Raw genomic sequence first — 71569 nt, forward strand, 5'->3', positions numbered from 1 at the left:
TGAAACAATAATCTTCTACTTACCAACTTTGAAGAGTTTGGACAATCTCTTTCAGGTATGTTATAATTTTGGAATGTTTATTTTGATCCAGGGATATGCAAACAAAGTAATAGCCATTCCTTCAGTAACTGCATATTTCTTACCTGATATTTATATGTTCTCAGATCTTCTCAGTTGAGGTTTCTTGGTTTTGATTCATTTTCCAACCTATTTTTAGCCATCATGGTAGCACTCTGCACGTATGTCAGAAGCTAACCAAGTCTGTGTAAAATGTTCTATAGATGGCATTTTGCACCAAGACTAGTGAAAATGTATAAAGATAGATCTGCTAAATATTGGAAGTGCAAGCAAACACCTGGTTCATATTATCACGTGGTGGACATGCCCAAAAACTTTAAAAAGAAATGGACGAAAATAGATACTTGGTTGGAAGAAATGATAAAGCAGCATAGAGACTTGAAACCAGAGATATTTTTATTGGGCATTCTGCCAGAAAGAAATATGATAAAAGGACTATATACTTGATTTTACATGTATTAACTGCAGCCAGAATTGTATTTGCACAACAGTGGAAGAACAATGAGATCCTGACAGACGATAGCGTAATTAAGAAAATATTAGAATGTGCAGAAATAGATAGACTAACGCTTACTATTTTTTAAAAAAGTTTAAAAGTTTTTATTTTCCATTTTTTTCATTTTCATACACTCACATATATACTGTGCATAGCCGGCGCCATACAACATTAAACAATAATCGCAGCAATTCCTCTTGTCAACAATACCCCCCAAAATACAAACCCAATATACCTCTTCCACTCTCCATACACCTCTTTCTTCCACCTCACTTCCAACTTTCTATCTTCCCTCCATCATCCCCCTCTACCCTACTTCCCCTCAGCCTCTACCACTCCTCTCTCCCGATCCACTCCCTCCCTTCCTTCTCACCCTCCCTCCCATCCTCTCTCCCGTCCCTCTCTACCCATCTTTCTTCTATCCCACTCCTCCTCCCCTTGGTGTATTTCCACTATATGTCAGTGTACTTAACTTATCCTATTTTTACAGAGAAATTAAAGAAAAACAGTATACATGTGAAGTCGCATTACATTGAAATCTAACACATCGTGTCTGACCTAGTATATATCCCTCCCTCCCCCTCCCTCTCCCCAACCCCCCACCTCCCTCCCCCCTGACTTCCCAGAGCCCGTACACTGTATAGATTTTTAACAAACACAGTCTAAAATATATTGAGAAAAAAAGAAATATAAAAAAAAGGTTAATAACATCTCTACATTGATCTTAGCTTCTTCTTGCTAAGCTAACTTTCAAAAATTTAAATCATTCCTGATCTTAAGCATAGGCTATCTGGAATTTCTTAGCCCCGTATTTGTTTTGTATATAGTCAGTCCATTTTTTCCAGTCTCGTTTATATCTCTCATTTGAATGATCTAACGCTTACTATTAAGGACAAAGAAGAAACTGAATATTTTTTGATATTTGACATTTATTACTAGCTGCTCTTATACTCTGGACACCATGTTCTTATCCCCCCCCCTTAGGTTTGGCAATAAACAGTTCAAGGAGTTGGCTCATTACTGCAGCCACATCACTGAAGTTATTCACAGGGAAGGTAGAATAACAATATAACAGAGTTGGAAGGACATTGGAGGTCATCTAGTCCAACGCCCTGATGAAGCAGGAGATGATGAAGCTATACGATTGCAGATAAATTGTTGTCCACTCTCTTCTTAAAGAGTGAAGGAGCACCCACAGCTTCAGAAGACAAGCTGTTCTACCTGTTTATTGTTCTAACTATTGAGAAATTTCTCCTTATTTCTAGGTTGGTTCTCTCCTTGATCAGTTTTGATCCATTGCTACTTCTCCTGCCTTTGAGTGCTTTGGAGAACAGATTGACCCCATATTCTTTATGGCAGCCTTTTAGGTAGAGGAAGCTATGACAATACTGCTATGACAATTTAGGACAGGGGTCTCCAACCTGTAGTCTGCAACTAATTTTTGGTCTGCAGTCCATTAGGAACCCGGCTGCAGATTTCATGGGCAACCAAGTCCATGCAAGTACAAGGCTGCATTGGTGAAAGCAGCGCATGTATGAGTAAAACCATCTCCTTCTCCCCACTTCGCCCCCTCCCTCTGCTGCCTTCACCAGTCTGCTAAGGCAGAAAGGTTGGGGACCGCCGATTTATTTATTTATTTAGGGAGCTGAGGTGGCGCAGTGGTTAAATGCAGCACTGCAGGCTACTTCAGCTGACTGCAGCTCTGCAGTTTGGCTGTTCAAATCTCACCGGCTCAGGGTTGACTCAGCCTTCCATCCTTCCGAGGTGGGTAAAATGAGGACCCGGATTGTTGTTGGGGGCAATATGCTGACTCTGCAAACCGCTTAGAGAGGGCTGAAAGCCCTATGAAGCGGTATGTAAGTCTAACTGCTATTGCTATTTATTTTATTTATTTACTTTATTTGTAATCCGCCCTTTTCCCTGAGGAGATTCAGGGCGGCTCACAATTCAGGGGGAGGGAAGGACAAACAAGTTACAAACATGAAGACAATACATCATTAAAAAACACAACAGTCATACTATTCGAGTGGGGTTGAAGCCTTTAGCCCCAGGCCTGTCGGGCCAGCCAGGATTTAAGGGCTACGCGGAAGGTCTGGAGGGTGGTGAGGGTACGAATCTCCACGGGGAGTTTGTTCCAGAGGGTCGGAGCAGCCACCGAGAAGGCTCTCCTCCGGGTAGTTGCCAGTCGACATTGGCCGGCTAATGGAATTCGGAGTAGGATGGATTTAGGAGGCAGGAATGACTGAATCCACTCTTCTTTCTTTCCATCCAATAGGAGCCTCCGTTCAAAAAGAGATTTTCAGAGGTTTATAAAAACTGAATGATGAATTCCAGCCTGGGAGGTGTGGATGCAACGCAGAACTACTATAGGTCTAACGATACCAATGACTCACCTAAGAACGCAGGAGAGATCACCGCATTTGACTCACGAGCGATTGCTTTGATAGGCATTATTTTAATTATCTGTTGTATTGGGTTAGTGGGCAATGGCTACATCATCTGGCTACTTGGCTTCCAGATTAAGAGAAACGGCTTCACCACATTCATCCTTAACTTGGCCGTTACAGACTTTGGGTATCTTACATCTATATTTATATATATCATCTACCCATTCACTGGTTTTCAAGGAAGCAGAATTTTCTACATCATCTGGGACTATTTCTCCTATGTGATGTACATGAATACTCATTTCCTTATGATGGCCATCAGCATCGACCGGTGTGTGGCTGTCTTCTTCCCAATCTGGCATCGCTGTTCCAGGCCAAAACATTTGTCCTGCATCATCTGTGCCCTCCTGTGGATCTCCTGTTTCCTCCTGGGTGGAATTTTGAGTGTTATGAAAGTCTTTGGAAAGTACCCTCTTCTCCATTTCCATGTCCTTGTGACTGCTATAGTTTGCCTTCCATTGATCACACTCTCTACTGTGGTCCTTTTCATCAAAGGGTGTCTTAAATCGAATCAGAAGAATCAGGGCCGGCTTTTATTGATGATTTTAATTACTCTTCTCTCTTTCCTCATTCTGGCTTTTCCATTAAGTGTCCTTGTGATGATCGCTAATTTCTCTAGTACTGATACTTACATTCGACTGAGATATTGGCTTTTGTGTGGAATGCTGTTTTCCTGCCTAAACAGCAGTATTAATCTAGTGATCTACTTTCTAGTTGGGAAGAGAAAAGGAGCTCGGACCAAGGAGGGCATGAAGGTCATTTTGCAAAAGGTCTTCAAAGAAGGGGAATCTGATGGGGAGGGGGGAGCAACAGAAGAGAAAATAGATTTAAGACCAAATCTTAAATCACCAGCTCAGTAAGAAAGGATGGAAAGATGGGTAGTTAAGCAGGGAAGCAGTTACAGGTGGAGCCAATCTGTCCTTAGCTATTCTACAAATCTGCAGGGAAAGTCATCTCTTCGTTTCCCTGGTGGCCTCTGGATTTCATTGATGGCAGACATTTCATTACCTGATTAGGTAACGTTATCAGTGCTAGAATGGAATGAGGTTTATTTATCTACAACGGCTTCCCCTGTCAATGTTGGTGTTGGCATTGTTTTCTCCTTGATAGTCCCTTGATTAGACTGCTATTCGTTTGATTGTTGTTTTTGTTGTTGTTGTTCACTTGTTTTTGTTTCCTTTCTGCATAAACTGTAAATAGCAATAAAGTAAAGACCTTAGATTAAAGTATCAAAATTCACGTAGGATTGTTATTCTTTAATAATGTTTTTTATGATTTTGCTGTCATCTGTTAATGTTACATTTATTTGAGATAGCTGGGACTTTGTAGTCAAAACAAAAAAACCCTTTTTCTTGAGAACCAAGGACATTCTCACACCTGGCCAGAGGAAGGAGGAGTGATGTCAACAGACAACCAGGCAGAGCCGTGATTGGACCATGTGACTGACTGTTTTGAGAAAGTGACAAACTTTTACTTTTAATTAGGTGGAAACCGTGGGAACCTTCAGAGTCGGTGCCAATGTGATCTATCCAATAAAGCTATTCTGCCTCTTGAGTTTTGCTTGCTTTGGGTCTATTACTTGGAACCCTGACATCCTAATCACTCCAATATGTAGATATAGATGGCAATGCTTCAAAGGTGGGTTCCTACCAGTTCGCACCAGTTCGGTAGAACCGGTTCGTCAAATCTACCGAACCGGTTAGAAGAGGTTCCACCAGTGGACCCAGAAAGCAGGCCACACCTACAGAAGAGGTTCCAAAAATTTGACACACATAATAAGACACACACACACACACACACACACACACACACACACACACACACAGACTCACACAGAGAGAGAAAGAGAAAGAGAAAGGAAGGAAGGAAGAAATAAAAAAAGAAAAAGGGAAAGAAAAAGTGAGAGAGATGAAAGAAAAAAAGGAAAAAGGGACAGAGAGACAAAAGGAAGGAAAGAGAGAGAGAGAGAGACAGAGAGACAGAGAGAGAGAGAACACATGGCCGGCAAGCCACTCCCACCAGGTCACATGGCTGGCAAGCCACTCCCCACAAAGGAGGCCACACCCACAGAGTGGGTTCAAAAAAAATTTGAAACCCACCGCTGCAATGCTTGTACTGTTGTCACCCATGATGGAAAGTCTGCATAGCTCAGAGTTCTTCCTTCAGTTGCCAGCCATTCTCACATAGTCTGAAAAATGTTTGGAGAAGGAAAGTGAATCCAGCATTCCACCATCTTTGCTTCTTAAGCTCTTGAGTCTCCAAACTCAACCAAAATGGTCAAACATGACCAGCATTAGTCCACAGGGCTCCTGCCTCAACTCCTGAGATTAAAAGTTGATAACTCTTCTCTCCACATGGAGTCCTGACCTCTGTTGTCATTTCCTGCAGTGGGGGGTGGGGATGATGGAAACCAGAAACCAAACCAGTGTCCCCTCCATCCTCAACCGTGAACGCTAATTGGTTATGATGGGAGGATTCACTGAGATCCAAAGTCTTCCAGTCCTCAGATACATTCTTCAGAATTGAAGAACTAATCCAGCTCGGTTAATTAGGTGCTACTCATATGAGGGCAACTTTGCTTACAATGTCCCACCTTTGTCATACTTTGGAGTAGCAGGTAATAGCAAGCAGAGCTTCTGCAGAACATATTGTTTCATCTCTGGGATGGGTAAAACGATCTTGCTAAAAGACAATGAGATATGTTCTTTATCTTGCATGTGAGCACGAAGCGATAACACAATCTGGTTCTTGTTTTTGCAAGATAATCACCAACTGTAGAATAAGGGGACAGCCCAAGAACCTTGGCTGTCAATTCAGTTCTGAAGGAGGACTGAAGAAGCTTCGGGGATGAGAGGGAAAATGTTTTCAAAGAAAAAAACCCAAGAAAGTCCTTTCTTGGTGCCTTTTGGGAAAGCACCATTGGGAGATGGTGAGAAAGGCAAAGATGTTAAGCTTCCTGGTCCCCATCTTTATATTTCTAATGACCAAAGAGGAGAAATAAACATTACAGAGAAAGTAGTATCAAAACAAAAGAACAGGGTCTACAGTTGAAAGATTGTGATCAGCTGGCTCTCTTCCTCAGTGGTCAAAGTCCCATTTATCAGCTGAGAAATCCAACTGTCAGTGAAGATTTGTTCTTTGGTCTTCTCACATAGTCTACTTAACCAGAGCATCTTAAAAGAAATGTAATCTGGAGAACAATTTCCTTTGCTCCCAGAAATCTTTCTTTACAAGGAGAGGCTACATTTCTGAACAGTTCTTCAAAATTCAGCTTTGTCTAACTTGGCTTTTGATTCCTTTGCCCTAGCAGGCTCAAGCCAACTCTCTCTCTCTTCTACACTGACTGTTGGTGATTATCGTAGACCGAGAAAGATCACATCTTGGGGGGTCACATGGTGGTGGTTTCCCATTACAAAACCCACAGAGCATGTGTGCATCTTTTAAACTTTCTTCTTCAAGCCAGAAGCAAAAGCTCGTCAGGTTTTCTGCAAGAGATTGATCCTCGCCTCCTATGCTGCTCCTGAACCCTGTTCCTTTCCTAAAAAACACCTCTGAAGATTACTGCTCAGGCTCTACATCCAGGTATTTCCGAGCCGAGGTGGCGCAGTGGGTAGAGTGCAGTACTGCAGGCCACTTCAGCTGACTGCTATCTGCAATTCGGCGGTTCTAATCTCACTGGCTCAAGGTTGACTCAGCCTTCCATCCTTCCGAGGTGGGTAAAATGAGGACCCAGATTGTGGGGGCGATATGCTGACTCTGTAAACCGCTTAGAGAGGGCTGAAAGCCCTATGAAGCGGTATATAAGTCCAACTGCTATTGCTATTGCTATTGCTATTTCCAAATCTGCAGACAATTCTTTAAACCTTGTAACTCAAGATCGGGTGGATGGACTTCCCTTCTGTCTATGAACTTCATCTAAATTGGACTTAAAGGCATTTTGCTTGCAGGTCCTGCCATCCCCAGTCACTGCAGACCCCAAATATGAAAGAATAATCTTCCACTCACCAACTTTGAAGACTTTGGACCTTCTCTTTCAGGTACGTTGTAATTTTGGAAGGTTTAATTTGTCCTAGGGATATGCAATCAGTAATAGCCATTTCTTCAGTAGTTGTATATTTCTATACCTGATATTTATATGTTGACTGTGATAACAGTGTCAATTGAGGTGCCCTGATTTTCACTCATTTCCCAACCTAATTTTAGCCAACACGACAGAAGAATACAAGTGTGTCAGGAGCAAACAAACTTCCTGGAACCCAAGATCTAGGGAGTAAGATATTTCCTTAGCTTACCCATAAGTGTTTTTCATCAGTGTTGGTTCTTTAGAGCCAAGGTGGCGCAGTGGTTAAATGCAGCACTGCAGGCTACTTCAGCTGACTGCAGTTCTGCAGTTCGGCTGTTCAAATCTCACTGGCTCAGGGTTGACTCAGCCTTCCATCCTTCCGAGGTGGGTAAAATGAGGACCAAGATTGTTGAGGTCAATATGCTGACTCTGTAAACCGCTTAGAGAGGGCTGAAAGCCCTATGAAATTATATATAAGTCTAACTGCTATTGCTATTTACTTCTATATGAAAATTCATCCCATTTGTTTGTGTATTACCTGGGGAAATCCCAGTTCATCACAGAAAGTGTGGACAGGTACTTACAGGAAATCTTCTAGACTTAACTAATGGAGAGAACCAACCCAGAACTAAGAGTGAAAAGAAGCCCTTGGGGGTGACATGATGGCAGGTTTCAATATTTGAGGGGCTGCCCCCAAAGAAGAGGGCGTCAACCTATTTTCAAAATTGCCAGACGGGAAGACGAGAAGCAATGGATTGAAAGTAATCAAGGAGAGAAGCAATTTGGAATTAAGGAGAAACTTCCTAATGGTGAAAACAATTAACTAATGGAACAAGTTGCCTTCAGAAGTCGTGGGTGCCTCACCACTGGAGGTTTTAAGAACAGGCTGGATAGGCACTTGTCTTAAATTGTATAGGGCAGTGTTTCTCAACCTTGGCAACTTGAAGATGTCTGGACCTCAACTCCCAGAATTCCCCAGCCAGAGAATGCTGGCTGGGGAATTCTGGGAGTTGAAGTCCGGACATCTTCAAGTTGCCAAGGTTGAGAAACACTGGTATAGGGTCTCCTGATTGAGTAGAGGGTTGGACTAGAAGATCTCCAAGGTCCTTCCAACCGTGTTATTGTTATTAACTGGATCAAAACTGGGTGTGTAAGTGTCTTGTCCTTTCTTTGGAAGGATATGTAGCTTTGCAAAATGTTTAAGCTACCCGGCTTCCTCTCATATCATCTCTTAATTCCTAATTTCAGGTCATAGATACGAATATTTTCTTATGATGATATCTTATTATCTCTGTGATACTTTGGGCACCATAGTAACATAACAATGACAAGCATTGGGGAACTGCTGCCTTCCCTATTTTTTGTTTTGTAGCTCACATGAAGATTCTGAATATATCAGAGCAATGGTGGGAAAACCAGCAGAGAGAATATTGCTGAATTTCAGTACATTGAAACCATCCAATGCCAGCTACATTTTCAGATATGTATGGAGAAGCATGGATGGAACAACACTCTTCTTAGATGTGTTAGTAAACAGTTCAAGGAGTTGGCTCATTACTGCAGCCGTATCGCTCAAGCTCTTCACAGGGAAAGTAGAATAGCAGAATAACAGATTTGGAAGGACTTTGGACGTCTTCTAGTCCAACTCCCTCATCAAGCAGGAGATCCTATACGATTCTAGATAAATGCGTGGCACGACAAAACCGCGGTCCACTAAAGCGTGCCCAATTAAAGCGCGTACCTGACGTCATCAGCAGCGCGACAAATAAAATTAAAAATAAATTAAATTAAAATTTAAATTAAATTAAAGCAAGCCGATTCACATAAAGGTAAGGGTTAGGGTTAGGGTTAGGGTTAGGGTTAGGGTTAGGGTTAGGGTTAGGGTTAGGGTTAGGGTTAGGGTTAGGGTTAGGGTTAGGGTTAGGGTTAGGGTTAGGGTTAGGGTTAGGGTTAGGGTTAGGGTTAGGTTAAGGGTTAGGGTTAGGTTTAGGGTTACGTTAAGCGTTAGGGTTAGGTTTAGGGTTAGGTTAAGGGTTAGCATTAGGTTTAGCGTTAGGTTAAGGGTTAGGTTTAGGTTTAGGGTTAGGGTTAGGTTAAGGGTTAGGTTTAGGGTTAGTTTTAGGGTTAGGTTTGGGGGGTTAGGGTAAGGTTTTCGCGTTAATTTTAAATTTACCGCTCACAGCGCGATGTTTTCGTCGCGCTGTGATGACGTCACATACGTGCTTTCGTCGAGCACACTTTAGTCTACCGCAGTTTTGTGGTGGAACCAGATAAATGATTGTCCAATCTCTTCTTGAAAACTTGCTATGAGCACCCACAGCTTCTGAAGATAAGCTATTCCACCTGCTTATTGTTTTAACTGTTAGGACATTTTTTTCCTTATTTCTAGGTTGGTTCTCTCTTTGATTATCTTGATCCGCTGCTTCATCTTCTGCTGCCTGGTGCTTTTGAGGACAGTTCTTTGTAGCGGACTTTTAGATAACTGGAAGCTATGACAATATTGGTATTAATTAGGAGACAGGAATGACTGAATCCAATCTTTTTTTTTTCTTTTCTTTAATAGGAGCTCCCATTCAAAAAGATTTTCAGAGGATTGTAAAAGCTGAACGATGAATTCCAGCCTGGGACATCTGGTTGCTACAGAAAACTATTATAAGTATAACAATACCAATGATTCATATGAGAATGCAGGAGAGCTCACTCCTTTTATTTTAGGATGGATTGCTTTGATGGGCATTACTTTCCTTACCTGTTGTATTGGGTTAGTTGGCAATGGCTACATCATCTGGCTACTTGGCTTCCAGATTAAGAGAAACTGTTTCACCACATTCATCCTTAACTTGGCCGTTGCAGACTTTGGATTCCTCACATCTGTAGTTATAAATGATATCCAACTAATGACTAATTTTCTAGGAAGCACATTTCTCTCCCATTTCTGTGCCTTTTTCTCCTACATGATGTTTATGAACTCTCATTTTCTTCTGGCGGCCATCAGCATCGACCGGTGTATCGTTGTCCTCTTCCCAATCTGGCATCACTGTTCCCGGCCAAAACATTTGTCCACCGTGGTGTGTATCTTCCTGTGGGTCTCCTCTTTCCTCCTAAATGGAAGTTTTATGGTATTAATAGTTGTCTTTGGATATTACAATCTGTTTGGTCTCCATTTCCTTGTGACAGCTATAGTTTGCGTTCCATCTATCACACTCACTACTGTGGTTCTTTTCATCAAAGTGTGTTTTAAACCTAAACAGCAACACAAGGGTCGGCTTTTACTGATGATTTTAATTACTCTTCTCTGTTTCCTCATCCTGGCTTTTCCATTAAATGCCTTTGTGTTGATTGTTAATTTTTCAAATGTTCAAATTAGCCCTTTCCTGCTGCATTGGGAAACAGGTATTATAATATGCTCCTGCCTAAACAGCAGTATTAACCCAGTGATCTACTTTCTAGTTGGGAGGAAGAAAGGAGTTCAGTCCAAGGAGAGCATGAAGACCCTTTTGCAAAATACCTTCAATGAAAGTGAAGCCACTGGAGGGAGATAGAAGAGCTCAAACCCACTTCCAAGTCCTCTGTTCTTCTGTCAGGCTTTATTCTACTATGCTGTTTTTATAGTGGGGAATTGGGAGGGGGGAATAGTACGGAGTAGAATGTTATGTAGCCAAAACAAAATTCTTTTCTAGAAAGCCAAGGTCATCCTTTGTCTTGGCACCTCTGCACCTGACCGGAACTGGATGGGTGGAACTGCCAACATGGCAGTGGAAAATTGGACCATGTGATGGACTTGTGGGTGTGGGGGCAAGATCATGAACTTTAACTTGGGTGAGGAAAGCTGAGACTCTTCAAATTCGGGTTTTCCCAGATATGCCAACATGGCTCTCTAAATAAATTGGAACTTTGAGGAATCCTTTGCCTTGGACTCAGATTTAATTTTGGATGCTATTTGGAATGCTGACATGAACCCGAATCTGAAGCTTCTGAGTAGCAATCAATCACATTACTACTTGGGGTTGCAATAGGTGGGTAATAGGCAGTGGTGGGATTCAGCCAGTTCGCACCTATTCGGGAGAACCGGTTGGTAACTTTCTAAGCAGTTCAGAGAACCGGTTGTTGGAGGAAATCTCATTTTGGTTTTTTCCACTTTACAGGGCTAATCCTGTAAGGAAAGCAGGAAGGAAACATTCTAGTGTTGTTTCTAGCCTAATCTTTATTGCCCTGCTTACAGAAACTGCCTCTCCAGTTAACCCTTATTACATTGTAACAGCTAAGGCGAAGTGCCCATCGACCTGAGTGACATTGACTTGGCCACACCCACATGATCACATGACCACCTAGCCCCACCTACCCAGCTGGTCATTAGGACAGAGAACTGGTTGGTAAATTATTTGAATCCCACCACTGGTAATAGGTGGGACCAAATCTCTTTCAACATATTGGCTATTTCATCTGAATACACATAGAAAGGATTATATTTTAAGAAATGCCTACATCAATCCACATCTAATGCTTTCCAATAAAGTAACTACGTGACATTTATAAAATACACAATTTATTTTGCTTTCTAGTCAGAATCAACCGGAATATTGAGTTATGTGCGGTATTCTGTTTTCCTGCCTAAATATCAGTATTAATCTAGCGATCTACTTTCTAGCTGGGAGGAAAAAGGGAGCTCAGTCCAAGGAGACCATGAAGGCCCTTTTGCAAAAGGTCTTCAAAGAAGGTGAACATACTGGAGCTGAGGTGGCGCAGTGGTTAGGGTGCAGTACTGCAGGCCACTTCAGCTGACTGTTATCTGAAGTTCAGCGGTTCTAATCTCACCGGCTCAAGGTTGACTCAGCCTTCCATCCTTCCGAGGTGGGTGAAATGAGCACCCAGACCTTGGGGGCGATATGCTGACTCTGTAAACCGCTTAGAGAGAGCTGAAAGCCCTATGAAGCGGTATATGTCTAACTGCTATTGCTAGGTAGCTCAAATTCATTTGCAAGACCTCGGTGCTTCTTTTGGAGTAGCAATGAATAACTTGCACTTGAGGCTCTACACTTATAAAAGGTAAACGGTAAAGGTTCTCCTCGCACATATGTGCTAGTAGTTCCCAACTCTAGGGGGCAGTACTCATCTCCATTTCAAAGCCGAAGAGCAAGCGCTGTCCGAAGACGTCTCCGTGGTCATGTGGCTGGCATGACTAAATGCTGAACGCGCATGGAATACTGTTGCCTTCCCACCAAAGTGGTCCCTATTTGTATGTGTATTATTGTGATTGAAGCTGACGTAGTCATTGAAAAGGTAGGACACTGTAGCGGACAATTTTGTGGACTGTAGGCGGCGTAGTTCAAAGTTCTCCAAGCCCCAAATTTCAAGCCTGGTAGCATAAAGGATTCTATTGCGCGTAGAGGAGTGGGGTACTCTTCTCATGAAATACCTGCTCAATCGTATTAATGTCCAATATACAGTGTGGATTCCAGGTAGATGAGCTGTATTCGAGGATTGGTCTGGCAAAGGTTTTGTATGCCCTAATTGCAGTACTATGTTGCAGGAGAAGAAGCTTCGCAAAATTGGATTAACAACTCTTAATGCCTTTTTGGCACTGCTGTTACAGTGAGATCCGTGCACCCCGTTTCACCCACGTAACACCTATCCTCCACGAGCTGCACTGGCTGCCTGTTGGTCTCCGGGTGCGCTTCAAGGTGCTAGTTGTCACCTACAAAGCCCTTCATGGTATTGGATCTGGGTACTTGAGAGACCGCCTACTGCCAATTACCTCCACTAGGCCAATAAGATCCCATAGATTAGGCCTCCTCCGAATTCCATCAGCCGGCCAATGTCGGCTGGCAACTACCCGGAGGAGAGCCTTCTCGGTGGCTGCTCCGACCCTCTGGAACGAACTCCCCATGGAGATTCGTACCCTCACCACCCTCCAGACCTTCCGCGTAGCTCTTAAAACCTGGCTGTCCCGACAGGCCTGGGGCTAGAGACCTCAACCCCACTCGAATAGTATGACTGCTGCGCTTTTAATGATGTATTGTCTCTATGTTTGTAACTTGTTTGTCCCCCCTCCCCCTGGATTGTGAGCCGCCCTGAGTTCCCCCGAGGGAAAAGGGCGGCATACAAATAAAGCAATTCAATTCAATTCAATTCAATCTGGTACTTAGATCTTTTGAGATGAGTTCTCCAAGGTTTTTGACAGAGTGGGAATCTTCTACGATTATTCCAGTCATAGAATATTGCAGTCATAGAATAAAAAAAGAACAAAGTGAGAAATCAGAGTCTTTGGGTGGTTTTATTGTTGTTGTTCACTTGGTTTTGTTTCTTTTCCTTTTCTACATTCATAAACTGTAAATAGTAACACAGTTAAAACATTATAATAAAGTATCGAGCTTAAGGTAGAATTGTTGTTTAATAACTTTGTTTAATTTTTCTGTTGTCTAGTAATGCCACGTTTAGCTTTAGATGTAAAATTTAAACAACCTTCTGCTTATCAGCTAAACATGTAGCTCGTAATAAATATTGATGTGAACTTTTTTCTTTGTCTTTAAACGCCTAAGTTATTTAATCAACAGAGTGTTAATAATCTTCAGTTCTACTGTATAAAAACAGCTGTAACCAAGTAATATATAGGCACACCAAGGAGTTATTATGGGTTTAATTCCAGAACATCACAATAAAGCAAGCATCACAATAAAGTTGAGTCACACATTTTTTGTTTTTGTTTCGCAGTGTTCTGACCTTTGGGTTTCCCCAAAAAGCACAAAGCAGAGTCTTGATTCTGACAAAACCCCTTTTAATAAACGAATGTGAATTCCTCTCATTCACATTCGGCAAAGGCCTGGCAAACCAAACAGTCTTCCAAAGGAGTAATTATGACTACAGACCTTATCTGTCTTGGAAAGCTGCCATGTAAATATTTTCCAAATGAGGCGCTGTGCAAGGAAAGATTGGGCACAGAGTCTCTGAGATTCGTGAACAGATCTTCACACTCCTGAAATGAATCTAATGACTGAACAAACAAATTGTTTCTTAAGCCCCCTCCCCTTTCGCTCCTCTTTTTTTTCCTGTGGGGGGGGCAATCACTTTCCACCTGTGACTTTAAGTCTACCTTGATTCTGAGTTGTTCTTTTTGTCTGGCAGCTCTACCCATTTGCACACTGGGAACACGTACTCTGACCACGTACTTTTTCAAGGGAAACAAAATAAGTTGAGATTTTATTTTTGTAGCATGAAACAATTGTTTTAGTCGAGCGATACCCAAGATTAGAGATAAGTTAGAACTACATTTTTACAGAGGGATTGAAACTCTGTTTGTAGATTTCTCTCTGCTTTCAGGAGTTTCATCTTCCTTGAAGACTCTTCCTCCACAATAGATAACAAAAGGAGTTATCTACGTAATAGATGTTTCATTTGCTGCAGGGCATCCCTAACTTTTAGCTGAAGTCTGCAAGTTTTCTAACTACCAATAATTGCTACAGGTTTTACATGTGTATATTTCTTGTTGATAAGCATTCTTTGTTCTTGTACAGTACAGAAGGCAGCTCACCATTCTGAGAAAAAAATCCGTTGTTTTATGCTGACTTTTTGATAGGGCTTGGACTCTAAATATATCTAGATCGCTTAACAGACTGATTTTCAATTTGAAATTTCCTGTTTTTCCTCCCAAGTTACGATTCAGCTTTCCACCCTCTCCTTTTCACAGAATTTTAGAACTGCTTTCTCGTTCCTGGTTTATAGCAAAATGTCAAGTAAGTTCCTCTTTTTCTCAATGAGGAAATCTGGTCCTTTTGCTAAATAAATTCTGCTACTCTCACACAGTGACATCAAATACAGTCCAAAGTGAATTCATCGAAATAGTCCAACATCCTTTCTGGACCTCCTTGGACTCTCAAAGGGATTTGTTGATGCTCACCAAGAATTCTTGCACATCATCACCAGGTAGGTCCTTAGCAAAAACAAGGTTCTTCAAGGTATCTGTTCTATGAAAATGGCTCTTTGCCAGTTCAGGATGAGTCTCAGAAATGGAGTTCTGTTTGGAGGCAGTGTGGGGATTTCTGATGCATCCAGTATAGGGGACCTTAGAGCACTTACGTTTTGTACCACTAAATTATAAGCACAGGGTCAATCATTTCAAATGCTTGTCAAAACAATTGTGACAATGTCCTTTTCTGGTTCTCTTTTAGTGACTTTTCCACTCATCCATGGCCAGACTCTAAGCTCTTCATTTTATTCTGGAGAAACCAGAGAAGATTCTCTGGATATATCATGCCTTGTGCCACCGCACTGCTTGGTTAGATTTTTCAGCTCAGAGAAATATTGCAATCATTGTCTTCTGTCCTATCAAATCATCTTCTCTTTCTCTCTCTCTCTCTCTCTCTCTCTCTCTCTCTCTCTCTCTCTCTCTCTCTCTCTCTCTCTCTCTCTCTCTCTCTCTCTCTCTCTCTCTCTCTCTCTCTCTCTCTCTCTTGTTTTAGTTTGGGTTTCTGTTCTTTATCTTTTCCCTGCTCTTTCTCCGCTACATTCGGCCCAAGTAAATGACTCATATCATTCCAAAAATAATTGCAAAAATATGTCATTACTTTTGAGACCTTCTATAGTGATGATTTTAAGGTTGCTTCTATGGTGTTATAGATGGCTGTTGTTTCACTGTCTTCTTCACTTTATTTTATTATTTTGTTTTATGTCTTATTTTAGTGTAGTGTGGATTAGTCTAATAGGTTTTAATTAAATGTTAGCTACATAGGACCTTGGGAAGACAGGACACACACCGTTCAGGTCACAGATAGCAGAATTATTTCAATAATTATCTTCTCTCCTATCAAATGTTCTTGTCCTTTTTTGTTTGTTGGAGATTCTTTCACTTACCTTTTGCCTTCTTTTTCTCCTCTGCATTCTGCCTGAGTAATTATTCATATTTCTGCCAAATGGTTTCCTTTGAGATCTTCTATGGAGATCAGTTTAGGGTTGCTTCGGTGGTGTTATATATGTTTCATTGTATGCTACATTTTATTTTATTATTTTGTTCTATAGTTTACCTTAGTGTAGTGTAGAGTAATCTAGTTTACCTTAGTGTAGTGTAGAGTAATCTAACAGTTTAATGAAATTTCAGCTCCCTAGAAACTTGGGAGGACAGAATATTCTGTACAGGAAAGACAAAGTAATCTTGCAGAGGCCATTTGATTCTCTTTGATAAAAGAAATGCTCTCTGACTTTCAGGGCTGATTCTTCTTTTTCTTTTTCTTTTTCTTTTTCTTCTTCTTCTTCTTCTTCTTCTTCTTCTTCTTCCCCTTCTTCTCCTCCTTCTCCTTCTCTTTCTCCTTCTTCTTCTTCTGCTCCTCCTCCTCCTTTCTCCCTGGTGCTAATAACAAATGAATATAGAAAAAAGAGGAAGAGAATGCTCATATCAGCAGTTTTGTTCCTAAATGGTGAACCATGTAAACGGAAGTGGTAGCAAAATTGCTACAGAGAAAGAACAAGCCAAGCCAAGAATCAAAGTAGATTAATTTGTCAAACTTACAATATTTTCTTATTATAGCTGATATTGCAACATTTCCAGTATTTGCTGCCTGTATCTGTTTCCTGGCTTGCCCTAGCCCAAAGTCCTGACACCTATTTATGGGTTTATCAATAGCCAATCATCAATGAAACAAAGCCTCGAGGTACATCAAGGATGTAATAATATATTAAATGTTATTACTGAGATAGTTCCGCTTAAGATTCTCTCACAGAAATATTAGAAGTACTTACCACAACTGGTCAATTTCCTCTGAGGGTCATCAGCATTGACGGTTACCTGGCTGTCCTCTTCCCAATTTGACATCGATGTCATCATCCACCATACCTGTCCACCACACTCTGTGCCATTATAGGATCTATGGTTCCAGGTCTTCTCATATTTACCTCAGTTTGTAAATATCATGGTGGCCTCCAGCCTGTCCCTCTTCATCAAAGGCTATCTTAAATCTTGAAGGAAGTGGCAAGGAAAGCTTCTCATAGCCATCTTGCTTCCTCTGTTTTTCTTCCTCATCTTTTCTTTTCCCACCAACTGGCATTTTTATCAACGATGTTATTTCCAATAGGAAATGTTTTGGTTTCATTACATATGACTACTGTCTGGGTTAACTCACTGGTCCATTTTCTACTGAGGAGAAAGATTCTAGATATGACAGCAAAGCAAATGTGGGAAGCCTCCCCCTTCCCCAGAATGAACTATTCTACAAAATATTAGAGGAAGCAGAATAGAATATTTCCCTTAAAGGAGAAGAGGAGTAAAATCTCCTGAACAAAGGCAGAAATCAGCCGCCTGTCTTTCTACCATAGGAAAACAGCCTCAAGCAAAAGCCTGAAGGGGTTACGCTTTGTGAATGGATATTTTGTAAAGCCAGACCACTCTATTCATGAAGCAGCAGGCGAAGCTAGGCAAAATCACACCAGATACCTGTACAATTAGCACAGCAGGCCCCCAAGGCCGTGTGCTCTCTCTCCACTCCTCTTCTCTCTATACACCAATGACTGCATCTCAAAAGATCCCTCTGTTAAAATACTGAAGTTTGCAGATGATACAACAGTGATTGGTCTCATTCAAGACAACAATGAATCTGCATACAGATGGGAGGTTGAACAATTAGCCTTGTGGTGCAAAGAGAACAATCTTGAACTAAATAGACTCAAAAGGGTAGAAAGGTTTTAGTTAGATTTTAGCCGAAACCCTCCTATCCTATCATCTCTTACAATACTAGACAACACAGTATCAACAGCAGAGACCTTCAAGTTTCTAGGTTCTATCATATCTCAAGACTTAAAATGGACACCTGTTGTGGCCCGGCAGGAGCCGTTGGAGCTGCCACCAGACTCTGACAGCGAGGGGTCTTATGAGTCGGCCCTGGAGGATGTGGAGGACCCTGGACAGGGTTCCGACTCTGAGCAGGGCGAGGAGAGACTGGTTGGCCATCAGGTGGCGTTTGGGCCTTGGATCAGTGGGGAGGAGACAAGAGAGAATGATCTAGAAACCACCTGTGAGTTGTTCCGGGATGCACTCTAAAAGGAAAATTGCTCCCCTTCTCTGCCCACTGCAGCTGCTGGTAAAGAAAGCCCTTGTGGATGAAGGAAGCTCCCCAACTCAGCTTGCTCGTAACCCACTTATGGGAAACCATAGCCGGTCACAAGCCCGGATAAATGGGGAGTGTTGGTTCCCGTGGCGACGGAACCGTGAAACAAGCTGAGAACCCAATGGCAGGACAACACACGGATAAACAACTCTGTAATCCGTGACGTTCTGCCTTTGGCCTTCACAATGCAACGGTCACTGCCTTGTGGACGTTGACATTTACGAAGGTTAAGTCCAAGTCAAGTCCACTTTGGGAGAGAGCAAATGTCCAGATACTTCAGAGTCCCATGAAAGCCAATGCTGATTTTTGCATTCAGCACAGGGGGTAGACAAGGGACAGGTTTTCCCAGAGAGTGGACCATCCCTATTTGAGGATAACCAGGGCATTGATACCAGATGTGTATCTGGCAGTGTATTCATAGTGCAAAGATGTTGACTTTCCAGAGGAGAGATGAGATGGAAGTAAAATAAACAAATAAACATTATGAAGATGCAAGACTTATAATTAGGCCCGAGACCCAGGGCCGGATTTAGATGAAAAGAGGCCCTAGGCTATTCCACTTATGAGGCCCTTTCACCTCCCATTTTTAAGTTTGTAAATTATATGAGTGACAATATACTGTGATATATATCAATATATCAATATATATAGCTGGCCTCCCGACGGAGGGCGGCTCTGCTCTGCTGCAAAGGCAGCGAGGCCAGCTGCCTCCCCTGCTGTGCTCAGCTGCCCGGCTCGGCCCCCTCGCCCTCACCTGCCTGGCCGCTGGTGGGTTCTGCGTCGACAGGGCGGCTATTGGGAGCGGCCGCGCCTCTCTCCCGACCGCCAGTGCCGGGAACATGGGAGGGCTCCCCAACTGCCGCGGCGCTGGAACAATCTTAACCAATACATTTGTATGTTTGTTTATTAATCATATGCGTAGAATTTCTCCTTATTTTCGGTTCAGTGTTTTAGTGTTCACTGTTTTTAGAATAGTGTAATTTTAATTTTGCTAACAATTTGAATGTAGGTCCCTCTTGATCTTGAGGCCCTAGGCTGAAACCTAGTTAGCCTATAGGAAAATCCGGCACTGCCTAGACCTGAATAGATATGTTATGTGAGACACTCCACATTGGATTTGCAAGGCTCCCTGGAGAAGCTGAAAGTGCTTACTTTTTGCTGTTATTCGTGTAAAATTAAAATTGTTTGGCTTTTCCACACTCTTACTAAGCAGTTATTTTTCTCTGTGTCATAGCACTTTTCTAATACATTATAACAGTATTTATATTAGAATTAATAAGCTCCAGATACAACTGACAACACCTTAATTAGTTACCCACCGAAGACTAATAGGTAGTCACACTATATGTTGTTCAATGTGCATTTCCCATTATGTGGCTCTATACACACTTGCCATCCCTTCTTCTCGAAGAGCCGAGGTGGCGCAGTGGTTAGGGTGCAGTACTGCAGCCACTTCAGCTGACTGCTAGTTCTGCAGTTCGGCGGTTCAAATCCCACCGGCTCAGCGTTGACTCAGCCTTTCATCCTTCCGAGGTGGGTAAAATGAGGACCCGGATTGTTGTTGGGGGCAATATGCCGACTCTGTAAACCGCTTAGAGAGGGCTGAAAGCCCTATGAAGCGGTATATAAGTCTAACTGCTATTGCTATTCTCCAAAGAATGTAAATGCAGATATTAAACAATTATTGGAACCCCCCCTTCTTCCTCCACTTTTCCTTTTTTTAAAATTGTTTATCTATCCTTTGCCCTAACCCCAACCTTAATCTTTTTTTAAAAAAAGAGGTTTTTTTTTGTTACATAATTAAAAATTCTTTTATGAACAGTGTTGTCCAGATTTCGCCTTTAACATTTTCACATATACATAACACATTTGACATTATATTTCCACTTCCAATTTTTGCTGTATTTTTTTTTCTTCTCGTATTTTCCAACTTTTAATTTTTATTATATACATAAACAATATCATCTTTTTCTTCCCTTTATAGATAAACCAAATTCATCATTCCCTTTCCATTTTCTACAAGTAACATGTGTCTTCAAATTCATTTTTTTTATATAGTAAGCATTTAACACAATCATTTTACACACTTAAAAGTATTAATATAACACACACATCCTAATTAGATTCATATTATTACCATGCTTAAAATATTTCATTTCATTCTACTAATTTCATTTCATTCTACTAATCTCCAATCCTAGATTTTCTTTTATCTTTTTATCTTTTATCTTTTATCTTTTTATATGTATAAAAAGATACAGATATATGTATCTAAGATATATGTATAAAAAGATTATTTGTATCTTTTCTTCCTTAACCTTAACCTAGTAATCCTACTCAGCCTTCAGCCATTGGCTGACCTGTTATCATGTCTATTCCAATTCATGAACCTTTATACACTAACAGTTTGCACCCAATGTTCAAGTCTCTTGTTGTTTGCTTGAATGTACACTGAGCGCTTATGCACCAGAGACAAATTCCTTATGTATCCAATCATACTTAGCCAATAAAAGATATTTTATTTTGTATTCTATTCTACCATCTGGATGGAGAAAGCCTCAAGAAAGAGATGTCCTTGAGAGATATATTCAGAATATGTTACAAAAAAGGGCAGAAGCCTTCGACTGAGGCCACGTGCGGCCCTCATGAGCTCTGTTTTCACCAGCAGAGGCTTTGTGGGCTGGTCCTTTGCTGTTTCCAGGACTGCCCTGCGGGCTAGATCTTAGCACCCTGTGGGCTGGATCTGGCCCCTGGGTCTTGAGTTTGACACCACTGCTGTAGTGGTGAAAGAGATGTCCTTGAGAGATATATTCAGAATTGAAAAACTCTCTGGCTGTGACCACCCTGAATCACTGAGAGACGAGACGTGGGGATGAAAAAGAATACTATAAATTGAGATATGCTATAAGATAAGAATCTTGCAGGCCTGTTTCCTGGTCTGGAGAGCCTTCAAGGGCTAAGAATGGCAGCCCCCTCAATACCTCCTAATTTTGTGTCATCCGAATTGAGTATTTTGAGTTTTTTCATTTCTTGAACTGTATAGAAAACTATTTTCTTTCGGGGGGGGGGGGATATTAGTGCTCTCTGAGCTTGATGGTTTTCTAGCAGATGTTTCATTACCCAAACTAGGTAATATCATCAGTGCTACTAACTAGATGCTACCTCATTTTGGTAATGAAACATCTGCCAGCTAAGAGAGCACCACAGACTCCTCATTTCAACCATGAGCTGCAAATATTCTCCTTTATTGATATTATAGTTTCTTTCGTGTCCTTGATGCTCTGTAGTGTTTGACATCCCCGGGGAAGAAATAAAAAAATAGAGATCCAATTTTCCCCTTTCTTGCTTCTTTTCCTTCTGTAAATGTACCCATTAAAAGTAATTTAAACAGGAAATTTAATTTTCTATTAAGTGTAATTTAAACAGGAAAGCAACCCGACTTTTGGATTCGAAGAATGATTGCGGAGTTCAGCCGAACACTATTGGTCCAGAATTTAATGGCTTTATAAGGACTGTCTTGAAGAATCGAAGTCTCACTCTTCTGGAGCCAAGACCATCTCTGTTTTTGCACTTTGCTGGAAACCTGGGCGAAGAGAGGACTTCTTTTGCTGCCAGATGGACACTCTGAAATAGGACAACTCAGTAGAATTTGGATATCAAAAGGTAGGCGCTCTATGTACACATCCTATACCTGGAATTTATCTCTGTGATTGATTGATTGATAATGTGCCATAAAATCATTGTCCGTTTTTAGCGAGCACATACTGTAGATGTTCATTCAATCAACTAGAATAGAGCTGGAAAGGACCTTGGGGGTTTTCTCTGCTCAACCCCCTGTTCAAACAGGAGACCCGATACAATTTGAGACAAGTCTCTGACCAGTCACTTCTTTAAAAAAACCTCCAGTGTTTAAGCGCCCATTATTTCTGTAGGCAAACTGTTCCACTGATTAATTGTCTTCACTGTTAGGAAGTTTCTCCTTAATTCTTTGTTGCTTCTCTCCTTAATTAGTTTCCATGCATTGTTTGTCTTGCCTTCTGGTGCTTTGGAAAATAAATGGACCCCCTCTTCTTTGCGGCAACCTCTTAAAAAATGGAATACTCTTATCATGTCACCCCAGTCCTTCTTTTCTCTAGACTAGCTATATCCAGATCCTGCAACCGTTCTTCATATGTTTTATTCTCCAGGTCTTTAATCATCTTAGTTGCTCTTCTCTGAGCTTTTTCCAAAGTCTCAACTTCTTTTTTGTAATGTAGTGACTAAAACTGGATACAGTATTCCAGATGTGATCTTACTAATTTTTTCTGGATCCTGAGCTTGCTTTCTGGGGTGTTGGCTATTCCTGCCAGCTTAGTGTCATCTGAAATTTTGATGAGTTCCCCTTCTATTCCCTCATCTAACTCATTTATGAAGATGTTGAAGAGCACTGTGCCTAAGACAGAACCTTGTGGTACGCCACTGCTTATTTCCCTCCATGTAGATATAGTAACCTTGTGGTACGCCACTGCTTATTTCCCTCCATGTAGATATCATTGAGTATGAGTCAGCCAGTTACAAAACCATCTGGTGGTGATGCTGTCTGTCCCACATTTTTCTAGCTCAGTGTTTTTCAACCTTTTTTGTGCAAAGGCACACTTTTTTCATGAAAAAAATCACGAGGCACACCACCATTAGAAAATGTTAAAAAAATTTAACTCTGTGCCTATATTGACTATATATAAAGTGTTTTTCCCACGGCACACCTTACACTATGTCACGGCACACTACTGTGCCGTGGCACAGTGGTTGAAAAACACTGTTCTAGCTTACTGAGAAGTAGGTTGTGGTCTACTTTGTCAAATGCCTTACTGAAATCTAGGTATACTATGTCCTTCACAGCATTTCGCTGGTTTATTAATATAGCCACTTTGTCAAGGAATGAAATAAGATTAGTATGGTATAATTTGTTTTTAACAGACCCATGCTGGCTTTTAGTTATAAGTTTCTTTCTTTCTAGGTATTTGTAGATCTGTTTTTGACTATCATTTCCATTATCTTCCCTGGCATTGATGTTAGACTGATTCATTTCCTGTAATGTCCATAATGGTCTGCCCGCTTTTCTATGAAGGTGATTTCCCTCCTTTCCCACGCCTTTTAGTGCAACACATTTATGATAACTTCAATGTAATTTTTAGATCCATTTGGAGTTCAATACTCTTCAACATTTTCCCTCATCCAAATCATCTTCCACTCAAAGCCAGACCAACAGCATCAAAAGAAGAAACTGCGTGATTAAGAGTTAGAAAATAGAAATAGAAATTAGAAATGGGGAAAATATTACTAGGTATACTGCTATACAATATATTACAATTAACATGTAGATTGTAACATTGTAGGATACTGCAAAATCTCCATTCCCTCCCCACCCCTGGGGAAGGATATTTCAAAATCTCCATTCCCTCCCCACTCCTGGGGAAGGATACAGCACAAAACCTCCATTCCCTCCCCACTCCAGGGGAAGGATATTGCAAAATCCCCATTCCCTCCCCACTCCAGAGGAAGGATACTGTAAAATCTCCATTCCCTCCCCACTCCTGGGGGAAGTATATTGCAAAATCCCTATTCCCTCCTTACTCCTGGGGGAAGGATACTGCAAAATCCCCATTCCCACCGTACTCTGGGGCCAGTCAGATATGGTATTTGCTGGTTCTCCAAATTACTCAAAATTTTCACTCCCGGTTCTCCAGGACCTGTCGGAACCTGCTGAATTTCAACCCTGCCTCTAGGGTACCCCAAGGTTATGGATTTTAACAAAATTCACAATAATGAAAAGAGCTCTGAACGTACAGAAGGAAATGATTATACATTAAGCAAAGCAGCCCTGTATTTTCTTGCCAATTTTCCTGCAGGAAATGAACGTCACATCCAGATCAGGCTGCTTTTCAGTCAAGTATTTTTTGAAGTCTTGTGCCTTCTTCTAAGTTGTGACAACATGTTTACACATTTCTTTCGCAATAGTTTGGTGCTCAAACAAATGCATAGGGACATGGTGGCTCAGTGGCTAAGACTCTGAGCTTGTCGATCAGAAAGGTCGGCAGTTCGGCGGTTTGAAACCCTAGTGCCACGTAACAGAGTGAGCTCCCGTTACTTGTGCCAACCCAGCGGTTTGAAAGCACGCAAAAATGCTAGTAGAAAAAAGGGACCACCTTTGGTGGGAAGGTAACAGCATTCCATGCACATTCGGGGTTTAGTCATGCCGGCCACATGACCACGGAGACATCTTGGGACAGTGCTGGATTTTCAGCTTCTATATGGAGATGAGCACCAGCCCTTAGAGTCAGGAACGACTAGCACATATGTGCGAGGGGAACCTTTACCTTTACCTTAATACCAGTGCAGAGAAGGATATTATGAGTATTGTCTTTCTTCTCCCTAGGTTTTGCAGCTTGGACAGCCTAAGTTCTCTGCTTCAACTGTAGCAGCATCGAGTGTGGGCCAACGATGATGTCTTCCTTAGAGACTGAAAGCGATCTGCTTATCTCCTCTGGAGATTACTCCGGAGATAACGAGGTATTTCAGCAGTAAAGCTAGCATTTGAGTGGTGGTACTTTCAATTTGCAAAGTACATTTCCTTTTTTAGTGCTTGATTAGACTTGAGGAGCATTAGGATGGTATCAGCCAGTACCGTAGAATTCTGTGACCAACTGAAAATCTTACTATCAGCCTTTTTACAAATAACTGAAGGCCCTAAACATACTCCTTCCTCTTCCTATTTTCTTTACAAAAACACAGAGCAGGTGGGCTGAACAGAGAGAAAGTTACTGGCCCAAAGTCACCCAACCAGAGGTGATATTCAGCCAGTTCGGACGGGTTCTGGTGAACCAGTAGTGGAAATTTTGAGTAGTTTGGAGAACCAGCAAATGCCACCTCTGGTTGGCCTCGCCCTCCCACACCGGTCATTTCCTGTCCCATATGCCATTGTTTTTTAGCTCCGCTGATTTGCGTGGCAGAGCAGAATGCTGCGCCCCTCAGTTGAGTGGGGGGGAAAAACAGCTCAGCTCACCAGCACTGACACTGAGGGGGGTCTTTGAGTGTTGCATGCAGATAGATAGATAGATAGATAGATAGATAGATAGATAGATAGATAGATATAGAGATAGATAGATATAGAGATAGATAGATATAGAGATAGATAATAGATAGATAGATAGATAGATAGATAGATAGATAGATAGATAGATAGATATAGATAGATATGGATATAGATACATGATTGATAGATAGATAGATAAATAGATAGAGATAGATAGATAGATAGATAGAGAGAGAGAGAGAGAGAGAGAGATGATAGATAGATAGATAGATAGATAGATAGATAGAGAGAGATGATAGATAGATAGATAGATAGATAGATAGATAGATAGATAGATAGATGACAGACAGACAGATGATAGATTGTTGGTAGATGAAGGGGCGGGGAGAGAGAGAGATTGAGATTTTTTTCCCAAGGCGACAAACACTCCTAGAAATCTACCTCTGTTTTTTCCCACCACAAAAATTATGAGGCAGAAAATCTGTCTCATGTAAACTATTAGATTGCCCCTTATGTACTTAATGGCAATCAAGGTGAAACCTTCCAATTGTTCACAGTTCTACCTGTTGTTGAAAAAGGTGACCGGGAATATCTCCTTTGTGATCACTTCTCAAAAACCTCTAAGAAGGTTGCAGAATTCTCATCAAGAGCTGCAGTTGCTGAAAGCCAATAGGTTCTCCCCTCATATTATTGTTACTTGCTAATTTAAAAAAAAAAATTCTCATGGTTATTACGACAAATACATTTTTATGCTGATTACGTGAGTGGTCTTTTATTTATGTTTGGTCTTGGTCCATAAATACATTTTAATTGATTGGCTGAAAGGTAAGAAAGATTTTAAGCTGCTGGAACAAAAGTAGTAACTCTAAAACAAGATTCTTCCTATGAATCATGTTGATTATCAGAAGTCAAGTCCAGTTTTATTTATTCTGATAATTGTATTTCCCCCTAAATTGCAGAGCTCTGGATCGTCCTTTTCAACCACTCATCTGAATTTCTTCAATAAAACAATCAAGATTTTTACAAGTAAGAGCAGCATTCTCTTACTTATTAAGAGAGATATAATATATAATAGTATATATTATTTTCCTTTCCATCGTGGCTACTATTGATAAAGAAAAACTCAGGTGTTCGAAGTTACCCTATTTTTCGGACTATAAGATGCACTCCCCCTTTCAAAAAAAATTGGGTGGAAATGTCTGCATCTTATAGAGGAAATGTTGCCAAAGCCCTGCCCACCTGCTGCCCCCCCCATCCTTTGGCCTCTGCCTCCTTGCAGCAAACAGCAAATAGCCTCAGCAGCTTCAGCACAGCCTGATTTAGTATGAGCAGCTGATTGGTGATTGGATCTGCCTCCCGGAATACCTCCGATCAGCTGTTCCAGGCATCAGGGATTGCTTGGAGGCCAAAAATGGGGCACATGAAGATGATGGCGGAAATGGGTAATGGTGATTGAAAGCCCATATGCATTTCTGAAAATGAAGGAAAAACAAGGATAGGTAGAATAGTTTCCTTTTCAAAATGGATATGTATGTATGTTTGGGTGTGCAGCTAATGAGTAGACTGGGTCGCTCAACTAGTGAAGCAAGCACAGCTGCCCCTGCATTTTCTCCACCACATGAGAAAACTACATGTTCCTTCCCCTGTCCCTCTACTTTCTGTAGAGGGACAATCATTACTACTTTGGACAGGAAGGTGGTGCAGAAAGTGGTGAGGACAGCAAAAAAGATCATTGGTAGTTCACTTCCTTCTATCCAGGACATGGCATATATGTGATGCTTGAGCAGGGTCGACAGGATTGTCTGGGGTGCTACATATCCTCTTCACGACCTGTTTTCCTTGTTACCTTCTGGGAGGAGGCTTCATGGCATCTGAAGCATTACATCCATGTTCATCCACAGTTTTGCTCCCTACAGTATCAACTTTATGATCATTCAACCTTCCTGTTAAATGTATATTTACTGACAAAGAAATAAAGGGAGACTAGTATAGGTCTATTTCAAGCTATTTAGCTCTACATCAGCTAGCCATACCCTTCTGGGATTTGAACCCAGGGTGCTTGCATATGGGGTAGATGTATTAACATCTAAGCCACAGGCTCTCCTTGCTTTGTCAGCTGTACCAAGAGAGAGATTAAGTGATTTTTCTGGTGAAACCAGTCCCGTATTTGGGTAGAGCAGGTTGCCCTGATAGACCCGTCTCACCAGAAAAAGCATTTTTATGCATCTATACGTTAGGGTATATACATATGTGTATATATATCCCACACATCAAATACTCTAATCTTCGCTACCAGTTTGGAACTGCTGGTTGCATGTGCAGAGCATCTGTGATGACATCTGGGTGGGTGGGCGGAACCTCCCACCGCCGCCACTACCGGTTCACCTGAACTGGTGTGAACCAGCAAAATACCACGTCTGATATAGCCTATCTACCATATTTTTTGATACACCTTTTTCCCTCAAAGAAGAGGTTGAAAATCTGGGTGCATCTTATACACTGAATACAGCATTTTTTGCCTCCCAAAACCCTGTCCCCTTCACCTAGATGGCCATGCACAGCCTTTAGGAGGCTTTCAGAGAGCTCCTGGGGGCTGGGGAGGGCAAAAAGGAGCAAAAACGGGCCATTTGTTGCTCATTTTTGCCCCCCCACCCCCAAGGAGCACTCCACAAGCCTTCTAAAGGCTATTCATACCCATTTTTTTGAAGAAAAACAGGCCCATTTTGGGAAAAACAGGCTGCTTTTGGGAGGTTTGCAGAGTGCAAAAACGTTTTTAAAAAATTTGCCTCTTCAAAACCTTGGTGTGTCTTATACTCTGGTGCATCTTATACTCCAAAAATACGGTATATGTGTTTTATGAATGTATACACTTTTGAGAGCAGGCAACAGGATTTCATTTTTAATATTTGCCTGTGTGTCCACAGGAAAAAATGACAATGAAGGGGTGTGTGTGTGTGTGTGTGTGTGTGTGTGTGTGTGTAAAGGTTTTCCTGTCCAGTCGTGTCCCACTCTAGAGCATGATGCTCATCTCCATTTCTAGGCTAAGGGAAGCCACATTGACCAAAGACAATTTCTGCGGTCATGTGGCGAGCATGGTTATACACTAAAGGTGCACAGAATGCTGTTACCTTCCCAATAAAGTGGTACCTATTAATGTACTTGCATTTGCACGCTTTTGAGCTGCTAGATAGGATCTGAGTAATAAAGGGAACTCACCTTGTTGCATGGAATTTGGGTCTCGAAACAGGGTTTAACAGATTAACAGAGTTGGAAGGAACCTTGTAGGTCATCCAGTCCACCCAAGCAGGAGACCCTATACCATTTCTTACAGGTGGCAGTCCAGTCTCTTCTTGAAAGATACCAGTGATGAAGGTCCCACAATTTCTGAAGGCACCTTCTGTTCCATGGGTTGATTGTTCTCACTGTCAGGAAATTTCTCCTTATTTCCAGGTTGAATCTCTCCTTGGTCAGTTTCCATCCATTCTTCCTTGTCTGGCCTTCAGGTGCCTTGGAAAACAACTTGATCCTCTCCTCTGTGTGGCAGCCCCTTAAACATTGGAAGACTGCTATCATGTTTTTCCTGGTCCTTCTCTTCACTAACTAGCCATGCCAAGTTCCTGTAACTGTTCTTCATATGTTTTAGTCTCCAGTTCCCTAATCCAGTGGTCTCCAACCTTGGCAACTTTAAGACTTGTGGACTTCAACTCCCAGAGTTCCTCAGCCAGCAAAGCAAAGCTGGCTGAGGAACTCTGGGAGTTGAAGTCCACAGGTCTTAAAGTTGCCAAGGTTGGAGACCACTGCCCTAATCAACCTGGTTGCTCTTCTCTGCACTTTTTCTAGAGTCTCAACATTTTTTTATAGTGTGGTGACCAAAACTGAATGCAATATTCTAGGTGTGGTCAAATAACTTTTGGGGAAATCAGGCATACCTTCAACCACCATCTAGTGATTGGTCATAAAGGACTACTTGTAGGGAAGACATTGCTAAAACAAATTAGCATGTTTGCTGCCTGATATTATTGACCATAATCACAACTTATTATAATTGCTTCCTTAGCAAATGAATCAACTTTCCAGAGTACAGCTGTCCTAAGCGATGCTTGGAGTAAATTCCTCGAATTGTAAGTATATTATGGTACAAAATATTTTCTTTTCAGGAACGAAGGCAGCCATCCGATTGTTACATAATATTCCAAAAAGAAAATGGCTGCTCTACTCGGTTCCACCACAAAAGTGCGTAGGACAAAATCGCGCTCGACAAAAGCACGCTGTGACGTCATCACAGCGCGACGAAAAAGTTCAAAAAATGTAAAAATAAAGCGAAAACCTTACCCTAAGCCCCCCAAACCTAACCCTAAACCTAACCCTAAACCTAACCCTTACCTTTATGTGAATCGGCTTGCTTTAATTTAATTTTTATTAATTTTTATTTGAATTTTTCGATCTTTTTCGTCGCGCTGTGATGATGTCAAAGGCGCGATTTTGTCGATCGCGCTTTTGCCGTCCGCGCTTTTGACGGGTCACGGCTCTACTCTACCCATCGTGACTGTTGAAACAAGATCCCCTGTGAAGGATGGAAGTTCACCTATTCACCTTGGGATGGATACCCGAACACATCACATTTCCAAGAGAGCAAATGAGGATTTCAAATTCAGTACGGGGGAAAGATAAGGGGCATTACTTTCTGGGGAGTGGATCATCTCCAATAGATAATTATGAGGCTATTGATTAAAATGTGTTAACTTGGTAGTGTCTTCCATGATTCAAAGCTGCTGCTATTTTTGAGGAAAGATGGGATAGAAGTAAAATAAATAAAATATTGTGAGGCATATATTTTTACTACCAGTTCTGTGGGCATAGCTAGGTGGGGGCCCTGTGACTTAGTGGCCATGCCCAACTTGACGTCACTCACGGCCATGCCCATTCAGTCACATGACATCCTCCCACCAAGCCACGCCCCCAGAACCTGATATCTATCTATTTTCTGCCCAGGCCTGGCCTACTCTGTCAAAGGCCTCTTCCTACATGTCACCCCCACCAACCCCCTTTGCCAGTCTGTTTCTGCTCCTTCAGAGGCCCCAGCCTTGCTCCACTTCCTCCCCCATGACTGCCTCTTTCTTCTGGCTGCTTCCCTTCCTCCCGCAACGGCTGGTCCGGACTCCAGAAGGCAAGCTCTCTTTTTTGGTGCAGCTGCAAGAAGCTGCCTCTTTTGACAGCAGCTACCCGGCAATGGCAGCTGGCTGGAGGCTGCTGAAAACTACTAGAAGTTATTCCTCAGTTATTCTTCTTAGGTATAATTCAGTGACGTGCGGTCAGCTTTATGGCTGGTGAGGCACTTTTTAGACTTGTGGACTTCAACTCCCAGAATTCCACAGCCATGCATGCTCAGTTCCGATTTAAAGCGACAGCATTTTTCTCCCTTGCAAAATAAGTTTTCCCATTTTTTTCTTCTCCCTCCCCCCCTTCCTCCCTCTCTCCCTCCCTCCCCCTCTCTCAAACAGACACACGCACACAGAGAAATTGGATCCCTCTCTCACTCACACACTCATTCTCAAACAAACACAAACACAGAAGTTGGATTGGATATATTTTCCAAAGGCTTGAAAGCAGCTCCTCTGCCATACCCCCTCCTTCCCCTGCTGCCTTCCGATCGGAACCTTTGATTGCAGGTGAATCACGTTGTAATCAGTGAAGCTGGACTTATGTACTTTTATCCAGGTGTGTGTGTATGTGTGTGTTTGAAAAGGCAATGTGGTTCTGCCAGAGCTCTGAGTCAGACTGAGCTAGTTGCTCCCAGAGAACTCTAAAAAGCCTCTAAAAATGCCCTCTACAGAAGGCGAGAGAACACATGCCTCCTTTGCATACAAATATTTTTGCTTGTTAACCCTTGCTTAACTCTTAAAAGGCGAAAAATTGCTTATGCACAGGAGGCCCCTATTTCTCTGGCCTCCTCCTATCGTTAACACTAAGCACTGTTCCAAGTCACTGTGAATCTGGTAGCAACTACCTCGGCTTTAATTATTTTTAAAAAATTCTTTAAAATTCTTTCCTTTTCCTCATGACTGGTGAGGCCACGCCTCCCCTGCCTCTAGTGACTGCACGTCCTTGGTATAATTATAGACTGTACAGTTATAGAGACTAATTTGATTCTGAACTTAACAACGGCAGCAAGGCTGTTGGTGGCGCAGTACTGGTAGAAGGAAGATTTGCCTACTATTCAAGAATGGACATTAAAAGTAACAAACTTAGCAGAGATGGCTAAAATATCAGCATACCTCAAGGACCATTCAGATGAGAAATACAAGTTGGAATGGAGAAGATGGACTGATTATATTCAAAATAAATATGGGACTAAGAAATATCAGTTAGCTTATGAATGAATGAACAAGGAATGTTACAACTTATCTAAAGTTAGCTTTACAAAAGGAGAGTTAAAGTAGAAGTAAAGGGATGATCTAAAGTTAGATAGTTTATTTTAGTGTATGTTTGCTAAATGTTTATACCCTGTATTTACTCTGGGAGGTTTGGGGGGGAGGATGGGAGGGGAAAGGTATATAATTGCAAAACTTATTAAAACTTTTAATGAAAAAAAAACTACTGGAGGTCACAGAAAAAGCCTCTGCCGTCATCATCCTGTTCTTCGCACTGGCCACGCATGATGACAAGACCTTCCGACAAGCAAAATCAATGGGAAATCCAGATTCCCTTAACAACCGGGTGACTCATTTAACAGCTGCAGTGGTTCACTTAAAAACGGCAGCAAGGAAAGTTGCAAAATGGGGCAGAACTCCCTTGACAAATGTCTCGCTTCACCACAGAGATTTTGGACTCCACTGTGGTCGTAAGTCGAGGACTACCTTTAATGGGGATTGGTGGGAATTCTCCAGAAAACCATCTCGAGTATTTTAGGCTGAAAAAAAAACCCTTTGGATTTTGCAGGCATCCATTCTGCAACCGTATGAGAAACGTTGATTTTAGGCATGTAGTAAAAATGATGTTCAAAAAGCAGATATATATATGTTGATATGTGTAAGGAAAAGAAACTGTGCTTTTGCTTTTGTGCATACAGTATGAGTGCACATGTGTATGAGTGTGTGTGTGTGTATTTATTTGTGTATATATATCAGTGACGTGCAGTCAGGGGAGGCAGGGGGGCACAGCCTCACCACTGTAAATCATGAAAAGGAAAAAAAATGTAAATCGAAAAGGCGAGTCTTGAGGTTAGGCTAGCTAGTTGCTGCCACACCGTCTGTTTAAAAAAGCCTCTAAAAAGCGCCCTCTACTGTGAGGCAGGAGAACTGCATGCCTCATCTAGTCCGACTTTTTAGGCGCTTGAGCAGAGTTAAGCGAGGCTTAAAAGCCTAAAAAATCCTGAGGTAGTTGAGGCACGCAGTTCTCCTGCCTCATAGTAGAGGGCGCAATTTTGTCATTCTGTTTAAAGCGGCAGCGTCGCGCTCATTCTTCCTCCTCTCTTTCTCCGTTTCTGATGCCCCCCCATCCCACGCTCCCTCTTTTCCTTCAAATTTCCTTTTTTTCTTTTTTTCTTTAAATAAATGCAATGCTCAGGCATTCTCTCCTCTCCCGCGACACCCCACTGACTAAAGCACTTTCTTTCAGCTGCCTGAGCTCATGGCAGCCCGCCTGAGGAGGAGAGAATGCCTGAGCATTGCATTTATTTAAAGAAAAAAGAAAAAAAGGAAATTTGAAGCAAAAGAGGGAGCGTGGGGTGAAGGTGGGGGCATCAGAAGTTTAGTTTAGTTTAGTTTAGTTTATTTGGATTTATAGGCTGCCCTTTTCCCTGAGGGGACTCAGGGCGGCTTACAATCATTAGGGGGGGGGGTGAAATTCAAAACAAACAATATGTGCACAAAATAAATAAAGTAATAAAAACACAACTTGCATTCAACATTCACACTCGGGTGGGGCAAATCGAAGACTTATCCCCAGGCCTGTTGGGATAGCCAGGTCTTAAGGGCTGCGCGGAAGGCCTGGACGGTGGTGAGGGTGCGTATCTCGACGGGGAGATCGTTCCACAGGGACGGAGAAACGGAGAAAGAGAGGAGGAAGAGTGAGCGTGACGCTGCAGCTTTAAACAGAATGACAGAGTTGAAGCCTCTAAAAAATGCGCCCTCTACTATGAGGCAGGAGAACTGCGTGCCTCAACTACCTCAGGATTTTTTAGGCTACCTCAGGATTTTTTAGGCTTTATATATATATTATATTATTTATATTTATATTATTTATATTTATATTATTTATATTTATATTATTTATATTTATATTATTTATATTTATATTATTTATATTTATATTATTTATATTTATATTATTTATATTTATATTATTTATATTTATATTATTTATATTTATATTATTTATATTTATATTATTTATATTTATATTATTTATATTTATATTATTTATATTTATATTATTTATATTTATATTATTTATATTTATATATTTATAATAATGACTGATTCTCTTTCGTGGTTTTTTTTTTTTTTTTTGTTATCAGGACAGAGGTGCTTAATGTTCATTGGACTATTTCTGAAATGGCCAACCTTTCTTCAAATTCTACTGGAATGGTGGAAATTGCTCCAAATAGGTCTGAAATATCTTTTCCTTATGACCAAGGGTTAAACCAACACCTTTTATATGCATTCTTTGCCATGATTTGCCTTTTTGGCCTGGTGGGAAATGGGAGGACAATTCACCTCCTGGCCTTTTCCATTCAGAGGAATCCTTTCACCACGTTCATCCTGAATCTCTCCGTCGCTGATTTTGGAGTCCTCACATCCCTCGTTATGGCAGAAATATTTGTGACAGTGTCAACTCTGGGTAAAATACGTGATATTGGTGACACCTTTTTCTTCTTATTTTTCGAGCTCTTTTTCTTCACCTATTCTGCTAGCCAGTTTCTCCTGACGGCCATCAGCCTGGACAGGTGTGTGGCTGTCCTCTTCCCTCTCTGGCATCGCTGCCATCGTCCTCCATATTTGCCCAGTCTTGTTTGTGGCCTCATCTGGATCCTCTCCTTCCTGCTCTCTGCAGTGCACTTCATTCTGTATTACACCAAGAGTTCTGGAAGTGCACGTTTTCTTTACCAGCTGATTGTGAATGGTTTATTTTGCACGCCTCTCATGGTTGTGTCTACTATAACTCTCTTGGTTTATACGAGGTCTAAAATACAACGCAATCAAAGGAAACTTCTCACCACTATCTTGCTGGCTCTCCTCTTCTTCCTCCTACTTTCTCTCCCAATGAATGTCTTTTATGTCATTGAATATTTTGGTGCCTATAATTCCTCCCTCATGACCGTCGGATTCGGATGTGCTGCTCTCAACAGCAGCATCAACCCTCTTCTTTATTTCTTAGTGGGGAGGAAGAAGAAGGGGAAGGATCAGCCCAGAGCATCCTTCAAGGTGGCTCTGCAAAGAGTTTTCAAGGATGAGCAGGACAGCTCAGAAGATCAGCAATCTACAGAGGAAAGCATATTGTGAAGTGTCACTCATTGAATAATCATTTTAAAATCCATAATAATTTGTGGGTTCAGTAAGAAAATTGTTGTGATTTATTGAACAAGCTGAACATAAAACCATATAAACAGAAAATATTTATCTCTGTATAATTCTAAAAATGAATATGCTTATATAGTAAATGTTTTACTTCTACAATTCCTTTTTTCCTTTCCTGATAAAAACTGTTAGAAATAATTCTTACTGCATGAAATGTTCAACATGTGTAATATTTATTATTTGATGTGTTATTGGTTGCCTATTTTCCAAGGTTTTTTTTCTTAATAAACTTGGCAGAATATAGGCTTCTCTAAAAACAAGTAAGTTATGTGTATATGTATAATGAAAGAAAAGAGAAAGGGGGGAAAAAGTATGTACAGGATACATTTGCAGAAATAAAATGTGGCAATTATGATCCTCACAAATTTCGGACATATTATTTTCTTATTGTTATGGTCTGCCGGCAACCTGTGGAGTTGGCAGCAGAGTCAGACAGTGAGGAGGTTGGGGAGGAACATGGGCAAGTCCTGGAATCTGGGGCAGACTTGGATGAGGGCTCTGTGTCAGAAGCAGAGAGGGGGCCAGAACCCTCTGGGAGTTATTTGCTGCCTCCGGAGCCTCCAGAGTTGGATATCAGCAAGGCAGAGGAACAGGGGGAGCCTGTTCCCAGTGTGTGCATGTGCACAGCTGCCAGAAGGCAAGAACAATTGGGAAAAAAGGCAGGAATAAGGCTTGGAGATGATTGGCCCCTCCCATAAGACATAAAGGAGGAACAAAGGCATGTGAGCCTTTGCAGGAAGCAACTTTGTTCGTTCTGGATGGACTTGTTAGCAATAGCAATAGCAATAGCAGTTAGACTTATATACCGCTTCATAGGGCTTTCAGCCCTCTCTAAGCAGTTTACAGAGTCAGCATATCGCCCCCAACAATCTGGGTCCTCATTTCACCCACCTCAGAAGGATGGAAGGCTGAGTCAACCCTGAGCCGGTGAGATTAGAACCGCTGAACTGCAGATAACAGTCAGCTGAAGTGGCCTGCAGTACTGCACCCTAATCACTGCGCACCTCGGCTCATCAGTTAGCCTGATGAATAATTGTCTGCCATATCTATTCATCTCCGACTCCTGCCTTTTATCCCCAGAGCTAAGGTGGGGCTTCACTAGTAGCAGTGGCTCTTATTTTGTTCTATAGTTTATCTTAGTGTAGTAGAAAGAGATGTCATTGAGAGAGCGATTCAGAATTGAAAAACTTTCTGGCTGTGACCACCCTGAATCACTGAGAGACGAGATGTGGAGATGAAAAAGAATACTAGAAATGGAGATACGCAATAAGACAAGAATCTTGCAGGTCTGTTTCCTGGTCTGGAGAGCCTTCAAGGGCTAACAATGGCAGCCCCCTCAATACCTCCTAATATTGGGTCATCCGAATTGAGTATTTTGAGTTTTTTCATTGCTTGAACTGTATAGAAAACTATTTTTCTTCGGGTGGGGGGTTATTGGTGCTCTCTGAGCTTGATGGTTTGCTAGCAGATGTTTCATTACCCAAACTAGGTAACATCATCAGTGCTACTAACTAGATGTTACCTCATTTTGGTAATGAAACATCTGCCAGCTCAGAGAGAACCACGGACTCCTTATTTCAACCCTGCAAATATTCTCCTTTATTGATATTATAGTTTCTTTCGTGTCCTTGATGCTCTGTAGTGTTTGACATCCCTGGGGAAGAAATGAAAAACCGAGATCCAATTTTCCCCTTTCTTGCTTCTTTTCCTTCTGTGAATGTACCCATTAAAAGTAATGTAAACAGGAAATTTAATTTTCTATTGTGTAATTTAAACAGGAAAGCAACCTGACTTTTGAATGCGAAGAATGATTGCGAAGTTCCGCCGAACACTATTGGTCCAGAATTTAATGGCTTTATAAGGACTGTCTTGAAGAATCGAAGTCTCACTCTTCTGGAGCCAAGACCATCTCTGTTTTTACACTTTGCTGGAAACCTGGGCGAAGAGAGAACTTCTTTTGCTGCCAGATCAGTGATTAGAATGAAGACACCCTGAAATAGGACAACTCAGTAGAATTTGGATATCAAAAGGTAGGCACTCTATGTACAAATCCTATACCTGGAATTTATCTCTGTGATTGATTGATAATGTGCCATAAAATCATTGTCCGTTTTTAGCGAGCACATACTGTAGATGTTCATTCAATCAACTAGAATAAATCTGGAAGGGACCTTGGGGGTTTTCTCTGCTCAACCCCCTGTTCAAACAGGAGACCCGATACAATTTGAGACAAGTCTCTGACCTTCTTTAAAAAAAAAACCTCCAGTGATGAAGCGCCCATTATTTCTGTAGGCAAGCTGTTCCACTGATTAATTGTCTTCACTGTTAGGAAGTTTCTCCTTAATTCTTTGTTGCTTCTCTCCTTAATTAGTTTCCATGCATTGTTTGTCTTGCCTTCTGGTGCTTTGGAAAATAAATTGACCCCCTCTTCTTTGCGGCAACCTCTCAAAAACTGGAATACTGTTATCATGTCACCCCAGTCCTTCTTTTCTCTAGACTAGCTATATCCAGATCCTGCAACCGTTCTTCATATGTTTTATTCTCCAGGTCTTTAATCATCTTAGTTGCTCTTCTCCAAGCTTTTTCCAAAGTCTTTTTGTAATGTGGTGACCAAAACTGGATACAGTATTCCAGATGTGATCTTACTAAAGTTTTATAAAGTGGTACTAATACTTTTCATGATTGTGATTCTATGCCTCTGTTTATACAACCAAGGATTGTCTTAGCTTTTTTGGCGGTGGCCGCCCATTGCTGACTCATATTGAAGTGATCATCCATTAGCACTCCAAGGTCCCTCTCACAGTTACTGTTTTGCAGCCAGGTCTCACCTAATCTGTAGTTGTACCTTTTGTTTTTAACGCCTAAGTGTAAAACATTGCTTTTCTCCACATTCAATTTCATTTTGTTCAATAGGATCCATTCTTCAAGTCTGTCAAGATCCTTCTCGATCCTGAACTTCCCCTCTGGGGTGTTGGCTATTCCTGCCAGCTTAATGTCATCTGAAATTTTGATGAGTTCCCCTTCTATTCCCTCATCTAACTCATTTACGAAGATGTTGAAGAGTACTGTGCCTAAGACAGAACCTTGTGGTACGCCACTGCTTATTTCCCTCCATGTAGATATAGTAACCTTGTGGTACGCCACTGCTTATTTCCCTCCATGTAGATATCATTGAGTATGAGTCAGCCAGTTATAAAACCATCTGGTGGTGATGCTGTCTGTCCCACATTTTGCTAGCTTACCGAGAAGTAGGTTGTGGTCTACTTTGTCAAATGCCTTACTGAAATCTAGGTATACTATGTCCTCCACAGCATTTTGCTGGTTTATTAATATAGCCACTTTGTCAAGGAATGAAATAAGATTGGTATGGTATAATTTGTTTTTAACAGACCCATGCTGGCTTTTAGTTATAAGTTTCTTTCTTTCTAGAGATTTGTAGATCTTCTACAGAGATCATTTTACGGTTGGTGTTATATATGTTTCATTCTATGCTTCATTTTATTTTATTATTTTGTTGTATAGTTTACTTTAGTGCAGTGTAGAATAATCTAATGTAGTTTAATGAAATTTCGGCTCCCTAGAAACTTGGGAGGACAGAATATTTTGTACAGGGAGGAGGCACCGATGATACGAACGGGCAGTCTCGATGCTCCGTGACCGCAGCCAATACTTTTGCCTCTGGGTGGTCCAATCGGACCTAAACCATTCCGAAGAGACGGTGAACAGGAAGAATCCGTCTTGCTGATCTCATGGACATCGCAAAGTCCCTGATTGATGCAAGAGAAGTTCTCCAAGCTGGCGACAAAAAATCCAGCCAAGGGTGACGAAGTTGGGGTGGCTGAAAAATGGAAGGATATGGAAAGAGAAAGTGTTTGGTGAGGAACTTTTACTGTTTTAAAAAGAGACTGTCTATAAAAAAACTTAAAATCAATTTAAATTGGAGAACAGAAGAATCAAGCGGCGGAATTAAATTTGGAATGGTTTTGTACAGTGGTTATCTTACTTTTTAAATGCTATCTTCATGGATGGAATATATGCAAACCTTTAAAAACGAATGGATTAAGTTTTCTTCTATTTTTTCTTTTATTATTCTCTGTAACCTATGGTCTAAAATTTTCCTCTTTCATTACTGTGGGTGTTCTCCCAACCCATTGAAAAACTGGAGGTTTTTTTTCTAACTTGAAATACAAAAAAGATACAAAAAGAAATAAGGAAATTTGCAACAATAACACTGCTACTCAGAGGCTGGAGGGTTTGTGTATTGGAAATGGAAAACTTTACCCAGTGTTAATCCAGTGATCTATTATCTGATTGAGAGAAAGAAATGAGCTCAGACCAGGGAGAGCTTCAAGGTCGTTTTTCAAAGAGTCTTCAAGGAAGATGAAGCTCCTGAAACTACGGAGAAATCTACAAACAGAGTTTCACCCCTCTGTAAAAATGTAGTTCTAACTTGTCTCTAATCTTGGCTACCGCTCGACTAAAACAATTGCTTCTTGCTACAAAAATAAAATGTGAACTTAGTTTGTTTCCCTCGAAAAAGTATGTTGTCAGAGTTCATCTTGAAGACTGGAGAAAGATGGAGAAAGCAAGAAGGTTCTCTCCACTGCTATAAACTACAGTAATTATCCAGAACCATGTCAAAAATTATGAAAATGATGGTACCATACCTAAAACTGTTTATTTGCTTTATTTGCAAGGGGGACAATCTGGGGCATGAGAGATTTACTGGAGGCCACGGCCTGAGCAAATCTGCAGTTTTTTTAATGGCAGCCGGATCGGCTCAATTGATCTGATTAAGGAGCCGAGAATCGCTGTGGTGACCGGGAAAGGAAAGGGCTTCCTCCTGCACTGGTCACGGCACCGTTTCACTAGGGCTTATTTTGGAGGGAGGGTGTATATTTACACCCACCTCAAAAACCAGGCCTGGGCTTATTAGCAGGACATGTTGTATTTTCGGGGAAACACGGTAGCCTTGTGAACAATCTTGAACTAAATAGACTCAAAATGGTAAAAATTGTGTTAGATTTTGGCAGAAACCCTCCTATCCTATCACCTGTTATAATACTAGACAATAAAGTGTCAACAGTAAACAATAAAGTGTTTCTACGTTCTATCATATCTCAAGACTGAAAATGGTCACCTAACATCACAAAAGTCATCAAAAAAGCTCAACAAAGAATGTTCTTTCTGTGCCAACTCAGAAAGTTCAAACTGCCCAAAGAGCTCCTGATTCTCTTCTACACAGGAATCATTGAGTCTGTGATCTGCACCTCTATAACTGTCTGGTTTGGCTCTGAAACCCAGACAGAGACAGACTTCAGTGGATAATTAGAACTGCAGAAAAAACAATGGCTAACAACCTGCCTTCCATTGAATTGAATTTCCCAAGAACACACGATTTTGACAATCAGAAGTACGCACAAGTTTACTTTCTTTTATTAAATATATTTCCATTTAAATTGCAGTGTCCTGGGTTGTCCAACTGACCAATGAATTGAACCTTTCTTAGCAAACAATCAACACATTTTGCACAATGAAGCAAGAATTTAATAACTCAAAAGGTATGAAAAGCATGAAAACTATATTACATACAATGTCTTTGCCTTTGTGAATACAACTGATAATGAAAACCTCAAGGGATTAATAGTGCTTTGTGAGTTTATTCCAAAAGTATAACCCTGTTACCAAATCATAAGATCCATCAACCCCTGAGGCTAGGAGTTGTGTTGGCATATTGAAGACATTCACAAAGGGTGCATTCCAGTGGTGGGATTCTGGTTCTGTGGCCATGGCTTTGTGGGCATGACAGGGGAAGGATACTGCAAAATCCCCATTCCCTCCGCACCCCACTAACCTGCTTTCCAGCTCTATTCTCCTGTTCAGGGCAACAAAAGAAGATCAGCTGGGAGGCAGCAGGGGCATGGCCAGCCTATTTGCCGGTTCTATGAACTACTCAAAATTTCTACTACCGGTTCTCCAGAACCTGACAGAACAGGCTGAATACCACCTCTGGTGCACTCACAAAGTGTTTCCCGGGGGAATTTTTTCATAACATAGCTTTCATGGGTAATGTAAGAATGTGAACACACTGATACCTGCCATTTCCTCTAGGATCATCCAGAATTGTCCTTCGGAGGACATGAGAGATGAAGTCAATCTCCATGTACTTTAAGAGAACTTTAAGGAAAAAAATGTGATTGGAGGCCCATATGCATTTCTGAAAATGAAGGAAAAACGAGACTGGGGGAAATGGTTTCTTCTTCAAAATGAGCATCTTTGAGTTGATTAGCAGGTTAAATATTCTGGGGAAGCTTAGACAGAGCCACAGGGACTGATTATTGGCTAATGACTATCTTAGCAACCACCGGGGGGAGGGGGGGCGGAATCCATTGGCAATTATTTGATTTATGCATACAGAGATTCCCATTCAGAAAGACACAAATCTGTGTGGAGGAACTTTCTAAAACAAATTAGCATTTTTTCTCTCTTGCGGAATCATAATCTTTATTTACTTTAATTTCTTCCTTAGATGGTGGTAGTGGAATATTAATGTGGCCTGAATACTCTGCTGGGTAAGAATATTACAATACAAAATATTTTCTTTGCAGGAATGGAGGTAATTTTCCAATTGTTTCATAACACTTTAAAAGGGAAATTGCTTCTGTGCCCATTGCAGCTGTTGGTAAGGAAATATCTTGTGGATGAAGGAAGCTACCCAACTCAGCTAGCTCTTAATCCACATTTGGGGGCGGGGGATGTCTAGATACTTCAGAGTCCCAAGAAAGCCAATCGTGATTTTTGGGTTCAGTGCAGGGCAGTGGTGAAATTCAACTTTTTTACTACTGGTTCTGTGGGCATGACTTGGTGGGTGTGGCTTGGCTTGGTGGGCATAGCAGGTGAAGGATACTGCAAAATCTCCATTTCTCCCCACTCCTGGGGATAGGATATTGCAAAACCTCCATTCCCACCCCACTCTGGGGTCAGCCAGAGGTGGCATTTGCTGGTTCTTCGAGCTACTCAAAATTTCCACTACCAGTTCTCCAGAACCTTTCAGAACCTGCTGGATTTCACACCTGGTGCAAGGGGTAGACAAGGAACAGGTTTTCTTAGAGAGTGGGTTTGTCTAGTGGTGAAATTTATTTATTTTTTACTACCGGATTGATGGGCATGTGAAGGGAACGATATTGCAAAATCTCCATTCTCACCCCACTCTGGGGCCAGCCAGAGGTGGTATTTGTTGCGTGACCCGTCAAAACCGCATTCCACAAAAGCGCAGTCGACGAAATCGCGTATGTGACATCATCACAACGCGACGAAAAAGATCGAAAAATTGAAATAAAAATTAAATTACAGCAAGCCGATTCACATAAAGGTAAGGGTTAGGTTAAGGGTTAGGGTTAGGTTAGGTTAAGGGTTAGGTTTAGGTTTAGGGCGTTAGCGTTACGTTTAGCGTTAGGTTAAGGGTTAGCGTTAGGTTTTTCGTTAGGTTAAGGGTTAGGTTTAGGTTTAGGGTTAGGCTTAGGGTTAGGGTTAGGTTTGGGGGGGTTAGGGTAAGGTTTTCGCTTTATTTTTACATTTTTTGATCTTTTTTGTCGCGCTGTGATGACGTCACATACGCGCTTTCGTCGACCGTGATTTTGTCATCCGCGGTTTTGTGGTGGAACCATTTGTTGGTTCTCCAAACTACTCAAAATTTCCACTAACGGTTCTCCAGAACCTGTCAGAATCTGCTGAATTTCACCACTCTTTTGTCTCCAAGTTAATGTCTAGGTAATTAGATTTAGGTTTATTAGATTTATATGCCACCCTTCTCCCAAGGATTAAAATTCACCACTACTCCTGTGGTATGTTCTTTACACATAGTTGTTTACTTTCGGCAAAACTTTTGGCAAAAAGTTCATCTATTTCTTCTGCTTGGTTAGATGGCCTATAGCAGTGATGGCAAACCTTTTGAGCACCGAGTGCCAGAAAGGAAGCATGTGCACTCATCCTGGCCACAATCTGGAATAGGAGCTGCTGAAGGCGCATGCACATGCCCCAAAATGAACTTTCTGGCGCATGCGTGCATGCCGGCCGTCTAGTGTTTCCGTTTCTGGAGTGTATGCGCACGTGACGATCAGCTGTCCAGCATGAATCCTCCTGCAGGAAAATGGAAGTCAATAGCAATAGCAATAGCAATAGCAGTAGACTTATATACCGCTTCATAGGCCTTTCAGGCCTCTCTAAGCGGTTTACAGAGAGTCAGCATATTGCCCCCAACAATCTGGGTCCTCATTTTACCCACCTCGGAAGGATGGAAGGCTGAGTCAACCCTGAGCCGGTGAGATTTGAACCGCTGACCTGCTGATCTAGCAGTAGCCTGCAGTGCTGCATTTAACCACTGCGCCACCTTGGCTCTTTCAGTTTCCGGCACTGCCATACACACAAAGGTCAGCTGATCATTGTGCATGCACGCACCCCAGAAACCCAGAAGAGGAACAGGGAACATGTGCCAGGTGACATGGCTCCATGTGCAACTTTGGGCATGCATACCATAGGTTCGCCATCATGGGCCTATAGTATACAACTATAGGATGTTATTCTTTTTTCCTTTTATATTGATCTATATGGATACTCCCAAGACTGAAAAAAACATTGATGTAACTTAAAAAAAACCTGTGTGTATATCCGTGCATGCATGTATATCAGTGACGTGCAGTGAGGTTTATGCCTGGTGAGGCTCAGCTGGGCATCCTTTTGCGAAGCAGGGCAGCGTTCGGCCTCGGTGGTGGTGGTGGGAATTTGCATCGCGGGAGCCACCAAGCGCCCGGGTCTGCAGCAAAGACGCTTGGCGGCTCCCACGATACAAAGTGCCCCGCCGGCCACCAGTTGATCTGGCCTGTGGCCGCTGCTTCTCCAAGCTCCGCCACTGGAAGTCTCAGATCGCCTCTGGGGGAAAGCTGAGTGAGAAGCGGAGCGGAGCTTCTCCGTGGCCTCCCGGCGTTGCAGCTAAGCAGACACCAAGCCACTGTGACCTGGAATCTGGTAGCAACTATCTTGGCTTTAATTATTTAAAAAAAATATTTAAATTTCTTTTCTTTTCCTGAGGAGAGTGGTGAGGCTCCGCCTCCCTTGCCTCTAGTGACTGCACGTCCCTGATGTATATACATTTCTGTTAGAAGGGCTGATTCTCTTTTGGTATCTTTTCATTATCAGGATAGATGAGCCAGATGAAATGAGTTGGAATATTCCTAAACCTGATGTTCCTTTCAATACAACAGAAATTGTGGAAACTGCTTCGAATATTGCCAGAATAACAGAAATTTATCCTTACCCATATGAGCAACAGCCCAACAACTTAACACGAAACCTTTCTAATGGTGTCATTGTCATTATCTGCATATTAGGCCTGGTGGGAAATGGAAGAACAATTTACCTCCTAGCCCATCGCATTAAGAGGAATCCTTTCACCACTTTCATCCTGAATCTCTCCATTGCTGATTTTGGGGTCCTTGTATCCCTCATTATTTCAGCAATCTTTGTGGCAGTGTTAACTCTGGTTCAACGAACTTACACTGTCAAAACCCTTTTCTTCTTATTTTTTGAGTTCTTTTTCTTCACCTATTCTGCCAGCCAGTTTTTGCTGACGGCCATCAGCCTGGACAGGTGTGTGGCTGTCCTTTTCCCTCTCTGGCATCGCTGCCATCGTCCACCACATCTGTCTCCCCTTGTTTGTGGCCTCATCTGGATCCTCTCCTTCCTGCTCTCTGCAGTGCACTTAATTCTGTATCTGACCAACAGTTTTGGAAGGTCACGTTTTCTTTACCAGATGATTGTGAATGGTTTACTTTGTACACCTCTCATGGTTGTATCTACTGTGACCCTCTCGATTCATGTGAGGTCTAAATCGCAACGCAATCAAAGGAAACTTCTCACTACCATCCTGCTGGCTCTCCTTTTCTTCCTCCTACTTTCTCTACCAATGAATGTCTTTTATGTCATTGAATATTTTAGTTCCTATAATCCCATCCTCATGACTGTTGGGATAGGTTGTACGGCTCTCAGCAGCAGTATCAACCCACTCCTTTATTTCTTAATGGGAAGCAGTAAGATGGGAAAGGATAAGCCCAGAGCATCATTGAAGGTGGCTCTGCAAAGAGTCTTCAAGGAAGAGCAGGACAGCTCAGAAGACTCAAACACTATGGAGGAATACGAGTTTTGAATACTCACTATCACAGTTTATTCATTTTCTAAACCTTAAATAATATCTGGATCCAGGGAGAACAAACAAAATAGATGGAATCTGCAAAACAAATAGCTAATAAAAAACCATCGCAAACAGAAAAATACTGCTGTATATATAGTTTTGAGAGTGGAATATGAAAAATAAAATAATAATGATATGCCTATACCTACATATAATATATGGCACAGAGGAACAACAGAGTCCAGTTCGGATGTGTACATATACATGACAAAAAAAAATCCTGTAAATTTACAAATGGATGCTATAAGGAACAAAGCTGTTACAGAATCTACCACAGTAGTTCTGCTATAAGTATTTTGAAAGCTCCCCTCCCCCATAGAGGAGCAACAGAAACAGACCGTAAAGTGATTGTCGGGGGTCTCTCACAATGTTTCGAGCTCTAAGCACAGAGTGCTCATATGCAGTATCCTGAATAACATGAAGTGAGCTTCCTATAATCTTCTTTGATCTCCTCCCCACTCTTAGTTGATGTCTGGGCTCCAACACTGATCAAAGTGTACTCCGTGGAGGTTCTACCTAGACCCGTTATGAAGATCATCTCCCTGTTTCTCTTGAGATATAGCTAGATAATTTATTAATGGACACCAAATAAACAAAAAATAAAAATAGTAGAAGCCAGAATGGAACAAACGGGTAAAAGATTAGATAAAATAGAAAACAGAATGATGGCAGTAAATAAAGAACTGGAAAACGCCATAATAAATTTAGAGATGGAGAAATCAACATTTTATCTTCAATTCCAAAATATAGTTGAAAGTAAGGAGGAAGAACTTCCAAAATTAATGGCAGAACTCTTGGCTGAACCCCTGGAAAAAAACAAGCAAGAAGTGGAAAATGAATTAGACAAAGTGTATAGGATTCAGACGAATTATGCATGCAGAAAAAACTCCTGATGGAAAGCTGCAGGAGTGTAACTGTGATTTTAAGGTTGGAAAAATGTTGAATAAAAGTTTATTTTAAAAAATTATTAATGGATTGCTCCTATGACCAAATTAAAAGTTTCCATTAGGAGTTCCCAGTGGCTGCATTGTGACACAAAGTCACTCTTTTTAAATGTAGCATCTTTGTCAGTGTGCATATTTAGTAATGTATAAACCACTTTCATTTGAAAGGAGTTTGTAATTCAGTTATTGTTTATTAGGCCATGGGGTGCTTAGATCTGGCCCATGGAGCCACCTTGGAAACAGTGAAGAGATCAAAATATAGAAGTGGACAAAGAGAAAGAGCTCCAAGAAGTGATGTAAGTGTCATTGATGGATGTGCTGGAGATTCAACAGTGAGAGGTAGATGTAGAGGCAGATGAAATATTGAGATTAAATATGAGTGATGTAAGGGGAAACAAGATCACAAAGGAGGGGCATGGGAGATTTCTCAAATAGTCAATAAGAGCTGAAATGCTAAAAATGGCAAGAGATGATGGATAGATTCGGAATACTTCTTAATATAGGATTTGCTTTACTAAGAGTTAGAAAATAGAGGTAGAAATTAGAAGGGGGGGGAAATATGACTATATATACTGCTATATAATATATTACAATTGCTATTTAGATGTGTAATGTTAGAAGTTGAAAGAGCATTACCATGTATACCTGAATAGAATTACTGTTGTTATTAGTATTGTGTAAAAAATAAATTGACCCAGACAACACACTGTTCACTTAAGCACTTATGTATGTCAAAGAAAAAACTATAAATAAACTTATATTTAAAAAGAATACACAGATGTCCACAAATTTCTCCAAAACTGGGGTGGCAAACACAAGGGCCATAGGCCACATACAGGCTATAGGGTGCTTAGATCTGGCCCACAGGACTATCTTGGAAACATCAAAGACCCAGCCCGCAGTGCCTCTGCTATTGAAAATGGAGCTCGGGAGGAACACATCTGCTGCCTTTTCGTCATCCCCTTGTTCCCTCCTCCTGATCTCTCCTGGTAGTCTCCCATCCTATCACTGAAGATGCTTTGGTTACAAAGCCAGGTCTCCTTGTGTTGGGAGAGAATGGGCCTCCCTCTGACCTACATACTTTGCCCTCCTGCTGTTCTGACCTAGGATTCCTTAAAAAGCATGAAGCAAAGTCTTGGTCCTGGCAAAACCTCTTTTATTTACATGACTGTGAATTCCTTTCTTTCACAGTCAGCAAGATTTGGCAGATAGTCTTTCAGGGGGAATATTTATCAACACGAACCTTATCTCGCTCAGTGAGCTGCCGGATAATTAGTTTTGAAATGCAGGGCAAGGCAACACTTGACACAGAGTCTCTAATAGTTACAAACAAAACTTTCCACTCTTGAAAGAACAAAGGAATTAATTGTTTCCTGCAAAATCCCCCCTTCCCGTTTGTTCCACTTTTGTTTCCTATGGGAGGGGCCAATCACCGCCAAGGTGTGGCTTTACTCCCAAGTCGACCCTGCTTTCTTAGTTGTTCTTGCCTTCTGGCAGCTCTGCTCATGCATACACAGGGAACAGGCTCCAGCTGCTCCTCTGCCTCACTGCTGTCTCGCTCCCTCTCTGCCTCTGATATGGAGCCCTCATCTGAGCTTCCCTCAACCCAGGACTGGCCCATGTCCCTCCCCAACCTCCTCACTGTCGGACTCTGCTGCCAGCTCCACTGGCCACCAGCGGGCCACAACACTGGCACACACCATGAGCAACCTGGCCAAAGAGAGCAAGAACATCAGCAGTAGCTCAAAGAGGAGGTAAGTGCCCCTTGGGGAAGCCAGGCTGGGCTGGACTGTGGGGTCCCAGTAGCTGAGGCACCCCTGTTCCAAAGCAACTCTAGGTGAATCAAATAAGTCCAAAGAGACAGCACTACTTTTGGGATAGATAAAGCGATCAATGTTCCCTCTAATTTTTTTTCAGGGTGAGCGGAAAAGTATAGTGTTTGAGCGGCACAGTTTCATGCCTGAGCACCTAAGAGAGCAACAGTTTGAACTTCTGTCTCGTCTGCTGGACATTTGCGCAACATTCCAAGCGCCAAGCACCAATTGTGAGCGAGGTTTCAGCCTGATGAATGCCAGGCATGAAAAGTGCCACTCAAACACTATACTTTTCCGCTCACCCTGAAAAAAAAAAGACTTCTGCTCAGCTTTTAGATCATTAGACTGGCTAGAGAGAGACATGGCACCAACAGGTCCTGGGTCCTGGCATTTTGCAGGCAACCTGTCCTCTCACATTCCTTTGGAATGCAACCCATCACATTTGAATTAGATTTTGCCAATTATCCTATTAAAAGATAATCCTATTATTCTAAAATATGACTAACTCGATATTAAAAATGTAAATATTTAATGCTGATAAATAATAGCAGTAATTGTTATTTAGTATGATTAAAATCAGTATTGATATATCAATATATCTATCAAAATTGACAATAAACACTAAAATAATACAAATATATAATGTGGAATATAAATGTAATAAATATAATATATAAATACAACATAAATGTAATAAAATAATTTATCATGAAACTCTCCCCCTTTAAAGTAGTAAGATCAATTAAATAGTCTAGCAAGTTTGGACAATATGCTATATGTTATGTTACTTAAGAATATATATGCCTCAGAATCAGATACAACATCCACATCATTTCCAACTGAGTCAATAAAATCATATGCCATGCCAAAACTATTTTAAATAAAGATATGAAATTAATCAAGTATTGCATTTATTTTTCAAAATGAATGTAGAATTTTTTTTATTATTTAAGTTTTGTACCCTATCTTTTCTAACTAACGTTAACTTTAAAAAGATGTTACATCAGACTACAATACAAGTAATTAAATGAAGACTAAAATAAGTGTTTTGGCATATTGAGCTTTTTATATTTCTTTCTAATATTGCTTCCTTAGTTGAGAACTTGCTCCTCAGCTTACTTACGCATTAACTGTTTGTTGCTTTTATGGCTTATTCATTCACTGCTCCATCTTCAGTTTTTTTCACAGGGGGCAGGGCTTCCTTCCTTCCTTCCTTCCTTCCTTCCTTCCCTCCACTCCTTTGGCCACCAATTTTGATCCAACTCTCTCTCTCTCTCTCTCTCTCTCTCTCACACACACACACACACACACACACACAGACACGTGTTCTTTGGGGGGGTTGAATTACTCCGCCTCACTGCGCAAAGTCGGCTCAGCATGTGTTCGGCCCCTGCTTACGCTGAATCAAATCTGCAGCCGGCGGGACCATTTCAAAGCCGCCAGTCCTCTTGCTCCTTCTCCTTCACCGGCAAAGCAGCGGCGCTGGTGCCTCCCACTTCGCTCGGAGCACCTCAGCTGGGCTCTGGGTTATCCCTGCCATCGCCTCCACCTCCGCCGCTTTCCTACTAGCTCCCGCGGCCTCAAGCACGGCAGAGGAGGAAGGGGGAGGGATAACGCGGGGGCCAGCTCAGGTGCTCCGCGTGGAGAGAGAGGCACCACTGCGGGAGCTTTGCTGGTGAAGGAGAAGAAGCAAGAGGACATCAAAAGAAGTCTGGGGAGGTCCTTTGCAGGCGACTTCCCCACGTTTGCTTTGGTAGAAAACTCTGCGCGGCAGTTAGAAACCTCTGCGCGGAGCTTTCTAGCGACGTGCGCGGCAGCGCACGCGCGCACCTTAGAGGGAACAGTGAAAGCGATCCTAAATAAACTTTGTGCCCTCACAAAAGGGTCTGACCAGCCCTGCTGGGTTGAAATGGGTGGGTCCCTTGGGGGTCTCTGAGCTGGGTTGCTTTCCTTGCAGACATTTCATTATTAGGATAGCATAGCATAGCATAACATAGGATATAGAAGGAATGCAGAGTAGAGTAGAGTAGAGCAGAACATGGAATGGATTGCAGAATAGAATAGAACAGAATAGAATATGGGATGGAATGTAGAAGAGAAGAGAAGAATAACTTTATTGTCACTTTGAATGTCTACGAATCAGCATACATTAAAATGAAATTTCATTGCATACAGCTCTCAAAGGGTCACCGCCTCCAGTATACACTACATAAACAGGACAAAATAAATAAATACAAAATGATGCATATGCCCGCATACATTACATGACACAGAGAAGATCTAGGTGACGTCATCAGTGCTGGGGCGGGGGAATGGGGTTTGCTCTCAGTTTACATTCTGGGCAAGGAACTAGGGTACAAACTGAGAGCCAACCCCATCCTCACTGGCACTGATGACGTTACTTACTCTGAGTAACGAAACGCCTCGACGGCCTCCATCCCAGCCCACGGCAGCTTCCAGCCTTTAAGACCTTCAACTCTTCCAAACTCGCCCGAAGCAGAGGTCGGTCTCTGCGGAACCCGACCGGGAAATCCAACCCTGGCCGGCATTCTCATGAGACCCTGGGCCAGAACTCCCCCTCCCTCCGCGGCCAAGACTGAGGATTGCAACGGGCGGAGGGGAGGGAGAAGGGGGCTAGTCCATGACTCCCCGTGTCGTGGGAACCCAGGAGCCGGGATTCCGCGGCAGTCAAAGCGCTTCCTCGGCTGCAGGTGGGCCGCCGTCGCGGGGGAAATCCGGACGGCCGCTTTGGAAAAATGCTTTGGAAGCGGCGCTTTCCGGCTTGCAGTGAACGGACCACCTTCCCGGAGGGACTTTGGAAGACGCCCTTGTGCGGGGGAAGGAATAGAACGGCCTCGTCAAAGCCTGGCTGAGTTTTCCCACCGCAGAGGACGGACGCCGGTCGCCCCAACGGAGGTTTTAAAAAGAAGAATTTACGTTCCTGGTTTTTTTTTTCTTTCTTTCCCCTTGGGCGTTTTTTTCTTCTTCTAGAAAGAACTTTTCCCTGTTAAAGGAGTTTCCTCCCCAGAAAGTCTCCCCTTCGCCTCTTTTCGTCTCCAGGTGAAGATTTTTCTATTTTCCTGGGCTTTTTAAAAAAAATTATTTTGTTTGTACAAACTTCACATCTTTGCAACGCATTAAATAAATATATAAAAAGTATATTTTCTGGGCTTTTTGAATCCACTTTGACTTTGATTTAATTTGGAATGGCTCTCTTGGAAGCTGCCTAGTTCACATGGCAGCTTTATGTTGCACTTTCTTGCTTTTATTGTACAGTTTAAAAAAAGTTTTGTCGTGCACCGCGTAGAGAACTTGGATCATCAAGCTGAAACTTGGAATCAATAACGTTTTAATGCTCTTTGGGATAATAATCTAGATCTGGAGCCTGGGAGGGGCAGGTCGTGGGGAACCACAGAGAGGCTTAAGCCACAGTTTAAGAAATGTGGTTTAGTCAGTAAAAAACCGAACTTTTAAGTGCATTTAGCAAATGGGAGAGGGCAAATTTCATGTGGTTAATTTGTTTAGTGTCAACACTGTTAGCCATTATCCTGGTCGTCGTCCCCCCAATCCACCCCCGTGAAAAAATACATCCATGGAGCTCACTTTCCAGACTATCAACAGCCTCATTTAAAGGAAGTGCCTTGTTGAGAGGACTTGGCCAACTTACTGTTATCTGAAGTTGCACAATGGGTTGGGCTATAGAGGGACTGAAAGGATTTTTGCGCAAATGTAAATGGAGGAGCAGGAAGAGGGAGAAAGAGGAAGAGTCATTCCCAAGTATGGACAATCCCGGTGGGCTTGCAAAGGGGCTCATTGGGAAGAACCAGTTAGAGACCAGAGCTGATGGAAGTTGGGGCAGACAGTAACAAGAAACTAAGACCTGGGAGGGGGAGGGGGGCTCCCTGGAGGCATCCCGCAGAGGGAAGGGAAGGGAATAGAAAGGGAAAGGGGGAGGGGACGTGGAAAGGATAGGGAAAGGAGAAAAGGAAAAGGGAAGGAAAGAAGAAAAAAGGGGAAAGGAAAGAAGGAAAGAGAAAGAAATAAGAAAAGAGGAAAGAAGAAAAAGGGAAGGAAGAACAAGGGAAAAAGGAAAGAAGAAAAAAGGAAGAAAGAATGCAGAAAAGAAAAAAGAATAAACAGGAAAGAAAGAAAAAAGAACAGAAAAGGAAGGAAGGAGCGAACCAGGTTCCGTGACCCGTCAAAACCGCGGTCCACAAAAGCGCGCTCGCCGAAAGCGCACATTTGACGTCATCACAGCGCGACGAAAAAAAATTAAAAATTGAAATAAAAACAAAATTAAAGCAAGCCGATTCACATAAAGGTAAGGGTTAGGGTTAGGGTTAGGTTTAGAGCGTTAGGGTTACGTTTAGCGTTAGGTTTAGGGTTAGGTTTGGGGGCTTAGGGTAAGGTTTTCGCTTTATTTTTACATTTATCGATCACAGTGCGATGTTTTCGTCGCGCTGTGATGACGTCAAATGCGCGCTTTCGTCGAGTGCGATTTTGTCGTCCGCGGTTTTGTGGTCGAACCACCAGGTTCAGCGTCTTCCATAAATGCAGTTGTTAAGTTTTAACTGATCTGATAAAAAGGTATAGGAAAACCATAAAAGGTGCTCCTGGCAACTCATGGCTCTTTTGCCTGATTTTCAACTAGGACAGTGATGGCTAACCTTTTTGTCTTTATGTGCTAAAAGCCCGCACCCATAATACAATGCGCGCATGGCACCACCACCCCGTGCTCCCCCCGCACATGCAGGCATGCCCCTGCACCCTGTTTTGGGCCTAGCAGGCCTCCCTCTAGCCTCCTGGGAGCATAAATGGGCTGTGGGGGGGAGGGGGCACACTGCACCCCACACATGCGCAGCAGAGACCTGAAAATCAGCTGCGCAGCAGGAAGTGTGCGTGCATGCATAGTGGGGTTGAGCTGGGGCGACGGCTGGGGTGCCTGCAGAGAGGGCTCTGCCATAGGTTCAGCATCATGGAACTAGGAGATGCCCCAGTGGGACCTGAGAATAAACTAGGAGAAAAGGAGAATCCTAAAGTCAGATTAGACAAGACAAGACCATTCCTCCTCCTCCCCCTCCTCCCCCTCCCCCTCCCCCTCCTCCTCCTCCTCCTCCTCCTCCTCCTCCTCCTCCTCCTCCTCCTCTTCTACTATAGGGCATTGCATGCCAAAACAACTAGACACTGAGTTAGTTCCCTCTCCCATGCCATCACTCTGCTAACACCTAATTCCCATAGCCCTGTCACATGCCTAAAGATATTTACCCATGTTATAGTGCTGTATGACTATTATCCTTCTCATGTTTTCTGTTATCTTCTCCTATTAGTGTCTTATGATTAAATCACTATTTTGTTTGTTTGTATGCACACTGAGAGTTTATGCACCAGAGACAAATTCCTTCTGTGTCCAATCATACTTGGCCAATAAAAAAATATTCAATTTTATATTCTATTCTATCATCTGGCTGGAGGAAGCTTCTAAGAGGATAGAACCAAAGTGAGGGGCATGAAATACTGAGGCCTGTTAAAAAGCTTTTAATTATTAAAATCTATTCTTCTCTCTTCCTTCCCCTCCCTCCCTCTCTCCCCCTCTGATTTTTATTAAAACATTTCTTTAAATTAAACATAACTAAAGGGAAACATATAACAAGGAAACAAAAGTTGCAAGAATATTTTTTTTAAAAAAAGAGGTGATTTTTAACGTTTTACGCAGTTTTTTTTTAATAGCAATAGCAGTTAGACTTATATACCGCTTCATAGGGCTTTCAGCCCTCTCTAAGCGGTTTACAGAGTCAGCATATCGCCCCCACAGTCTGGGTCCTTATTTCACCCACCTCGGAAGGATGGAAGGCTGAGTCAACCTTGAGCCTGGTGAGATTTGAACCGCCGAACTGCAGCTAACAGTCAGCTGAAGTAGCCTGCAGTACTGCACTCTAACCACTGCGCCACCTCGGCTCTCTTACATTCCTTGTGTCTCCAATCACACTTTAACCTCTTTCTCTTATATTTTAACTCTCTCTCTCTAAATTTATCTCATAATGCTTTGGATTTTTGACCTCACTTTCTTAAACTTTACCACTAAATATGTACAATCTGACCTAAAGCAATGTTAAAATCATATTCTGAATGAAATCCCATTGAAAAGGCACCAGGAAAATCAGTATTATTAAAGTCGAGCTGGAGCTGTGAGCCCACCAACTTCCTAGTCACTTTACCGTGGAGTGGAAGATTAGAGATTCGTCTAAATTTGCACTACACTTATGTTGTCTCTCATCTTAAACCCCTTCCCCATGTACTAATCCTAGCCAATCTTTTTTTTTAAAAGAAAAATCAATTTAAAAAGAACTTGGGGGTGGTATTTTTCTCAGTTCCCCCTACTTGGTTTTCACCAAGAGAGAATTGAGTACAGTGGGCAAAGTATTATATGATCTCGTGGCGATCCGTACCCTCACCACCGTCCAGGCCTTCCGCACGGCCCTCAAGATCTGGCTATCCCGTCAGGCCTGGGGATAGGACTTTACTCTCTCCCCGCCCGAATGCTGAGTGAATGTTGTGCTTTTATGGTTAATTTTTTTTTTACTCACGTTTTCTTTTATGTCTTGTCTTGCACTCCCTTCCCTCATTATTGTAAGCCGCCCTGAGTCCCCTCAGGGAAAAGGGCGGCCTATAAGTGTTCAATAAACTGAAACTGAACTGAACTGAACTCTCTGGCCACAATCTTGGAGTAATAGAAAAGTAATTTCAAAGAAGAGGAAGATGATTCTTGGTGGGTAAAAAAGAAAAGTGGGAATAATCCAGCATTACTGGGTTGGCAGTGGCGCAGTGGTTAGAATGCAGTACTGCAGGCTACTTATTACCAGCTGCTTGTAATTTGGCAGTTCGAATCTCACCAGGCTCAAAGCTGACTCTGCCTTCCATCCTTCCTTTGAAATGTGGATCTCAGGGGCCAGAGGCAAACACATGATTGCAAACACATGACTTCGAATGCATCTTGTATTTTTACACTGAAAGCTTATACACCAAAGACAAATTCCTTGGGTCTCCAATCACACTTGGCCAATAAAGAATTCTAGTCTAGTCTACAAATAGTTATTTCTTATTAATTTATTTGCTACATTTACATCCTTTCTTTCTGTTTATTCAACATTCAAAATGACTAACAACAGATACAAATAGAAAATACAAACCAGAAAAATAGATGACTACAGTTTTAATTAAATCCAAATTGGTCTCCTTAAAATTGAAATGAACTGTGAAATATATCTTTAAACATGAATGACATATCAATGAAGCATAGATAGATAGATAGATAGATAGATAGATAGATAGATAGATAGATAGATAGATAGATAGATAGATAGAAGAGATAGAGATAGATACAGGATAGATAGATAGATAGATAGATAGATAGATAGATAGATGATAGATAGATAGATAGATAGATAGATAGATAGATAGATAGATAGATAGATAGATAGAAAGATATAGATGATATAGATATATAGATCTAGATATATAGATACATATATCTATATCTATCTATCTATCTATCTATCTATCTATCTATCTATCTATCTATCTATCTATCTATCTATCTATCTATCTATCTATAGAGAGAGAGAGAGAAAGAGAGAGAGAGAGAAGGATATAGATAGATATATATTGACATCTTACACAGGAACATCTACAAAAACGTGTGCGTGTGTATGTATGTATGTATGTGTGTATATATATATATATATATATATATATATATATATATATATATATATATATATATATATATATATATATATATATATATATATATATATATATATATATATGTCTATGTATGTGTGTGTGTGTGTGTGTGTGTATGTTTTCGTAGATTTTCACGGCTGTAGGTATGCAGCTCCAGCCACACTTTAAGCCAAAAACACCAGCCTGAGGATGGCGAGTGAGACCTCGCCGAAATGTTGCCAAGACAATCTCAATCTTACACGGGAAAAGACCTGAACACAAGACCCAGGTGGATGCCCTATTAGTATGGATGCTAACACAGAATCAGGTTTTCAGAATCACCAATCAATTCTCACTAATAAATGAACTTTGCTGGATGTCTGACAATGAGGATAAAACACCTAGGAACATCAAAGCAGTTGAAACAATGTTTGGAGCATTTTGAATTATGCCTGGAGGTGAGCAAACATCAGGCGCAGAAATGTAAAGATAAGGAAAACCATTCATTTAGCTTCTCATTGTTAATTACCAAAATTGAAGAAAAGTTTAACTCCTTTCATCCACAAGTTGTTTCATCAAGTCACCTCAACAGCAGTGGTAGGATTCAAAAAATTTTACTACTGGTTTTGTGGCTGCAGCTTGATGGGTGTGGCCTGGCTTAGTGGGCGTGGGAGGGAAAGGACACTGCAAAATCTCCATTTCCTCCCAATCACCTGGGACTCGGGAGGCAGAGAATAGATGGGGGCAGGGCCAGTCAGAGGTGGTATTTCCCAGTTCTCCGAAGTACTCAAAATTTCCGCTACCGGTTCTCCAGAACTGGTCAAAGCCTGCTGAATACCACCTTTGCTCAACAGGATCTGGGCAAAATGACTTGGAAACCATTGTTACAGTTGAGAGAATGGCGGACTAATTTCCCAATCTCCTTGGCATTACATTTTTGGCAATACTGGATTTGCCAGAAGACATTTCTCTGAATTAATTAACAGGTCGTGGCAAGGTGGTGTAGAAATATGGACTTTCCCCCCTACTCTTGTGAGTACATCATACCTGGGCATCAACCTGGACCTCTGTCTGCGTTCCATTCTCTTCTTCCTCCTTGAAAACTGTCTGGAGGATGATGTCTAGGTTATATGTAGAATGCTGTTCCTTCTTTCTCCCCAGTAGAAAATAAATCAGTGGGTTAACGCTACTGTTTAGACAGGCACATAAGTAGCCGTATGTGACTAAATTGTCATACTTGTGCTTGAAAAGAGTCTCGCTGAGATAAATGGCAGTTGGTGGAATAGAAAAGGCGAGGAAGAAAAACAGGGCAAGCAAGGTGACTTTGAGAAGTTTTCCTCGCTTCTGCATCTGTGATTTAAGGTACCCTTTGACGAAGAGGGCCAGGCTGGAGACCACCATGAGTGGGATGCAAATGGAGGTACATATGAGAATGTGATAGAAGGAGGGGAAGATTTTAGTCAGTCCTGCCTTAAACAGAGCGTAATGAATTACACAGAGGAACAAAGAGACTAGCCAAGAAAACGCACAGAGTAGGGGGGACAAGTATGGGGGCTGATGGCATCGATACCATATTGGGAAGAACAGCGCCAAACACCGGTCGATGCTGATGATTGTCAGAAGAAATTGACCCGTGCAGTAAGTACATATGAAACCTTCTGTTGTTATGAGGTGGAGCCATCTCTTAGCCAGGTACAGAATTGCGGTCAGAAATAGGAATAGCAGAGTCCCACTGTCAGCCATGGCTAAATTGACGATGTAGACAGTGAAAGAATTTCTCTTGATCTTGCATCCCAAAAGTCGAATGACTATTCCATTTCCAATAATCCCTGGAATGCAAATTAAGATGATTAAAGAATAGATGACTGTCATCTGATATTCAGGCTGATGAACGCTGCTCTTTGCGTAGATGATGTCAGTCTCATTGTGACCGCCGAGCCTGAATGCCAAACTTCCCGTTGGAGCATCTGTCATTCCAGAAAAGTACGGAGTTTTCATATAATTTGCTGCCTTCTGTGGGAAATGAATCTCACTTTTGATTGTCTTGTTTCTGCTTCACCTTGAGAGCTAAGGATGGATCCAGACAGCTAGAGGACAAAGCCTTTGGTTTAGTCAACAGCCATCAAAGAGCCGAGGTGGCGCAGTGGTTAAATGCAGCACTGCAGGCTACTTCAGCTGACTGCAGTTTGGCTGTTCAAATCTCACCGGCTCTGGGTTGACTCAGCCTTCCATCCTTCCGAGGTGGGTAAAATGAGGACCCGGATTGTTGGGGGCAATATGCTGACTCTGTTATCGGCTTAGAGAGGGCTGAAAGCCCTATGAAGCAGTATATAAGTCTAACTGCTATTGCTATTGCTATCAAATGACTTTTGCATCTGTTCTGGTTTTTCCAAGAAGGATGTGGACAATTTCACAGGAAATCTTCAGCAAAAAAAAATAATCACTTTTGGGTACTTCTGCAGTGGTTCTTGCTCAAGAAGGCAGAAGTAGATTAGATTATCAGTGTAGATTATTTTCTCCCATGAATTTTAAGCCATATGGATCAATTAAACATCTGGCATCGTCTGGTTTCAGAACACGTAAATAATTTTACTCCTACAAAGTAAAGGTCTTGTTTCACCTTAACACCTTTCTATATAAGCAAAAGCAGAAATGACTTGTGGAGAACAGTTAATTTGATCACTTTGACAGTTAAAAGCGGAAATCTTTTCTGTTTTGTGGGTAGTTTGGTTCCGTCTGCTTCTTCCCAAGAACTGTGTCATATCTAAAGTTAAAAAAAATAGTCAAATGATCACTTTAATGGCATACAATACAGTACGGATGTTTCCATCTTTATTTTAAAGTGTAAAGCAACTGCCATGCAAAGTTATTAATCATAATTCTTATCCTTCTAAAGTGCTGAGGTGGCGCAGTGGTTAGAGTGCAGTACTGCAGGCCACTTCAGCTGACTGCTATCTGCAGTTGGCCGGTACAAATCTCACCGGCTCAAGGTTGACTCAGCCTTCCATCCTTCCGAGGTGGGTGAAATGAGGACCCAGACTGTGGGGGCAATATGCTGACTCTGTAAACCGCTTAGAGAGGGCTGAAAGCCCTATGAAGCGGTATATAAGTCTAACTGCTATTGCTATTGCTATTCTCTTTGGGACCACCTATAAGTAACGGAACGTTTAATAACATTCTGGTTGGATTAATGTTTGCTCCCAGATAAACATCACGAGAGAAGAAAAAAAATGTCATTTGGAATAGTAACTGATAAAGGTCTTCCCTACTAAATATTTCTAATAATGCAGAAACTCACATGGTTGGTGACAATTTAAAAACGTTCTAGGTAGCTACCGTCGCATTGAACCAAACCAAACCAAGCTAAATTAAACTTCAAGCTAATGAAATGAAATATAGTCTACAATGAAACAATGGCCGTATACAACACCAGAGAAGCAACCTTAAAAACATCTCCTGCCCCAAGTCAATTCTCTTTTGTAGAATGGTCCAAATGTAGGGCAGTGATGGCCTTCAACCAGTTTAACAACTGGTTTGGTGAGCGCGTGCATGCAGCATTCAAAAACTGCTCATTTTAATCTCTAAAATTTACCTCCTATTGCAGCGCCGATGAGTAAAACAGCTGTGGGGCGGCAATTTTCTGTGCCATGCTAATCATCTGAGCTGAAAAACATGGAAATATAGGATAGAATAGAGCAGGGGGGGGGGGTATGGGAGGGGCCAAGTGATCACCAGATCTACCGGTTCACCTGAATCAGTCCGAACTGGCTGAATCCCACCCTTGACGAAAGGACATATTTTCCCAATAATATAAACTGTGATCTGAAAAAGGAATGAATGTAGGGGAGAAAGAGCAGGGGGGAAGTAAGCAAAAGACAAGAATATTTGATACAAAGGAGTCAATTACAGAAATATCTCTGCTCTCTGTGACCTGAAAAAAAAAACATGATCAAGGAGTTCAGCTGCACAACACAAGACATATCCAGAGATGGTTCTCCAGAATGAAAATGAGGATCTTAGAATTGGGTCACGGGGAAGGGAGTCAGTAGAAAAGTACCAAGAGGGACATCTTCACCAAGTTTCTAACAAACATTTGAAAGGAAACAATGTTCTTGACAAATAGCCACATCTGACAAGAAGATCACTTAGTCAAGCCTGAGAACTCACTAAAGAGTATTGGCCCTGTGCTTACAATTCACAGGGGTTACACAATACAACACTCTAAGGCACAATATACTGGAGGCGTCAGAAACCTACACATAGTCTCCAAATATACGTCAAAACTCAGTTGGAGCCATGAGTGCTTTCATGGCAACTTGGTTGGCTTAGAGGTGGCTACATCTAGAAATGGTCTACTTGTTCTGACCGAGGCTTCTCAAGAGCATGAAGCAAACTCCTTGTCCCAACAAAAATCCCTTTTATTAATTACTGTGAATTCAGCTCATTCACATCCAGCAAAGTCTTTCAAAGGAGGATTTACAGTCACAGACCTTATCTGGCTTGGACAGCTGACAGGTCGGTTTCTGCAAAACCTGGCAAGGAGTCTTGGAGAGTCACGAACCAATGAAGCAAACTAATTGTCTTCTGCAAACTCCACTCCCCTTTCGCTCCTCTTTTATTTCCTTTCGGAGGGGCCATTCATCATCCACCTGGGGCCTTACTCCCAAGTCGACCCTTGCTCTTTAGTTGTTCCCTTTATCTGGCAACTCTGCATATGCACACAATGGGAACAGGCTCCAACTATTCGTCTGCCTCATCGCTGTCTGACTCTGACAACAGCTGATAACTGGCATACGGCTCAGGCCCCCTCTCTCTCCCTTAGACAGAGCCCTCATCAGCGCCTTCCCCAGACTCCAGGACTGGCCCAGGTTCCTCCCCAACCTCCTCACTGTCCTAATCACTTTCTGCTGGCTGCTGGTGGGCCACAACACTACTCCACCCAACCATTTAACTGATTTAATTTTTTTAAAAAAATAATAATTGGTCATCTGTGATGGATAACCATTCGTAAGAAATCATACTATCAAAAAATGTTGTCCTTGCAGTTTCTGAGACTTATTCTGAATTGAGAATTATTTCCCCCCCCATAATAACAGTTACCATGATGAGAGTCCTATCTTTGCTAATGACATACCTGGGGATGAAGTAAAAGAATTCCTGGGGAGGTGGAACAGATCTCTTTGGGAATACAAGCAAGTTCAGAAAGCTAGATTCCTTTAACGACTCCAGTTTGGTCTGCCTTTGACGTGGCTGTGGCGAGCATGCAGAATTTATTCGGCATCGGAAGTAAAGAAAAGAGGAACTTGCTTCACATTTTTCTAAGTGTGTCTCCCCATGTTTTGCAAAGGAAAGACTTAATCATAACTGGGAAAGTGAAACAAAACTCACCCCCCTCAACCCCCCTCCCGTTTATCACTTCTGTGAGAATGAGAAAACCCATGAAAGTGAACCGAAATCCTGTTTCATTTTTTGTTTGCAAACATTAGTTATTTTTGAAATATTTACATGAAAATTCAAGTCAATTTAATGGATGGGTAGGTTGGTGGGTGGGGGAATGGATGGATGGATGGGTAGGTAGGTAGCAGTGGTGGGTTTCAAAAAATTTTGGAACCTCTTCTGTAGGTGTGGCCTGCTTTCCGGGTCCACGAGTGGAACCTCTTCTAACCGGTTCGATAGATTTGACGAACCGGTTCTACTGAACTGGTGCGAACCGTTAGGAACCCACCTCTGGTAAGTAGATACTTTTTCTAGCTTTCTATTATTTGTGTGGCTCATTAGAAGATTGAACAGGACTGGTATTGTACAAATAGAGGGAAAGAATCTAGATCACATGAAGTGTTGATACCACTTTATAATGCCTTGGTAAGGCCACACTTGGAATACTGCATCCAGTATTGGTCACCACAATACAAAAAAGATGTGGAGACTCTGGAAAGAGTGCAGAGAAGAGCAACAAAGATGATTAGGGGACCAAAGGCTAAAACATATAAAGAACAGGACTGGGGTGACATGATAGCAGTCTTCCAATATCCCAAGGGCTGCCACAAAGAAGAGGGAACCAACCTATTCTCCAAAGCACCTGAAAGCAGGACAAGAAGCAATGGGTGGAAACTAATTAAGGAGAGAAGCAACTTGGAAATAAGGAGAGATTTCCTGACAATCAGAACAATTAATCAGTGGAACAGCTTGCCTCCAGAAGTTGTAAATGCTCCAAAACTGTTTTTAGGATGAGATTGGATAGCCATTTGTCTGAAATGCTGTCGGTTTCCTGCCTAAACCAGAGGTTGGACTAGAAGACCTCAAAGATGCCTTCCAACTCTGTTATTCTGATGTTGATTAGCACATATACTTGAGGACATAGACAGCATTTAAAATGAATATTTGGAGCAAAGGAAGTAAAAAAGAAGCTTTAAAACTCTGGGTCCCCCCTCCCAATGCAGAAGGCATCACTTTCTTTACCCTTGAAAAATATTCAAAACTCCAGTTGGTCCAGAATGGAGCAGCCTAAGTATTCATAAGCACTTTTTTTATTTGTCCCTGAGATGCTTCTACTTTGTAAATTGCACTAGTCACCAGTGGACTTGCAGATATAATTCAGCGTTGGTTGTCCCCAATGAAGATCTCCATGGCTTGAAACCCAGACACCTAAAGGGCCACCTTCCTTTCTTTGTTTCTGTATCATCAGAAAGATTTGGCAAAGTAGGTTCACTCCAGGTTCCATCTATCAACAAGGGTCTTTTGGAAAGACCTAAATATTTGCCTTCTGGGTGACTGTGTCTACCCTATGAAGACACATCCCTTCTGGCTCCAACTCTCCTGAGTATTCACAAGTCTTGAAAGATCTCTTTCTCGGGGCCTGTAGCTCATCCTACAGGCCCCGGGAAAGTATGCTTCATGATCAACTCTCTGAAATTATGTAGATTAAAAAATTGTCTTACCTGTGTTACAGAACTCCAGATGCTTGTAGAATCTGCCCCGTTCCTTGTCTGTGAAGAAGAACGGAGTGTCGCCTACCCTTTTCTCTACACAAAAGTTCCCTTCCTATCTTTGCTTCTCTTAGTGGTATTACTGGACAGAGTCAGGGACAGATGTCTTCTCTGTTGTTAAATAAAGTTCCGTATGGAACAAATTAGTCACTATGGAGTTTTTGCTGATTTCTGAGCTTGATTGTTTGGGAAACCACATCCCGGAAAGCTACAGTACACAAACAGGCATCAACCTCCACGCTCAATTTCATTGACGATGTTATCTTAATAGGGTAATGAAATGTCTATAAATAACCACACTCAGAGAACATCAAGGACTCCACAAGTCTCTTCTCTTGAAATCAGTCATTTTTGTCATCTCTTGTGGTTATCACACTTCTTTGCTGTGGTTATCTGATCAAAGGCAAACTTGTTCAACTCTTGTGGTCTCCTTCATCCTGCCTGCAGGAGATAATGCCTAAAGACCAACAGGCAGCCAGTGCAGCTCGCGGAGGATAGATGTGACGTGGGTGTACCGAGGTGCACCCACGATCGCTCGCGCGGCTGCATTCTGGACAAGCTGAAGTCTCCGAATGCTCTTCAAGGGCAGCCCCATGTAGAGCGCATTACAGTATTCCAGTCTTGAGGTCACAAGGGTGTGAGTGACTGTTCTAAGGGCCTCCCAGTTCAGGTACTGCATTGTCTACTCCATTGATCAAGTTTTCCCAAAGTTCTTGCAAATTTTCTGATTCTGCCAGCATCCCTGCTATACTGGCAATTACTACGCCTTCCATCTTTCAATTCTTTTCTGCTCAGGTCCCTGAGGTTGGCCAGGCGGCAAGGTCGGTACTGAGACAAGCGATGCGGCAGCTGCTGAAAGCTGGCTCATATTTAAGTAATAGTCCATTAGCATTCCAAGGTCACTCTCACAGTTCATGTTTCTGGGCCAAGTTCCACCTAATCTGTATTTGTCCTTTTGTTTTTTCCTGCCTAAGTATAAAACCTTGCTTTCCCCCAACCTTAAATTTCATTCTGTTGGCTAACCCATTGTTCAAGTCTGTCAACTTTAACCACTTGTCCAGAAGGTGTAGGGTTTTCTTCCTGAGCAGGAGGTTGGATTAAAATACCTCCAAAATTTCCAGGAATCAGAATATTATCTAACTTGGAACAAATGGCTGGAGGAAAGAAATAAGAAATAAGGAAACCTAAAACAGTGATGTAATAGAAGTATTAGGAGAGAAGGATAAGATAAGATACAGTTAAGATAAATAAAGACATAGTACTTAAAAGTTAGTTAGAACACAAAGTACAATATAGGTAATATGATATTCTGATATAAACAGTTACATATAAATAAATATGGAATAGTATATAATAAATACCGAGGTGGCACAGAAGTTAAATGCAGCACTGCAGGCTACTTCAGCTGACTGCAGTTCTGCAGTTCAGCTGTTCAAATCTCACCGGCTCAGGGTTGACTCAGCCTTCCATCCTTCCGACGCGGGTAAAATGAGGATCCTGATTGTTGTTGGGGGCAATATGTTGACTCTGTAAACCACTTAGAGAGGGCTGAAAGCCCTATGAAGCGGTATATAAGTCTAACTGCTATTGCTATAAATAAGTATAGAATAAGGAGACCACGAATGTAAAATAGGAATGTATAGGAGACGAATCAATTGTATACACATACCGATATGGAACTGCTGTATGATGGAACATTTGGTTCCTTTGTTATTTTAATCCACATTCTGTCTTGTTTGTGTGTATATATGTTTAAAATAAAATTTATTTTAAAGAAACCCTCCAAATTTCCTTCCAATTCTGTTATTCCGAATACTATTTTCTGTCCTCATCTAACTGGCTGAGAACTGAGACGAGAAAATTACTGCATGGGAAAGCGGAAGACATGACAAAGAATTAATTTCAACATACAAATATTGCTCAAACCATCTAGCCCACAAAAAAATAGATGACCTAATGGATTTTTTAAAATGTGTGTGAAAACAGAAATGAAAGTAATGACAGTCATTGCAGAGAGAGGAAGTTTTAACTTTATTCTGTGGTCTGTTCGCCGCCGGCCACTCCAGCAGCTGAATCAGAGGAGGAGGAGGAAGGGTGGGAATCAGGGTTAGCCTCTGGGCAACCTGAGAGCTCCGAGGAGGAAGAGAGAATGGAGCTGGCACACACACACACACACACACACACAGAGGGAGGGCAGAGGCAGAGACAGAGGCAGAGACAGACAGAGAGAGAGACAGACAGAGAGACACTCTCAGAGACAGACAGAGAGAGAGACAGAGAGGGACAGAGAGAGGAGAGGGAGGGGCGGAGCTGGGTCATCTTTCAGCCCTCAGATGGAGAGTCAACAGCCCCCAGGTCTTGAGGTGGCTGATGAAGAAGAGGAGGAACAGCTGAGTCCAGTCCTTGACACATGGATGTGCAGACGGCAGAGGAGAGGAGAGCAATGGAAATCTATGAACAAGTCCTTGGGATGGAAGAGCCACTGCTGCTAGTGAAGCCCCACCTTAGCTCTGGGGATAAAAGGCAGGAGATGAATAGATATGGCAGACAATTATTCATCTTCCTGCTGGATGGACTTGTTAGCCTGTGAGAAAAACTTTTTGCCGCAGCTGCCGGCGTTCCTAATAAAGGAATCTTTTGAGTTCACCCCAGAGCGTTTGTCGTGTTTGAAAAGCTGGGTCAGAACACTTTATAACCACTGTGAATATACCAGAAGTATTGACATTATTACTTCAGTCTCAGAAAAAAAACTGACTGCCCAAACATTTACCTACTACTTAGGCAACCCAACTATTAACAGACTTTTCCAAATTGTAAACTGGAATTGTAACCCAATAGAGATTCTGTTGACAATGATTTGGTGAAATTCCTTTCTGAATTTGAGATAATAGCCTTATAAGAAAGCTGGTTAGCTGGAGAGTATGAACCCAATATAACTCCAGGGTTTTCAATGCCAGTATACCCCTGCCCAGGAATTTAAAAAATAATGGGTAAGCTTCTGGAGGTTTGGGCATTCTTACTAAGGAAGAATTGCAATCCCAGAGCAAACCACTATATTCTGGGAATAAATTCCCACATACCCTGGTCATGAAATTTAGATATAAATTTTGAGTTGATATTGGTAAATGTTCATATTCCCCCAAACACATCCCCTTATTATAATACTGGAGTTTGATTACCATATTACCATACCACAAGAGCCGAGGTGGCGCAGTGGTTAGGGTGCAGTACTGCAGGCCACTTCAACTGACTGTTATCTGCAGTTCAGCGGTTCTAATCTCACCGGTTCAAGGTTGACTCAGCCTTCCATCCTTCCGAGATGGGTGAAATGAGGACCCAGACTGTGGGGGTGATATGCTAACTCTGTAAACCGCTTAGAGAGGGCTGAAAGCCCTATGAAGCGGTATATAAGTCTAACTGCTATTGCTATTGCTATTGCTATTTTTCAGAGTATAAGACGCACCTCCCCCGCAAAGAGGGTGAAAATTTGGGTGTGTCTTATACACTGATTGTAGCCCTGCCTGTTGTGTTCTGAGTTTGCGCTGACTAAAGGTTTGAGCGGGAAAGCGCTCGACAGCCGATTGGCTGATCGTTTGACAGCTCCTGTATAAATAGGGAGCTGTCCAAACGAGCAGCGCGCGTTCCTATCTAAGCCGGTTCTGAAGTGTTAGCTTGTACTTTAAGGGAATAAACTTGTTAGCCTTTTATTCCTGTCTCTGCCTCAGTTCTTCTGGCTACCCACAGGTCCTTGGTACACACCACTGGCGACGAAGGTGGGATCGCCAAACTGAGGTACGAGAAGCTGAAGTCACTGATAGCTGAAAGTCACTCGCTGAGTCACTAGAACCGCGCTTAATAATACCGCGACGAGACGTCGTTGGTTCTGACAGGAATGGCCACGTTAAACTTCGCGCCATTCAACTATGGAGCTGAGACATGGGAGTCGTACACGGCTCGATTTGAATGTTTCCTGGTCGCACACGACCTTACCGAGCTGACAGATGAGAGGAAATGCGCGTTTTTCTTGTCCGTGTGTGGCTCAGACGTTTTCCACACAGCCAGAGCTCTGACAGCTCCTGACCCTATAAAGGCCGTTCCGTGGCCTGAGCTAATGGCCAAACTGAAGAGCCATTATGCTCCGTCCCCGTCCAAGATAGCCAGCCGGCACGCCTTCCATCAGCGAAGCCAAGCTGAGGGGGAGTCCGTGAGTGCCTACGTTGCTGCCTTACGATCCGCCGCCCTGCACTGCGAGTTCCGGGATTTAGATGAAGCTCTTCTCGACCGTTTAGTGTGTGGCCTCCGCGACCTCAAACTACAGAAGAGGCTTCTAACGAAGTCAGACTTGTCGTTCCAGAAAGCCTTCGACGAAGTGCGGGCCTCCGAGATAGCTGCTGCCTCGCTAGCCACCATCGCGAAGACCCGGGCTGCCAACACCGCGCAGCCTGCCAATGCCTTTAATACAGTGACCAGTCAGCCTGACTCGGAAAGTGAGGATTCCGATGCTGAGACATATAGTGAGGACATCAACCGCCTTGACGAGGCGAGCAGAAAGAGCTGGCAGCGGCAGAAGAGCAGACCTAAATCTGCATGTAGTGGTTGCGGAGGTAACCACGAAAGAGCTGAGTGCAGATTCAGGCAAGCTCTCTGCCAGCGCTGTGGCAGAAAGGGTCACATCGCCCGAGTATGCCGAGCAGCACAGCCCATGTCCTTTTCCGAGACACAGACCGAGCGGTCGCGGCCACATCGTCCCAGAATAGAGGGCTCCAAGAAAGCGAGAGTGGACTGCCATTCCATTCTCCGCAACGCGCACCATGGCCTCTCGTGTAACCAACTTCAGAAGAAAATCCAATTGAAGGTCATGGTGGAAGGGAAGCCCTGCGAGATGGAGCTAGACACCGGCTCTGCCACATCTATCGTGTCGTGGAGCACCATCAAACGCATTGTGCCAAAGCTTTCTAAACGCCAGCTAAACGATTGCCATCTCACGCTTAGAGACTATCAGGGCAACCTGATCCCAATAATAGGCACCCGCAAAGTCAGAGTGCAGTTCAAGGGGTTTGATGGCCGTCTACCCCTCATCATAGTCGACGGACGGCTACCCAGCCTTCTCGGCCTCGACTGGTTCCAGTCCCTGGGTCTGCAGATCAGCGGAATTCACCACCTCAGTTCCAACGCACTCGACTGCCTGGTAAACGAGTTCCCTGACGTTTTTGATGGCAAATTGGGCAAGTACACGGGCACGCCGGTTTCCTTTAACCTCGACCCGTCCGTACAGCCAGTGCGGATGAAGCCTCGCCGGGTGCCCATCGCCCTCAAACCAAAAGTGGACGCTGAGTTGGACAAGTTAGTGGCTCAAGGCATTTTGGAGCCAGTAGACCATGCAAAATGGGAAACACCCATTGTGCTTCCCATCAAACCGGATGGCAGCGTGAGGATTTGTGCTGACTACCGCTGCTCAATCAACCGTGCTTTGCCTGCCCACGCATACCCTGTACCCGTGGTTCAACATCTGCTGCACACCTTGGGCGAGGGGACTGTATTCGCGAAGCTCGACCTCGCCCAAGCATACCAACAGCTGGTCGTGGACAATGAAGCAGCTGAAGCACAGACAATTGTCACGCACCGGGGTGCGTTCCGTTGCCGCAGACTGCAGTTTGGGGTCAGCATTGCCCCGGGACTGTTCCAGAGTTTGATGGAGAGGCTGCTCCAAGGACTACAAGGCGTCGTCCCCTATTTCGACGACGTCCTTGTGTCAGCCACCTCCATGGAGGAACTCATGGCACGTTTGCGCATGGTTCTCCAAAGATTCCAGAAAGTGGGCCTGAAGGTTAAGAGAGACAAATGCCAGGTTGCGGTATCCCAGATAGAATTCTTAGGGTTCCTCATCGATGGCAAGGGCATCCACCCCACGGCTGCCAAAACCAAAGCCATCGTTGAGGCCCCTGCTCCGAAAAACAGAGCTGAATTACAGGCCTTTTTAGGCCTACTTAATTTTTACGCTGTCTTCCTTCCCCACAAGGCGACAGTCGCTGAGCCACTGCATCGCCTCCTTGACTCGGGTGCCCCTTGGGTGTGGGGCCGCCGGGAAGCCTCCGCCTTCATAGCAGTCAAGCACCTGCTTGTTTCCAACGATGTGCTGGTGCAGTACAGCGAGCATTTGCCCCTTGTGCTCGCTTGTGACGCTTCACCCTATGGGGTGGGCGCCGTCCTGTCCCATCAGTTACCCAGCGGAGCAGAGGTGCCAGTTGCCTATTTTTCCCGCACGCTCTCTGCCGCTGAACGTAACTATGCCCAAATTGATAAAGAGGCTCTTGCCATTGTGGCTGGGGTGCGCCGGTTCCACCATTACTTGTACGGCCGCCCATTCCAAATTGTCACCGATCACAAGCCCCTGCTAGGGTTGCTGGCAGGAGATCGCCCTGCCCCACAGGTTCTCTCCCCACGCATGACCCGCTGGTTTGTGTTCCTGGCCTCCTACGATTATCAGCTGAACCACAGACCAGGGAAGCAGATCGCCCACGCTGATACTCTCAGCCGCTGCCCCCTGCCAGAGGCCGTGGACGACCCTGCTGCTGCCGCGCCGGTCTTCCTAATCGACGACCTCAACCTTCCTCTCTCTGCCGCCGACATCGCCCGGGAGTCCGCAAGGGATCAGGTAATTTCCCGGGTGCTAGACTGGGTTAAGCGAGGGTGGCCAAAAGACCCCGTAGACACCGTTTACCTTCCCTTTAAATCTCGCCTAGCGGAGCTCTCCGTTCAGCGCGGCTGTTTGCTATGGGGCCATAGGGTTGTCGTACCTGCCTCACTGAGGACTACTGTCTTGCGGCAGCTACATCACGCTCACCCGGGAATTGTCCGGATGAAAGCCTTAGGTAGAAGTTATGTATGGTGGCCTAAGCTAGACCAAGGCATCGCCGACCACGTCGCCGGCTGCCTGAAATGCCAAGGTGCCCAGGCGCTGCCACCAAAAGCTGAGCCGCGATCGTGGGAGCCACCTTCGGCTCCATGGTCCCGCATTCACGTTGATTTTGCTGGCCCTATTCACGGCCACATGCTCCTTGTCGTTGTGGATGCTTTCTCGAAATGGCTCGAGGTCGTCCACATGTCCACTACCACTGCAGATGCGCTAATAGCGACCCTGCGTCGCTTGTTTGCCACCCATGGGCTGCCCGACGTGTTGGTGTCCGACAATGGACCGCAACTGACAGCTGCCAAGTTTGAAGCCTTCCTTGCTTCCCAAGGCATCCGACATGCCCTCACCTCCCCGTTCCATCCCGCTAGCAATGGCTCGGCGGAGCGCGCTGTCCGCTCCGTCAAAGAGTCTCTGGCCAAGCTAGACCACCTTCCCTGGCAGGAAAGGATTGACGCCTTTTTACTCGCCCAACATACGACTCCCTCGCCAGAGACTAACACTAGCCCAGCCGAGCTCCTTATGGGACGACGACTGCGGACAACATTAGACCGTTTGCACCCCACTTACTCCGTGGCCACCCCGTTAGATTCCCGGGGAGGACCCCGTTCCTTCAGCCAGGGGGAGGCAGTGTATGCCCGGAATTATGTAGGACATCCCTTGTGGCTACCGGGCATAATAACCGATCAGACCGGGCCCTGCTCCTACAGGGTCAGGCTCCTCGACGGCAGAGTCTGGAAGCGCCATTGCGACCAGTTGCGGAGCAGGCACCAACCTCCAACAAGCCAGCAGCAGTCAACCGACCTGCCAACCCCGACGGGCACGACGACCAACGCAGAGCCAGGAAACGAGGAGGTCAACCGCGATCCGGCAGCCTCAGTCCCAAACCGAAGCGGCGACTTACCTGGTGGGCCAGCACCATCCTGCGTTCTCCGGCGGCCCAGGCGATCGCCGTCCTCCGATGCAGAGTCCTCGGTCGAACAGCCAGAGCATCCAAGCGAAGCAGAAGGGCCTAGGGCATCAGGCCGCATCAGGCGGCGTCCAGCTTACTTGCAGGACTACGCCTGCGCGAACTTAAGGGGGGAGGAGTGTTGTGTTCTGAGTTTGCGCTGACTAAAGGTTTGAGCGGGAAAGCGCTCGACAGCCGATTGGCTGATCGTTTGACAGCTCCTGTATAAATAGGGAGCTGTCCAAACGAGCAGCGCGCGTTCCTATCTAAGCCGGTTCTGAAGTGTTAGCTTGTACTTTAAGGGAATAAACTTGTTAGCCTTTTATTCCTGTCTCTGCCTCAGTTCTTCTGGCTACCCACAGGTCCTTGGTACACACCACTGCCCATCTGCCAGCCTCCACCCTTTAGCCTCTGCCTCCCAGCAATTTGCCTCCTTGCAGCAAACAGCCTGTTTCAGTTTCCTCACAGCCTGATTAGCACAAGCAGCTGATTGTTGGCCTCCTGACCATCAGCTGTTTCAGGCTGCAGGCAGGCAGCAATAGGATATGGCAATTCCTGCAGCCTGAAACGGCTGATGGTCTGGAGGCCCGACCATCAGCTGCTTGTGCTAATCAGGCTGTGCTAAAATTGAAAGTGAAACTGAAACAAGCTGTTTGCTGCAAGAGGCAAGTCAATAATTATAAATACCTATAGAAAGTTCAAATTATTGAACTTATTTTTTAGAGACTGCTTTATTATTGTTCTAGGCAAATTAACAAAATGAAGATTTTTAAAAATAAATGCTTGATCTGAAGAGGCCCAGTAGTATTGCATCTTCTTTTAAATAGCAGAGAATAACGTATACTTCCAGAAAGCCACATTAATTTTAACAGCATCTCTACCAGTGTAGTCTGAAATGTAACAATGTCCTGTTGTAGTATTAAGATAAGGCAGCTGAGTTAGACCCCGATTTTGTCATGTTTGGAGTAGATCTATTTAAATCAGTGGTTCCCAAACTTTTTCAGTCCACCGCCCCCTTGGTTCTACAAACTGATCCTCAGTGCCCCCCACCCTGTGGTGGAATTCAATTTTTTTTACTACCGGTTCTGTGGGTGTGGCTTGGTGGGCGTGGCTGGTCATGTGACTGGGCGGTTTGCACGACGGAAGGAAGATAGTAACAGTAAAATTCAAACTG

General features: G+C 42.9%; 5 protein-coding genes across 5 annotated transcripts; 4 read left to right on the forward strand and 1 right to left on the reverse strand.

Annotated features, from left to right (window-relative positions):
• The first annotated feature begins 2894 nt into the window (after positions 1-2894).
• On the forward strand, positions 2895-3881 carry LOC148049087 (mas-related G protein-coupled receptor member H-like). Its single transcript, XM_087703550.1, has one exon. It carries the CDS (start codon positions 2895-2897, stop codon positions 3879-3881), a length of 987 nt encoding a protein of 328 aa, XP_087559676.1.
• A 5812-nt stretch (positions 3882-9693) lies between these two features.
• LOC148049088 (mas-related G protein-coupled receptor member H-like) lies at positions 9694-10626 on the forward strand. Its single transcript, XM_087703822.1, has one exon. It carries the CDS (start codon positions 9694-9696, stop codon positions 10624-10626), a length of 933 nt encoding a protein of 310 aa, XP_087559948.1.
• Positions 10627-33770: 23144 nt separating this feature from the next.
• Positions 33771-34749, forward strand: LOC148049089 (mas-related G protein-coupled receptor member D-like). Its single transcript, XM_087703823.1, has one exon. It carries the CDS (start codon positions 33802-33804, stop codon positions 34747-34749), a length of 948 nt encoding a protein of 315 aa, XP_087559949.1. The 5' UTR covers positions 33771-33801.
• A 5528-nt stretch (positions 34750-40277) lies between these two features.
• LOC106556245 (proto-oncogene Mas) lies at positions 40278-46720 on the forward strand. The gene is made up of 3 exons (XM_087706656.1): positions 40278-40385; positions 41354-41396; positions 44020-46720. Exons 1-3 carry the CDS (start codon positions 40358-40360, stop codon positions 45023-45025), a joined length of 1077 nt encoding a protein of 358 aa, XP_087562782.1. The 5' UTR covers positions 40278-40357; the 3' UTR covers positions 45026-46720.
• A 9871-nt stretch (positions 46721-56591) lies between these two features.
• Positions 56592-57548, reverse strand: LOC148049090 (proto-oncogene Mas-like). Its single transcript, XM_087703824.1, has one exon. The coding sequence runs from the start codon at positions 57546-57548 to the stop codon at positions 56592-56594; it is 957 nt and encodes a 318-aa protein (XP_087559950.1).
• Positions 57549-71569: the final 14021 nt, after the last annotated feature.

This window comes from Thamnophis sirtalis, unplaced genomic scaffold (genome assembly GCF_051295495.1).
Source record: "Thamnophis sirtalis isolate CommonGarterSnake01/CBP01778 unplaced genomic scaffold, rThaSir2_p1.2 scaffold_2, whole genome shotgun sequence".
NCBI lineage: Eukaryota > Metazoa > Chordata > Lepidosauria > Squamata > Natricidae > Thamnophis > Thamnophis sirtalis.

Coding starts and splice junctions, on each gene's coding strand:
- LOC148049087 (XM_087703550.1), top strand. CDS start 2,895: ATGATGAATTCCAGCCTGGGAGGTGTGGATGCAACGCAGAACTACTAT.
- LOC148049088 (XM_087703822.1), top strand. CDS start 9,694: ATGAATTCCAGCCTGGGACATCTGGTTGCTACAGAAAACTATTATAAG.
- LOC148049089 (XM_087703823.1), top strand. CDS start 33,802: ATGGCCAACCTTTCTTCAAATTCTACTGGAATGGTGGAAATTGCTCCA.
- LOC106556245 (XM_087706656.1), top strand. CDS start 40,358: ATGAAGCAAGAATTTAATAACTCAAAAG. Junction 40,386..41,353: donor AGAATTTAATAACTCAAAAG/GTATGAAAAGCA, acceptor TTTCTTCCTTAG/ATGGTGGTAGTGGAATATTA. Junction 41,397..44,019: donor TGGCCTGAATACTCTGCTGG/GTAAGAATATTA, acceptor TTTCATTATCAG/GATAGATGAGCCAGATGAAA.
- LOC148049090 (XM_087703824.1), bottom strand. CDS start 57,548: ATGAAAACTCCGTACTTTTCTGGAATGACAGATGCTCCAACGGGAAGT.